Source organism: Zingiber officinale, chromosome 11A, assembly GCF_018446385.1.
Source record: "Zingiber officinale cultivar Zhangliang chromosome 11A, Zo_v1.1, whole genome shotgun sequence".
Lineage (NCBI taxonomy): Eukaryota > Viridiplantae > Streptophyta > Magnoliopsida > Zingiberales > Zingiberaceae > Zingiber > Zingiber officinale.
In genome coordinates, this window is record NC_056006.1 from 96,535,979 (window position 1) to 96,596,926 (window position 60,948).

Below are 60,948 nucleotides of genomic sequence, written 5' to 3' on the forward strand. Positions count from 1 at the left end.
ATTAGTGGACATTCGACATCTTAAACACAGGGAGACTAACACACTCATAATAAGAAGGAGCCCAAAAAATATAATTTGGGATTGGTGCGATAGTTCAATAATATTTCTCTAGTGGAATGAATTATTATTGATAAAATTAAGTTGTGTGTTCGGGGCGAGCACGAGATGCTTAATTTTATCGGGAGACCAAAACCAATTCCTCCTCTCGGTCCCTATCGTAGCCTCTGTATATAGAGATTTATACCCACCACATACCCACCTTCTTACCCACTCATTGGTGGCCGGCCAAGCTAAGCTTGAAACTCGCTAGGGCCGGCCAAACCAAGGTTGGCCAAGTTAATTGGCGACCAAGCTTGGGTGGCCACATCATATTAAAAAGGATTTTTTATTAAAATTATTTCTTATGTGGATATCATAGTTTTAAAAGAGAGTTTAAAAATTAAATCTTTCCTTTTAAAGCTTTCTACAAAAGATTAAGAAAAGATTTGAAATCTTTCCTTATTTGTAGATTGAAAGGAGATTTTATTTTTAAGAAAAACTTTCCTTTTTAACCATGATAATAATTTAAAAGAGAAGTTTAAAAATTAAATATTCTCTTTTATTAGTTTCTACAAAAGATTAAGAAAAGATTTGATATCTTTCCTTATTTGTAGATTGAAAAGAGATTTTAATTTTTAGAGATAACTTTCCTTTTGGAAATTATCCACATGTTTAAAAGAAGAATTTTAATTTATAAAATTTCCTTTTTTAACCACCATGAAGGGAAAATTATTGGAGAAATTTTTTATAAATTTCTGGAGACAAATTAGGAAGTTTTAATTAATTAAAACTCTCCTTGTTTATAGCTTGATGGTGGCCGGCCATGTAAATTGAGAATAGGAAAATTGTTTTTAATTAAAATAATTTTTCTTTTTTATGACAAAAGAATTAAGGAATTTTTTATTAAAATTTCCTTATTTGTCAAGACCAAGGATTATAAAAGAGGGGGTAGAGGTGCCTTCACGGGTGATCAACTCTATTATTCTTCTCCTCTCTTTTCCTCCTTGGTGGCCGGCCCTAGCTTCTTCCTCTTCTCTTCTTCTTATGGCCGGCGGCAACCTCTCTTGGAGCTCTTGATGGTGGCCGGTTCTAGCTAGGAGAAGAAGGAGAGAAAGGTGGTTTTGTTTCTTGCATCCCTTGGAGCTTGGTGGTGGTGGCCGGACCTCTACTTCTCTTGGAGAATTGTGGTGGCCGAAACTTGCAAGGAAGAAGAAGGTGCTTGGTGGTTCTCATCTCGGAAGATCGTTGCCCACACAACGTCCGAGGTTAGAAGAGGAATACGGTAGAAGATCAAGAGGTTTTTCTAAAAGGTATAACTAGTAATTTTTCTTTCCGCATCATACTAGTTATTTTTGGAAATAATACTAAATACAAGAGGCATACGATTCTAGAGTTTCGAATTTGTTTTCGATATAGTGTTCTTTTGTTTTTCTTTTCCTTGTGATTTGATTGTTCTTTTCGGTTAACCTAAAGTTATTTTAGGAAATTAAATATTAGCTTTCTATAAAAGGTTTTGTCTAGTCGGTGGTGGTTGCTCCCATATCCAAGAAGGTCATGTGCCTCGCCACGTCAGTACTGGGAACCGATTATGGAAATTAATATTTAATGGAATTAATAACTTAAGGTGATTTGGGTCGAACGTGTTAAGTTCCGCAGGAGACCCAAGTCAAAACCTAAAAGAACGAATAGATTAAGTTTTGGATCAAACGTGTTAAGTTCCGCAGGCGATCCAAAATTTAATTTAAAAGAACACATGGTAGCTAGGAAAAGGTTCAGACCTTTGTACAAAATTTTTGTACAGTGGAACCTCTAGGCTTTCCGAGTAGCAACCAACAATTGGTATCAGAGTTAGGGTTTTGCCTCTGTGTTTTTGGTATTAGGTTAATTATGCACATGTCATACATAATTTAGGCAGGTTAATAGTAGGATGTGCTAACTTTGTGGATGCAGGATCCAACTATTATGGCTTTTAATTATTATGTGTATGATTGGACCCTTGGACATGTCAAGGGCATTTATATGTGTGTGCATGATTGTATTAAAATACAGCAGGAGCTGTATTTAGATTTATTAGGATTTTATTTTTGATCTAGATACATGTACATTCCTTTTATGGAATATAGGATCAAAATGTAAAATTCTATTTATGTCGCGGATCGAATCTTGCAAAGCGTGGAACCTTCTAAGGACCAGAGGCGCAGCGGAACTAGGAGCAAGATGGATGCGACAGCTAGACCCGGTGACGGTGGCCAAATATGGCAGCAGATTGGGATGACAACACACGGAGGACAACTAGAGATAAAAGCCATAATAGTTGAAAATTAGATTTTATATTTATTGCTTTTATATTGTGTTGTGTGTGCATGTTAGTTTACAAGTTTAGTAGGCTAGCATAGTTAAAAATTCCTCATTTATAAATAACTAAGTGGGAGAGGAATTTTTAAGTAAATCCCATGGTCTCCATTACTGGTTTGTAAGTGATGCAAACAAGCTTGCGCGTTGGCTCTGAGTGCCTTCCTCCATAACGGATGAGCTTGTTTGCAGATCACTAGAACATACTTCCATTTTTGGATGACTATAGGAAGTTAATTAAGAGCGTGTGATCTTCCCCAACGGAAGGGGCATAATCTTATTAATGGACTTAGTGTCAAGTAATGGTATACACTTAGACACATCTAATAGTATCCTCCCCATCGGAGTCACTGCTATTATTTGTGTGACCAAATGAGACCAACTATTAATTTGTCATAAAACTAGGTTGACAAGATAATAAAATTAAAGGGTTAAAACCCCTCTTACAAATGATTGATTTTGTATACGTCCACACTAACGTGGCATACAAAATTAACGGTGTTTGAGATAATTTTATTTATCATAAAGTTACGTTGACAAGATAGTTAATGGGTAAAACCCTCCTCTTACAAATGTTAATTTTGTATACGTCCACACTAACGTGGCATGCAAAATTCACGGTGTTTTGAGGTGTTGGTAAATTTAAATAGTATTGTTAGAGGAATCAATATTATTTTAAATTTAGAGTCTTGACCAAATATTTGATTAAAGATAGATCAACTATTAATTTTATTCGTCATAAAGTAAGGATGACGAGATAATAAAATTAAATAATAAAATTTCCTCTTTGAATTTGTATACGTCCACACTAACGTGACATACAAAATTCATGGGATTTTTAAGGAGTTGGTCTTAACCAAATATTTTTGTGATTCTTAGGATGATGGTCAATCCCTAGCTGATATACTTTAGGATAGACTTAGTGGTCCCAATTATAATTGATTGGAAATAGGATTTGGACATTAAGGTAGACTGTCCTTTTAGAACTAAGAATAATAGAGGTGTATTTTATTCATTAGTTGATACATGTTTAGTGGAGTTATCTACCGGTACCTGGAGTGTAGATACAAGATGCCATTAATCATGTCTGCAATTCATTGCAGGGTTCCAGGAAACCCGACAACTAAATGAAAGGTAAATCACCGTCCACATGGGCACTACTGTAAAAGTGGTAGCTATTGCAGTGGGAGATGTTTATCCTTTGATAAGAATAAAATATGGATTTTAAGTAATTGTCTTTACATACCAAGTTTAGAAAGAACCTGATTTCAGTTTCTAAACTATTATAGATATTGTATCTATTTTGATAATAAAGTTGTTATCAAGAAAAATAGGGAAGTTATCTATTCTGGTATGATGGTTGACAATTTATAATCCAATAACTCCCACGATGCAACAAATGGAAATTAGTAACACATCTTCTAATTTTAAGAGAAAGTAACCTTCGGAAATGAACCAATTATATCTTTGGCATCTAAAAGCTAGGTTATACTTGAGTAGGATTCATTGGTAACTAATGAACTTTTGGGTTCATTGGTAGTGGAAATATTTCCAACCTGCGAGTCTTACTTGGAAGGAAAATAACCAAGAAGCTTTTAAGTCCAAGGGGTATGAAGTCAAAGATATGATGAAATCGGTTCATTCTGATTTGTGTGATCCTATGACTATCCAGACAAGAGGTAGTATTGAATATTTTGTCTATTTTATAGACAACTATTCAAGATACAAATAAATTTACTTAATGTACCGCAAGACTAAGTACTTTGATTAGTTCAAAGAGTACAAGGTTGATGCGGAGAAATGTTAAAGTAAAAAGTCACTATGGAAGATCGTAGTGGCAAGTACCTCTTGGGAGAATTTAGGAGTCATTTATCAGAAGTAGGGATTCAATCCAAACTAACTGCACCTGGTACACCCCAACAGAATGGTGTAGGAAAAGAAAGGTATATGACTCTTATGGAAATAAGTAGATTGATGAGTTATTAAGAATATTATCAAAATCATTTTAAGGATATACTCTGGAAACAAGAGTGAATATAGTACCTTCTAAAGTCAGAACTCTCTACTCATATAGAATTGCTGAATAGGCGTAAGCCTATTTCGAAGCATATTCGGATTCGAGAAGTCCAGCACATATGCAGAAGAGAGACAATGATAAGTTGAACAGGAATTCACTTGTTTGTGGGTTATCCTAGTAAAATAAAAGTAGGTTTATAGTCTTAAAAATCAGAAGATCATTATTAGTATCAATGACCGATTTTTAGAAAAGGACTATGTAATAAACCATGTGCCCATAAGAAAATTTGTTCTTAAGGAAATAATAAAAGGCATGTCTAATCTAGTACCAACTGTACAAGATGAGATACCACAAGAAAACTGAAACACGTATCACAAATTGATACATAATTACAGAAAGTGTCTTATTGTAGTGGGAGGGTTGTTATGCAACCTAAATAGGTTCATGTTTTGGGAGAGTTTTTGGACTCGATCCCTGGAGGGCATGAACCTGATCTCCGGTCATATGATGAAGCACTCCAAGATAAAGATGCAGCATCTTGGCAAAGAGTAATGAATAAAAGAATTAGAATATATGTATTCTAATAAAATCTGGAAGCTTGTAGAATCACCAAATGGTGTAAAAGCCGTTGGGTGTAAAAAGGTCTATAATAGGAAAAGAGGGATAGACAGGAAGGTAGTAACTTTCAAAGCAAGGCTTGATGAAAAAGGAAACTTTTTCACTGGTAGTCATGCTTAAGTCTATCCGGATTCTTTTATCTATTTGGCAAGAGGATGTCAAGACAGCATTCCTTAATGGAAGTTTTGAAGAAAGCATCCATATAAAGCAACCAGAAGGGTTCATTGCAAAGGGCTAAGAGCATCTTGTGTGCAAGCTTAGTCAGTCTATGGACTGAGGCAAAGCTTCAAGGTCTTGGAACATCCGGTTTATCAAAGTAATCCAGATCTATGGATTTATTTAGTAACTGGATAAGTCTTGTGTATACAAAAGGTGTGATGGAAGCGTGGTGGTATTTCTTGTACTATACGTAGATAACATTTTTGGTAGTTGGAAACAATATCAAAATGTTGTCAGAAGTAAGGGTATGGTTGTCCAAATAATTCGATATAAAGGACTTAGGAGAATGTATATATTTTTGAGATCAAAATAATAAGGGATCGAAAGAAAAATATATTTTACTTATCCCAAGCTTGATACATCGGAAAATCCTTGCTCGTTTTAAGCATGCAAAACTCCTCGAAAGGTTTCTTACTTTTTAAGCATGGAGTGTCTTTATCTAAAGAGATGTCTCCGTTGACATCAAAAGAGATTGAGGACATGTAGGCAGTTCTTTATACTTCGGCAGTTAGACAACCTAATGTATGCTATGCACGAGATCAGAAATCTGTTTTGCCAAGGGCATAGTTAGCAGATATCAAAGTAACCCTAGACAAGGACATTGGACTGCAGTAAAGCATATATTAAAGTACCTTAGAGGGGCTAGAGAATATATGCTAGCTTACAAGGCAGTTAATTTGGTTCCTGTGGGTTACACGGATTTTGACTTCCAATCGGATAAGGACAATAATAAGTCAACCTCGGGGTTTTGTGTTTACTTTAGGAGGTAAAGTCATAACTATGGAAGAGTGATAAGCATAGGTGTTTTTCTGGACTCCACCATAGAAGCTTAGTATATGGCAAGCCTCTGAGGAAGCCATAAAAGCTGAATGACTTAATTACCTCAAGATAGACTTAGATATGATTTCTAGTTTGTCCAAATATTATTACAATTTATTGTAATAATAATGGTGCAGTAACAAACTCGAAGAAACCATGAGTCTATAAGGCAAGTAAACACAATAGAGCGCAAGTACCACTCAATACAAGAAATCGTATAAACGAGGAGAAGTTGTTGCCGCCTAGAATGCATCAGATGATGACCTATAGATCTTTTCACTAAGGTCCTTAAGGCGAGAGCTTTTGATGGACATGTTGAAGGGTTGGGAATCAGATGTATGGCAGCAGATATGGCAGCTTAGTCTTTTAGTATAAGTGGGAGATTGTTAGGGTGTATACTAAAAACCTAGCTTTTGGTATAAACATTTATCTAGTAATAAGAATCACATTGGTCAAATGTCTACATTTATGATAAATGTAGTTGTTCAATTAATTTATATTGTAGATAACATGGTGTGTGGTGTCACACACAGAGGATCATGTTATCAGTACCTTATAAATTATAAACAGTAGCTCACGACCAAAATGGAAAGGAACAAACCATTAGAAGGTCGTAGTGTAATTAGGTATCAGTTTATCTTGACTGTATAATTACACTAGTACACTTAGAGTGTATTGAGTAGGACCATTTGAGGTCGTTTCTTTTATACTGATTTTATAAAGAAACAAAGACCTCGGTTATTATGAAAGTGTGTGCTCTTAATCCTAATATAATAACAAGCACATATATTTGATATTTATTTCTTTAATTTATCAATGGGTGAGATTTAGTTCGATGAATCAATAAGCCCGATAAGTTGGGAAATGGTATCACTTATAGTGTGTGTTGTTGATTATAGAAGGAAACTGTGTCCTAGAGATACTAGGTTGATAATGTCCTCAAGAGGAGCTCATAAGGATTGTCATGTTAAACCCTGCAGGTAGACCTAGTCCGACATGATGATAAGGTTGAGTGGTACTACTCTTGGACTAAGATATTAATTAAATGAGTTGTCAGTAACTCACTTAATTAGTGGACATTCGATATCTTAAACACAGGGAGACTAACACACTCATGATAAGAAGGAGCCCAAATGTAATTTGGGATTGTGCGTAGTTCAATAATATTTCTCTAGTGGAATGATTATTATTGATAAAATTAAGTTGTGTGTTAGGCGAGCACGGGATGCTTAATTTTATCGGAGACCAAAACCAATTCCTCCTCTCGGTCTCTATCGTAGCCTCTTGTATATAGAGATTTATACCCACCACATACCACCTTCTTACCCAACCAATAGGGGCCGGCCAAGCTAAGCTTGAAGCTCAAGCTTAGGGTCGGCTAAGGTTGGCCTTAAGGTGGCCGGCCAATAGCTTGGAGCCCAAGCTTAGGTGGCCGGCCACATCATATTAAAAAGGATTTTTTATTAAAATTATTTCTTATGTGGATATCATAGTTTTAAAAGAGAGTTTAAAAATTAAATCTTTCCTTTTAAAAGCTTTCTACGAAAGATTAAGAAAAGATTTGAAATCTTTCCTTATTTGTAGATTGAAAGGAGATTTTATTTTTAAGAAAAACTTTCCTTTTAACCATGATAATAATTTAAAAGAGAAGTTTAAAAATTAAATATTCTCTTTTATTAGTTTCTACAAAAGATTAAGAAAAGATTTGATATCTTTCCTTATTTGTAGATTGAAAAGAGAATTTAATTTTTAGAGATAACTTTCCTTTTGGAAATTATCCACATGTTTAAAAGAAGAATTTTTATTTATAAATTTTCCTTTTTATTAACCACCATGAAGGGAAAATTATTGGAGAAATTTTTTATAAATTTCTGGAGACAAATTAGGAAGTTTTAATTAATTAAAACTCTCCTTGTTTATAGCTTGATGGTGGTCGGCCATGTAAATTGAGAATAGGAAAATTGTTTTTAATTAAAATAATTTTTCTTTTTTATGACAAAAGAATTAAGGAATTTTTTATTAAAATTTCCTTATTTGTTAAGACCAAGGATTATAAAAGAGGGGGTAGAGGTGCCTTCACGGGTGATCAACTCTATTATTCTTCTCCTCTCTTTTCCTCCTTGGTGGCCGGCCCTAGCTTCTTCCTCTTCTCTTCTTCTTATGGCCGGCGGTAACCTCTCTTGGAGCTCTTGATGGTGGCCGGTTCTAGCTAGGAGAAGAAGGAGAGAAAGGTGGTTTTGTTTCTTGCATCCCTTGGAGCTTGGTGGTGGTGGCCGGACCTCTACTTCTCTTGGAGAATTGTGGTGGCCGAAACTTGCAAGGAAGAAGAAGGTGCTTGGTGGTTCTCATCTCGGAAGATCGTTGCCCACACAACGTCCGAGGTTAGAAGAGGAATACGGTAGAAGATCAAGAGGTCTTTCTAAAAGGTATAACTAGTAATTTTTCTTTCCGCATCATACTAGTTATTTTTGGAAATAATACTAAATACAAGAGGCATACGATTCTAGAGTTTCGAATTTGTTTTCGATATAGTGTTCTTTTGTTTTTCTTTTCTTTGTGATTTGATTGTTCTTTTCGGTTAACCTAAAGTTATTTTAGGAAATTAAATATTAGCTTTCTATAAAAGGTTTTGTCTAGTCGGTGATGGTTGCTCCCATATCCAAGAAGACCATGTGCCTCGCCACGTCAGTACTGGGAACCGATTATGGAAATTAATATTTAATGGAATTAATAACTTAAGGTGATTTGGGTCGAACGTGTTAAGTTCCGCAGGAGACCCAAGTCAAAACCTAAAAGAACGAATAGATTAAGTTTTGGATCAAACGTGTTAAGTTCCGCAGGCGATCCAAAATTTAATTTAAAAGAACACATGGTAGCTAGGAAAAGGTTCAGACCTTTGTACAAAATTTTTGTACAGTGGAACCTCTAGGCTTTCCGAGTAGCAACCAACAAGACCCGTCTTCATCTTCCGACTCATTTTCAGTTTCGGCTTCGCGGGCCATCAGTGCGAGGTGGCTCTGATGTTTCTGCTCTTCTTCCTCTGATTCGTCCGAGGAGTTGTCCCACGTTGCTTTGAGTGCTTTCCTTTTTGTTGGTTTTGGTTTGTCGAACTTTAGTTTTGGGCATTCGTTCTTGTAATGTCCCTTTTTGTTGCAGCCGTAGCAAGTCACGTTCTTTTGTTCTGAGGGAGAGCTGATCTTTTGAAGATCCTTTTTGCTGAAGCTCCTCTTTTTCTTGGTGAACATTTTTCTTACCAAGTTCACCAGGTGTTCTTTGTTTTCGGAGTCTTGGTCAGATTCTTCTTCAACTTCAGGCTTGCTTTTCTTGGAGGAACCTGCAAATAAGGCTACACCTTTCTCGGCTCCAGCATTAGTTTGTTCGTGCAATTCTAATTCACAGAAAAGCTCATCCAATTTTAATTTAGAAAGATTCTTAGAAATTTTGTAGGCATCCACTATTGATGCCCACAAACTATTACGTGGAAAGACGTTTAATGCGTACCTTATCAAGTCTCTGTTCTCCATCTGGTGGCCTATCGCATGGAGCCTGTTGAGGATGTCCTTGATCCTCGCGTGGAGTTGATTCGCTGTTTCTCCTTCCTGCATTTTTATATTAAAAATTTTATTTAAAAGCAGGTCTCGTTTTGTTACCTTAGCGTCGCTTGTTCCTTCGTGCAGCTCGATCAGTTTGTCCCATAATTCTTTAGCGTTTTTGTGTGGACCGACTCTGTTTAGCTCTTCTCTTGTTAGTCCGCACTGTAGAGTGTTGATCGCTTTGTTTTCTGTTGACGCTTTTTTCTTGAGATCTGCTGTCCAGTCTTCAAGATCCACTAGATTCCCGGCGTTGTCCACTGGAATTTTGTAAGGTCTTGTAATGCTCATCCACTGGTCAAAGTCAGTTTTGAGGTAGACCTCCATGCGCTTCTTCCAGTAAGGGAAGTCGTCCCCGTTGAAGAGTGGAGGTCGCACTGTGCTGAATCCTTCTTGTTGGGACATTCTGTGCACAGGTAAATAACCAAAAAAAAATATCCTAAGACTTGGTCTTGGATTAGTAGTGCTGGAAGAAAAAAAACTAGATTCGTGTTGCACTAATTTAAATTGATTAGAGAAATATTAAGTTAACGAAACACCAGTTTTTAAAATAAAAAAACAAAAGAAAATTCACCCCCTGTCTGATTGGTGGTTGCACCAAATCAGAGCGGAACCTCGCTCTGATACCACTTGTAGGACCGTTAGATTCGATAGAGGGGGGGTGAATATCGATTCGCAAAACAAGAGTATAAGCGCAGCGGAAAAGTAAAATAGACACAGTTGTTTTACTTCGTTCGGAGCCTGTGACGACTCCTACTCGAAGGCCCGTGGTCCTTGACCACTTTCGTTGGGCAATTACTAGCAATTCGAAATAATGATTACAAAAGAATTGTACAGTGAATGCTAATGAAAACTAAAAACAAATACCGACAAGAGGGAAAAGAATGGAGCGTAGTGTCGGAGCTTTGTTGGCGTCGCCGAAGTCGACCAGCAGTGAGACGAGTTCTCGGCTTAATTGATTGATGGATTATGAAGCTCCTGCGGGGCTTCTTTTATATCTTGTTAAGGCGCTGGATTCCTTAGGCGCACGGAATGTGACGTAGCTGCCGTGATGCTCCACGTGGCGACGACTCGGCTGGATATAATTTGCATTCCGGCGCTGGATCCCAGGCGGACCTCAGCGCCGGATCCCTTGGCGCCGGACCACCTGTTCAATCTCCTTTTCCCGCAAAACAAAGTTAGTCCGAGGCAATATATATCCTGCAAAACAGATTATTAGCACATTTGTAATAGTATGAATTAGCATAAGTTAGTATGACTTAGATTCCGTCTTTCCGAGATCGGAATCTAGTCACGATCTCGACTTAGACATCCGAAATGGATCTAAGCCGGATCGACGCCTAATGTCCCCTTCCCGGGAACGCGTCCTCACAGTCACTCCCTCCGTGACTTACCTTCACTTACCAGACGTCCGGTCAGCCCGTCGACCCGTCTGGACTTCTCGCCAAGCGTCCGGTCAGCCCGTCGACCCGCTTGGACTTCTTGCCAGCTATCCGGTCAGCCCGTCGACCTAGCTGGACTTCTTGCCAAGCGTCCGGTCAGCCCGTCGACCCGCTTGGACTTCTTGCCAGCTATCCGGTCAGCCCGTCGACCTAGCTGGACTTCTCCTGCACACTCGATCAAAGTGTCAGACAACAACAAGACTAACTTAACCTATTTGTCATTCATCAAAACCTAGGTTAAATCGTTAGTGCTAGCCGCACCAACAGTATGTGCCTCAATCTGCTAACCAACTAGTAATAACAGAAACTAAAAACTACTGATGTATGATATGATAAATCACCAGAAACTGTAACCCTTAATCTCTATCAAGGTCGATCATCATCAGGGTTTTACCTAATACATAAAATATCTACTATCTCAACTAGACAGGTACTAATAAAGAGTGCTAATACATGTCATAATAATACATGTCATAAACTATAATAGTCAACGATGCATACACTAACTAAATAGTAGGACAACAGTATACCAACATACCTCCTATAGCTTGGAGATGTCCTGCTGCTGCCAGGTCCCAAAACCCGAAAAGTCACATCGAGAAGACCAAAATATAAAATCCGAAACACAGGGAAAATAAGACTCGTAAGCCGATCTCTGATACCAAATAAATTGATATCAGATAAATCTCGAAAATCCAAAACACATAGCAAGTATCGTATACCTGCTCTGATACCACTAAATTGTCACGCTCCAGAGGAGTCCCTGTCCGAAGAAATTTCGGCAGCACCTCCCCTGTACGGGTGACAATCTGAAGCATTTCTACAGGCATAATATACATCAGCCACAGGCGGCTGGAATATATACACATAACCACGCAGTTATATATATATCATCAGCCCACACGGCTGGAACAAAACCAACATAACGAAAATGACAGAAACACAATACAAACCAAAGCACAAAAACTGCTAGCCGGCTAGGCTTAGACAACCAACAACATAACACCCGGAAACAAAAACCAGAACACAATTCGAAATACAGAAATTTCATATACCAAGATAAACAACAGAAAGACAACGATATGTCTCTGATGTGACGCGGGGACCAGCAGACAGGATGCTCTAAGCGACACCATAAATAACCTGGTACCTGAAAAGATAGTGTCCACGGGGGTGAGTTCAACAACTCAGCGAATACCAATAGACATGCCTAGTAAGATATATCTAACAGCAATAAACATAGAATACAGCTTCCGAATAATAGATAGGAAATATACAAAACTGATAAGTAACCAAGGAAGTTGTACTCACCAAGAACTCCTATCCTGATCTAAGGGTCATCAAACCGATACGCAGTATGTCTCCTGTATGCATGTCAAACAAATGCATCCACCAAAATGCAGCATATAAGTGCAGCAAACACAATCAAATAAAGGCAATCAATGCATGTGATGACCGTGCACTCTAACATCACTGCTCTTGAGCGGTGGTGAGTGGACGGAATCTTTGTCGGAGTACTCATCCTGTGACCCCAAATCATAAATGGGGAGCTCAATGCTCTCATCTCCCGGTACGAGCGGAGGAAATCTCATCGGCTACCACTGAGTCACACGACCAGCGGAGCCAAAGCGAGTCCACCGTCTGCCGGCTACCCTGTTGCTACACTAAATGCCGTGAGCCAAGCAGGCGAGCGTACGTCGGCTACCACGATGAGTCATATGACCAACGGAGCCAAACAGCAGAACCGCCACACACCTGCATAATATACCACTAAACCATGAGTGGGGGTGTGTGCAGTACATGAAACTGGCAATGAGCTCAATCATAGTGGAGCTGACAATCGCACAGCATGCAATCATGATGCATGTCACTAAGCATAGAAAAACTAATCAACATAACCATATCCATATATATAAAATGAGTACTGTAAAATCGATGGTCACATACCAAGATCTAGAGTACACAGGTCAGATAGAATATCAAAAACCTATGTCCTGAACATAATAAGTATGGAATATCCTAATCAGCATAGAAAAATCCATATATACATAATATGGGTACTACAGTATCAATAGGTCAAATCCACGGATCTAGGGTATACAGGTCCTCTATGGTATAACAACCTAGATCCTAAACCTATCCCCCTTCCATAGCAAATGTATCAACAATATGCACAGATCAAAGCCACAAGGTCTAGGTACACGAATCATATATGATATACTAATAGAAATCCACAATCCAGGCATGGCATAAAAATCTAAATATCAGATAATTTGGATACACATGCCAGAAACAAAAATCCAGAGCCTAGTCCTAACCTCGGTAAAGCATGGTATGTCACTCTAGAAACTAAGATACTCATGGTAATAAAGTACTCATGGCAATAAGATACTCATGGTAACAAATCACGAGATATAAGCACGGATACATAACAAGCGACAAACCTAACATGCTATGGATATCAAACAGTGACATACCAAAGACAAACATGTTCATTGCTTGCAGCTATAAAGTACTATGCATATCCAAATGACGATATCATAAAAGATAAGTCAAGAGGTACCCGCCTTTAATCGATAAGGTCCAATCCGATCCAAATTTGATGTCGAGATACTCGTCTCGAATCAACCTCCACTAATCACATTTTACAATTAATTATATCATTGAATCAAAATGACCAAATCCTAAACCTATTAGGAATAAATCATAGTGAATCAATCCAATAGATCCACATCCCCTTCACAATTCACCACATATCACCAATTCCAACACATAAGCAATTATGTATGTACCAATTCCTACCTAAATCAATATGTATCATAATCATGTTCCTTGCCTAAATTCACATGATCATCTAACCAAATCTTCCAATTCGGAACATGATCTACAACCAATATTCAAATACATCTAATCCTTACCTTAAATAACTGTTCTTGTTAACTATGTTCACGATTCCAGCTTCACAGAAACAACTATATCTCTAATATGGCAGCAGGGCAGTAATGCTACTCATTGAATATGCCATTCTCTGTAAATGGAAAGCAACCTTTGGTGACTGAAATTCATATCTACGATTATCAACAAGTTTAGGTTAAAAGATTCGTTACCCATACATCCTTCTCCAGTGGCTGCAACATCCCAAATTTAATCTCGCACAAAGAAAGGCAGCAACAATCAAGTTGATCAGGAGGTGACGCTCACCATAGCTGATGGCTAACTCTTTGGGGTGGTCACAACCAGCACAAAGGGTGAATTTGATGCAAGCAAAGGGGTGTCGGCTCGGAGTAAAGCAACGGCGCAGTGGTCACAACGGCGGTGAGAGTTCCTAGGGCAGAGGGTAAAACCCTAGAGCACCGGTAGGGGAGGAGAATAATAGGAGAAAGGACTCGGCCAGCGGCCGTGCGGGTGGTGGCTGAGATCTCTGCGGCGACGAGGCAACAGCAGAGGCAAGGAAATGGTGTCGGCTGGCTAGGGCACGGCGACGGCGCTGGTTTCCAGTGACCGGCGGTGTCTCGTGAGTGTAAGGAGGAGTCGGCCACTCAGCGCAAGAGGGAAGAGAGCAGCGTCGGCTGTGGCTAGGGCAATGACGAGAGGAGGAAGAGAATCGACGGTTTGCAGCAGTGAGTGAAAGAAGAGAAATCAAAGGAGAGGAGGAGAAGAACCGGCGTTGAGGAAATGGAAACCGTCGGTGTTGGGGAGAAGAAAAGGATCGGCACGCGGGGAGTCGGCGAAGAAAAAGAAGTAAAGAAAATAAAAGAAAAAGGGAAAATAAATAAACATTTCCTCGCTAAAACGGGGTAGCTTAAATAGGCTTTCCTGGGCCCCGTTTTTATCCCCGTTAACTCGTCCGTACAAGTTCCAGAAAATTTCCGAAAAATATCCAAAAATTCTGGAAAATTCCCTTATTAATATTCGCCTATTTACGGTATTTTACAAGTAGCCTTTGGTATCGCTGAAGTTGAATGTGGGTCTGCATGAGAGTGGTTTCTGGATCATACGAAGAGATTCTTTAATGTTGATCCAGAGTCAATGAGTATAGTATCAGATAGACATCGTGGCATTATAGCAGCAGTTAGGAAAGTCTACCCTACTGCCCATCATGCTTTTTGTTGCCACCACATGTCTTGCAATATGGTAACAGATACTGGCAGTAGGTCAGGTTTAGGGTTGTTTTGGGCAGCTGCTCGAGCAAACACAACACTACAATATGATCTCATAATGCAGTTCATGCTTGAAAAACATCCAGATGCTCATAAGTGGCTTCAGAACATTGACCCTAAAAGATGGGCTAATGCACACTTTAGTGGGAGAAGGTACACAATGCTAACCACCAATTGTGTAGAGAGTTTAAATGCTTTGTTCAAGGAGACGCGTGAACTTCCGATAAACAGGTTAATTGATAATACCAGAAGAAAGGTAGCTCAATGGTTCTGTAACCGTAAGGAGGAAGCGTCGAAATGGTATGTAGCGTTGACATCTCATGCTACCAAAGAAATGCAATCAAGGAGGGAGAAAGCTAGACGATATAAAGTCCACCCCTACTCTCAATCCGAAATGGAAGTAGAAACATGGGGCGCTTCATACATTGTTGATTTGGAGAGGAAATATTGTAACTGTGGGGAGTTTCAAATTTCAGGATTGCCTTGCTCACATGCAAATGCCATCATAATTCACCGGAACATTGATACACTCCCATATTGTGAGCATTACTTTCATTCACATAATTGGAAAACGACATACATGGATCGTATTTACCCCTGTCGAAGCAAAGAATTTTGGCCTAGGGGTGTCAACAACATTATAGTGCTATGTCCCCGTAGCCTTGTGCAGCTTGGTAGGCGAAAGAATGCAAGGATCGAGTCAAAACATAATGGGAAGGTAAAAATCAAATGCAGCAGGTGCAAACAACTGGGCCATAATCGGAGGACCTGTAGAATGCCGCCAGCCCTTGGATCTTGACTGAATTGTAAATTGGAGGAGTTGAGGCATATGTTTTGTATGAAGTACATAAATAGGTTTGTAAGACAAACAGTTGTTAAAAGTGATGTTTGTGTTATATACATTTATGGAGTATTTAGTTTGTGTTACAGTTTTATGGTAGGTATGAGAAGTGTAAACCATCACCTGCAAGGCAGAAATAATACTTCACACCATATCTCCATTGTGTCAAATAAAAATGCGATACATTTCAATTCAACAGGAAGTGGTTCGTAATTTCAAAGTCACATTAATATGTAGTGAAATATAGATGTGTTAAAACATGCACAAAGGGAGTGTAGTAATCCTTGCAAAATAAGATAGGACAGCAGTTCTAGGTCATTGAAATGGGGTATAAATATGTTTTGACACCAAATATACCATCTTCCCAGGTAGACCTTCACAGGGGACTTGATTTCATGTAGATCCAAATAGGGGAAGGCCATCAGTGGGTTTAGGTCAAAACCCACTGATGGACCTTGACACCTCTGATTGGACCCATTTCAGCTATAATGGTATTCTGGAGCTGCAAGGACTCCAAATATGCTGGCAAATCATTATTCATATATTTATAGGTGCTGGGAAAAAATAATATAAAATCAGGCTTCGTTAGGCCTGATATGCTTGAATATCAAGCCCAACGTGGGCCTGATATGACTATCATTTAATAAAGCATTATTCTATCTCCCCCTAATATAAACTCCAAGCATTCTTACAGGGGCCTGATCAAAATAATAAAATAACATCAATTTTAATAGTCATATTCCATAGGGTAGAAAAGAAAAGCTGTGCACTGTTCCGTGCCTACTGGCACGGAGCCATACTTCCTAATCCATGGTGTATAAATTATGTTTGACACCATAAATACCATCTCCCCACCAAGACCTTCACAGGGGACTTGATTTCATGAAAATCCAAGTAAGGGAGGGCCATCAGTGGGTTTTGGTCAAAACCCACTGATGGACCTAGATACCTCTGATTGGACCCATTTCAGCTCTAGTGGTATTCTGGAGTTGCAAGGACTCAGAATCTGGTGGCAAATAATTATTTAAATATTTATAGGTACTGGGAAAAATTTAAAATACAATCAGCCTCCGTTGGGCCTGATATGCTTGGATATCAAGCCCAACGTGGGCCTGATATGAGTGCATATCAGGCCCAACGTGGGCCTGATATCGAAGCATATCAGGCCCAAAGTGGCCTTGGTATGATATCCTTTCTTATAAATTTATACTATCTCCCCTTTTCTATAAACTCAAAATGTGCTACCATGCTCCTTATGAAAAAATAAATGGCAACTGGCACGGAGCCATACTTCCTAATCCATGGTGTATAAATTATATTTGACACCATAAATACCATCTACCCACCAAGACCTTCACTGAGGACTTGATTTCATGAAAATCCAAGTAGGGGAGGGTCATCAGTGGGTTTTGGTCAAAACCCACTGATGGACCTAGACACCTCTGATTGGACCCATTTCAGCTCTAGTGGTATTCTGGAGTTGCAAGGACTCAGAATCTGGTGGCAAATAATTATTTAAATATTTATAAGTGCTGGGAAAAATTTAAAATACAATCAGCCTCCGTTGGGCCATATCAGGCCCAACGTGGGCCTGATATCCAAGCATATCAGGCCCAAAGTGGCCTTGGTATGGTATCCTTTCTTATAAATTTATACTATCTCGCCTTTCTATAAACTCAAAATGTGCTACCATGCTCCTTATGAAAAAATAAAAGGCAACTGGCACGGAGCCATGCTTCCTAATCTATGGTGTATAAATTATGTTTGACACCATAAATACCATCTCCCCACCAAGACCTTCACAGGGGACTTGATTTCATGAAAATCCAAGTAGGGGAGGGCCATTAGTGGGTTTTGGTCAAAACTCATTGATGGACCTAAACACCTCTTATTGGACCCATTTCAGCTCTAGTGGTATTCTGGAGTTGCAAGGACTCAGAATCTGGTGGCAAATAATTATTTAAATATTTATAGGTGCTGGGAAATATTTAAAATACAATCAGCCTCCGTTGAGCCTGATATGCTTGGATATCAGGCCCAACGTGGGCCTGATATGAGTGCATATCAGGCCCAACGTGGGCCTGATATCCAAGCATATCAGGCCCAATGTGGCCTTGGTATGGTATTCTTTCTTATAAATTTATACTATCTCGCCTTTCTATAAACTCAAAATGTGCTACCATGCTCCTTATGAAAAAATAAATGACCACTGGCACGGAGCCATACTTCCTAATCCATGGTGTATAAATTATGTTTGACACCATAAATACCATCTCCCCACCAAGACCTTCACAGGGGACTTGATTTCATGAAAATCCAAGTAGGGGAGGGCCATTAGTGGGTTTTGGTCAAAACCCACTGATGGACCTAGACACCTCTGATCGGACCTATTTCAGCTCTAGTGGTATTCTGGAGTTGCAAGGACTCGGAATCTGGTGGAAAATAATTATTTAAATATTTATAGGTGCTGGGAAAAATTTAAAATACAATCAGCCTCCGTTGGGCCTGATATGCTTGGATATCAGGCCCAACGTGGGCCTGATATGAGTGCATATCAGGTCCAACGTGGGCCTGATATGAATATCATTTAATAAAGTAGTATTCTATCTCCCCCTAATATAAACTCCAAGCATTCTTACAGGGGCCTGATCAAAATAATAAAATAACATCAATTTTAATAGTCACCTTCCATAGGGTAGAAAAGAAAAGGTGCCAACTGGCACGGAGCCATACTTCCTAATCCATGGTGTATAAATTATGTTTGACATCATAAATACCATCTCCCCACCAAGACCTTCACAGGGGACTTGATTTCATGAAAATCCAAGTAGGGGAGGGCCATCAGTGTGTTTTGGTCAAAATCCACTGATGGACCTAGACACCTCTGATCGGACCCATTTCAGCTCTAGTGGTATTCTGGAGTTGCAAGGACTCAGAATCTTGTGGCAAATAATTATTTAAATATCTATAGTTGCTAGGAAAAATTTAAAATACAATCAGCCTCCGTTGGGCCTGATATGAGTGCATATCAGGCCCAACGTGGGGGCTGATAATATAAAAAGTATTAATTCAAAATAATAATAAATAATCTTACACATAAATTGAGACGATTAAATAAAATAAAATAATGAGATATCAGGCCCAAGTTTCAATCTGCAAAAGCGCACACTCTCCTTGTTCGGTCTTCATCTTCTTCTCGAAGCCATTCTACGCAGCTCCTGTCCAGGCGTCATTCTTCCTTCACCGGCGTTCAAGAATCATTTCCGTATGTAGGTCGGTTGCTCATTTAGTTAAGCTTTCTATAACCGGTTAACCTAGGGTTTGTGTGGGTGTGTTAGAATAAGAGCGTAGTCGTTATTACGGGAACTAAGAGTTGTTTTTCTGTGTGTGGTTATACAGTACCTAGGTTCGCAATGGCAACAAAAGAAGTCTCGACAAGTGTGTGTGCTGATCGACCAAATTATCAAAGTTACGTCAACAGAGGAAGAACTAAAAGAATGAACTGGAAAAGTACCATTTGCCACTTCAAAAAGTTTATCTCTTCTGTTAACCCGACTGCAGAACAAGAACAGATGATTCGAGGCACACCTTTTTCCTGGATCCTCGACCTCCCTGATAGTTCTTTTGTAAGAGCTCAGGTACAAAATATGTTTGATAACTGGGATCATGAGGAAAAAAACTTTATCTTCCATGGGAAGAAGCTCAATTTTACAAAGGTAGATGTGGGACTGATTCTTGGCCTACCCGACAATGGAGATATAGTTCGTCTCGATTTAAATGAGGCTTCAAGCGCACTGTACATGGAGTTTTTCCGAGAATCGGATTGTTCTGCCAAACATTTAGAGAAACTGATTAGGAAGTCTAGATCAAACGACAAGTTGTACTGTCAGCTTTTTATCCTGTATTTTTTTACAACTGTTCTGTTTTGTGGGAGTAGCAGTGTTCTCAGAATACCTGTGCTCTCCCTAATTGACTGTGTAGATGATTTTGACAACTTAGCTAGGTTTAACTGGTGCAATGCAGTATACAATTTCATGGCTCAACAATTAGACTCCATTGGATTGGAGCTTACATTAAGACCAAAACCACAGGTTGCTGATGCAACGCCCAAGGCCCCCTTGCTAAAGGGATTTCCAAATATTTTAGCTGTAAGTCCGATTACATATATAGCAAGATATGTGTAAAGATTATGAATTATTTTTATAATCATATTGTAGGTATGGGTGTGTGAGCACATCAGCATTATTGATCCAGACCATCCAGAAAAATTGCCAAGAATACTACGATGGAGGTGGCCTAACTATCATGTTGACACAGTAAAAAAAATGATAGACCGTGTAACTGCAGATAAAATTTTAGTAAATTTAATTCCGACAGAATCAGAGTTGAATTTACTACCAAACCGACCTCAGCCATCTGAGTATCTTGAGTTGGTTGGGCAAGGATCTTTACATCAAGCCGAAGAAGGCCAACTCCAGTGTGACGATACCATAGATTGTAGTTTGTGCAAGGAAAAGGATAACAAAATTGAGAGTTTAAAGCAAGAATTACATAAAGCTTCTCAAAGTTTGGAGGAAGCTAATAAAAACTTGGCAACGGTGATAGAAGAAAAGGATAGTCTAGTAGCAGCAAAGGATATTGTGATTGCTGATATGGAAGCTATGCTTAAAGAAAAGGATCAACAAATAAGTGAACTACGTAAAGAACGGGATACGAGTGGCAACAAGGCTGACACTATAAATTCTGACGTGGATAACAGAATTTTAACTGTAAAAGATAAAATCATAGCCGATGCCGAAAATAAGATTAAAGAGCTCCAACAAGTCATACAAAGCATATCAGGGGAGCCAAGAGCATCAGAAGGCATAGACCCAGCATCAGAAGGCATAGCCCCTAATCTGCCTATAATTCCAACTAATTTTCGGGTAGGCCCCAAAAGAAAGAGAACCCAGAGAAGGTTGATATCCCAATGCACCAAAAAAAAAGGCAAACAGTTTGTTATTAGTGTTGAACCAGATGCTCCTGCACCATCAAAGACAGAAAATACAAGTTCATCACAGATAGAAACACAATGTCATGAAATTAACAAGGTCAAAACCAAAATATTGAAGGTACGGTCGAGAGTAGGTAAGTTGTTATTTTATAATCCTTAATGACATAGTATTATTTTAATTATCTCAGCAAGCAAAAACATTTTTTAAAAAGAGCAAAGATGATGTGATAGCCGATGCATTGTTGAAACTCAGTCAGTTAAGGTAACGTAGTTGCCAACCTAAATTCTTAACCCACATGTCAACAAAGGATTATTATTGGAGTTTAATGATATTTTTTTTATTTTTAATTTATTAAATACCATTGACTGTATACTTGTGTGTAGGGTGACGGTGCAACCAATATGGGCAAATGATAATTTCTCCTTAGATATGCAATTTTTTATGACAATATTTGATTGGACACAATATACCAATGGGGATTGTATAAATGTTTATTGGAATATTCTTGCTAATGAAGCCAAACACTCTAACTCACCATACCACCCATCCATATTTTATGGGGTTGGATTCCCAGTATGTCCCTTATCTCATTGTAAATTGTTTACATTATATATTGGATGCAGTCACCATAATAGCTCTATTATTTGCATAGGACTTGTTCGGAATGATGCACGTGGATGCATTGAAACAAACTGCAAAAACTGATGACGACAAGGACATTAGATATATTTTTTATCCTCTATATAACCAAGATGATCATTGGCATCTAATGGTCATGGACCTGGAGGAACGTCAAATAATTCATTATAACTCTCTTGGCACCACAGAAAATTACACTTCTGTTTTTAATCAAATTGTAAGTAACAAATTTCTTATATCCAATAATCATTGTTTATGACTTAATTACTGTGGTTTGATATTTGTAGGTGTTGTTTTTTAAGAAGCTGAACTGGTCATACTATCACATATGACATAAAGGTTTAGAACCATTCTCCGGGAGAGAGTATAAAACGATGCAAGTTATTGGCCCCACACAAAGCAAATCGTAAGTATTAGTGTATGCTCCATAATAATTCTATTTGTCTTTTTTATGATGGATTGTGCATTTGTTTTGTAGGTTGGATTATGCTTTTTTTATAATGCGCTATGTAGAGAGTTTGATGTTCCGGAGATCTACAGACTTTGTACAAGCTGATATGAGAGCTTATAGATTTAGACTTGGACACAAAATCATGTCTGACAAAAACTTTAAACTATAGAAATAGTGAACAATTGTAATAATTTATTCTAGTAATGATTTACTGTTTGTGTAACTAAAATTTATGGTGAATAAAATTATTGTAAATTAAATTTATGGTTACTTAATACCTTCTTTAAATCCCTTTTCTAATAAGATATTGCCCCGTGGCAGTTGGCACGAAACAGTGCACCGATTTTCTTTTCCACCCTATGGGAAGTGAATTTAAAAAATGATCTTATTTTAATTTTTTTTTTTCATAAGGAGCATGGTAGCACATTTGGAGTTTATAGAAAGGGGGAGATAGTAATTATTTGCCACGAGATTTGGAGTCCTTGCAACTCCAGATTACGACTAGAACTGAAATAGGTCCAATCGGAGGTGTCTAGGTCCATCAGTGGGTTTTGACCAAAACCCACTGATGCCCCACCCCTACTTGGATATACATGAAATCAAGTCCCCAGTGAGGTTCTTGGTGGAGAGATGGTATATATGGTGTCAAACATAATTTATACACCATGGCTTAGTAAGTATGGCTCTGTGCCAGTTGGCACGGAACAGTGCCAAGGCCTGCTTGGATATCAGGCCCACGTTGGGCCTGATATCCAAGCATATCAAGTCCAACGGAGGCTGATTGTATTTTAAATTTTTCCCAGCACCTATAAATATTTAAATAATTATTTGCCACCAGATTCTGAGTCCTTGCAACTCCAGAATACCACTAGAGCTGAAATGGGTCCAATCAGAGGTGTCTAGGTCCATCAGTGGGTTTTGACCAAAACCCACTGATGACCCTCCCCTACTTGGATTTTCATGAAATCAAGTCCCCTGTGAAGGTCTTGGTGGGGAGATGGTATTTATGGTGTCAAACATAATTTATACACCATGGATTAGGAAGTATGGCTCCGTGCCAGTTGCCATTTATTTTTTCATAAGGAGCATGGTAGCACATTTTGAGTTTATAGAAAAGGGGAGATAGTATAAATTTATAAGAAAGGATACCATACCAAGGCCACTTTGGGCCTGATATGCTTGGATATCAGGCCCACGTTAGGCCTGATATGCACTCATATCAGGCCCACGTTGGGCCTGATATCCAAGCATATCAGACCCAACGGAGGCTGATTGTATTTTAAATTTTTCCCAGCACCTATAAATATTTAAATAATTATTTTCCACCAGATTCTGAGTCCTTGCAACTCCAGAATACCACTAGAGCTGAAATGGGTCCAATCAGAGGTGTCTAGGTCCATCAGTGGGCTTTGACCAAAACCCACTAATGGGCCTCCCCTACTTGGATTTTCATGAAATCAAGTCCCCAGTGAAGGTCTTGCTGGGGAGATGGTATTTATGGTGTCAAACATAATTTATACACCATGGATTAGGAAGTATGGCTCCGTGCCAGTTGGCAAGGAACAGTGCCAAGGCCACTTTGGGCCTGATATGCTTGGATATCAGGCCCACGTTGGGCCTGATATCCAAGCATATCAAGCCCAACGGAGGCTGATTGTATTTTAATTTTCTCCTAGCACCTTTAGAAATTTAAATAATGATTTGCCACCAGATATGGAGTCCTTGAAACTCCAGAATACCACTAGAACTAAAATCGGTCCAATCCGAGGTGTTTAGGTCCATCAGTGGGTTTTAACCAAAAGCCATTGATGCCCCTCCCCTACTTGGATATAAATGAAATCAATTCCCCTGTGAAGGTCTTGGTGGGGATATGGTATATATGGTGTAAAACATAATTTATACACCATGGATTAGAAGGTATGGCTCCGTGCCAGTTGGCACGGAACACTGCACAGCTTTTCTTTTCTACCGTATGGAAAGTGACTTTTAAAATTGATGTTATTTTATTATTTTGATCAGGTCCCTGTTAGCATGCTTGGAGTTTATATTAGAGGGAGAAAGAATAATGCTTTATTAATTGATACTCATATCAGACCCACGTTGGGCCTGATATGCCCTCATATCAGGCCCACGTTGGGCCTGATATCCAAGCATATTAGGCCCAACGAAGGCTGATTTTATATTATTTTTTCCCAGCACATATATATATATATATAAATAATGATTTGCCACCATCTTCTGAGTCCTTGCAACTCCAGAATACCACTAGAGCTGAAATGGGTCCCATCAGAGGTGTCAAGGTCCATCAGTGGGTTTTGACCAAAACCCACTGATGGCCCTCCCCTACTTGGTTCTACCTGAAATCATGTTCCCTGTGAAGTTCTAACTGGGAAGATGGTATATCTGGTGTCAAAACGTATTTATACCCCATTTCTAATAAGGTATTGCTCCGTGGCAGTTGGCACGGAACCTAGTGACGTGCTCTTGAAACCGACTGTTGGTCCGAGCCTATTTGATTTTTTAAATAATTCCAACCGTTACCATGTTTTCAGTTTTGAGAAGATAGAAATGGTGTGCATTACAACTTATATACATTGTCTCTTTCCACTGATAAGCACCAGCATTGCATTTTGTATATTGTGATTTATATTTGACTAATCACTATGCAATATTATTAATATTCCAGTGACAGTTTCTAATCTTCTCATACACTACATACCACCGTAATATACAACAAAGACTACATACAAAGATATTAAAAGTCCTACACTACGTAATAAGTGCATTTACATACTATACAAGTTTTTGCCTTACAAGACTGGATATTTAATCCAATGTTTGAAAATACTTATCCCTCAAAATTGCTACCATTACATCAATTCTAATCTTTTTCATGTCTCCTTGTTTGAAGTCCATCTTCATATCATATAGGAGACATCGAATGTATTGCATCACAAAGAAGCCACAGTCAACGCTGTAAAGAACAACAGCATTTTAATTGTCAATATTTTTTTATCAATTATTTATATTCACAGGTTGTGCTCGATTTACCTTGCTTGTTGTTGTGGACATTCAATTGTGCGAGATGTTAGGACCTTCGGATGGCTAGAGAGGGGGAGTGTGAATAGCCGACCTCAAATTATCGTTTCTTCCTACAATTTAGGTTAGCACAGCGGAAATACAATGTAGAAACGAAAGTAGAGAAGATCAAACCTCAAACACGATGATGTAACGAGGTTCGGAGATGATACTCCTACTCCTCGGCATGTCCGTAAGGTGGACGAAGTCTATCAATCCGTCGGTGCATGAGACCCCGGATAACCGGCTAATATGAACTCTTTCTGGGTGGAGAAACCTCACCACAATCTCTCTTGCAACAGCAAGAATGGAGTACAACCAATAGAGAAAGAAAATAAGAACAATATAAATGTAAAAACACTTTGCTTGCCTTCTCGTCGACTGGAGTTCGATGAAGCAGCAACTTCACGATGTGCAGCTGATCACCCAGTCGAGGGAAGCTCACACGAAGTTTCAGGAATAGGGAGCTCAGCAAAGCTCAGATCGCAAGAGTGAGGAAGAAGTCCATTGTGTAGAGGCGCTCAACATCTGATTTATATCTGCACCTGCGAAGAAGAAGACAAACAACAACACAGAAATCTAGCCGTTGTGACTCAACGGCTAGGCCTGGACCGATCAGGCTATGGCCTGATCGGTCCAGGAAATCCCTGATCGGTCCCCAGACCGATCCCAACTCTCACAGAGAGTTGGTTTAGGGCCCTGATCGGTCTGTGGACCGATCAAGCAGAGCCCTGATCGGTCTGTGGACCGATCAGGCCATAGGTGGATCGGTCCACAGACCGATCCCCCTATTGTTTTCTGAACCCCATCGCTTCTTACTGATCGGTCACCAGACCGATCAGATAACCCACAGAAAGCTACTGTGTGGTTACTGATCGGTCACGAGACCGATCAGATAACTAAGGTATCACTGGATCGGTCGACAGACCGATCCAGACAACCAAAGTATCACTGGATCGGTCGACAGACCGATCCAATGCCTCTGTTGGTTTTAGAGCTTCCCAGCCCTAAACCTTAGAGCCTTTCTAGTCTAGAGAACGAGCTACCGAGCCCTCTCTGACCTAGTCCGGAGAACGAGCTACCGAGCCCTCTCTGACCTAGTCCGGAGAACAAGCTACTGAGCCCTCTCCGACTTCGTCCGGTCCAGAGAACGAGCTACCGAGCCCTCTCCAACTTCCATATCCGGTCCAGACAACGAGCTACCGAGCCCTCTCTGACCTAGTCCGGAGAACGAGCTGCCGAGCCCTCTCCGACTTCGTCCGGTCCAGAGAACGAGCTACCGAGCCCTCTCCGACTCCATCCAGTCCAGAGAACGAGCTACCGAGCCCTCTCTGACCTAGTCCGAAGAACGAGCTACCGAGCCCTCTCCGACCTTCCATGCCAAGCTTCCATACTTGGACTTTTCCCCGTGCCAAACTCCCTGCTTGGACTTTTCCCGTGCCAAGCTCCCTGCTTGGGCTTTTCCGTGCCAAGTCTCCATACTTGGACTTTTCCCGTGCCAAGCTCCCTGCTTAGACCTTCCCGTGCCAAGTCTCCATACTTGGACTTTTCCCGAATCAAGTCAACTCAAGTCGGATCAACCAGGTCAACCTTGACCAAAGGTTGCACCTATAATCCCCCAAGTCCCTATTCTTGTCAAACATCAAAATACAACTTCTCTATTCTTGTCAAACATCAAAATATACCTCGAGTCAGGTCAACTCGAGTCGGGTCACCCAGGTCAACCTTGACCTAAGGTTGCACCAACAATCTCTACTCCCCCTAAAAGTCAACTCCCTCTTGACCAATAGGTAAAACTCCCCCTAAAGGTCAACTCCCCCTTGACCATTGCACCAACAATGTCTTGGAGAGTTTCAATCCTTTAGAAATCTAAAATACCAACTTCCAGCTAAAATTTCAGACAATCAGTCGAAAATCAGCATTTTGGCATGCTCAGCCCTTTACTGGATCGGTCACCAGACCGATCCACACTTCCCTGGATCGGTCCAGTGACCGATCCAGACCTCCCTGGACCGATCAGCATCCCCTCTGATCGGTCCACAAAGCTCTGATAGGAATTTCTGATTTTTCTCCTGAAATTCAGAAACCCCTAAAAAATCACAGAAAATTTCAAAAATTGTAAAATTTTGAGGATACATTCCTCATAACATATATTATCATGGAAAAATAGTTTTCTATGAAAATAACTTCCATTTTTAAATCTTGATACAAAGTTCGAACGACTTTGAAATAGTTCAAGGTTAATCCATCTTTGTATCAACTTGCTCAATGATGAATGCTATCACTAGAAAAGCTTCATCAAGGTTTTTCAAATCAATTTTGAAATGATTTTAAACCATTCAATTTAGGATCACAATCTTAGGGCTAAATGTACATGACTTGTACACAAGCTTTCCCTATGATCCTCAATTTAGAATTAGGCTCATCTAGGTACAAGAGCTATGCACCTTGATCCTAACTCATAATCCTAATATCTCACACACATCTAAGGTGTATCAAACACATCCAAGTCAATTTTGATGTGAGATATGGGTTTAGGTCATCTTAAGCTAAGTTCTCATGCATTTTCTAAACAACAATTTGATCTCCATATCAAATTGTGTTTCTATCCTTAAATCAAATTAATTGATCATAAATGCAAGAGATGATGACATGGCATAAAATAATATCATAAGTGGAAACATGTGCCAATGTCATGATGTCATGTCATCAAGTATGAAACTTAAATAAGGCATGACATATAACTAACCTATGCATTATCATGACATTTCAAATGACAATAAACTAAATATGATGTCATGACATGGCATATGGCAAACAATATATGACAAATAACATATAAAGGTATAGAAAATACATAATTCTAGCTTTAGTTGCCATTTTGATAATGATCCTGTCCGAACCAGGGGTCAACGAACGCTGGGGACGTGGCACTCCCTGCTGGATCCTCGAGTGCTCCGGCGAACCTGCAACAAAACCGAGCCGGGGGGGGGGGGTGTCCCGGCGACGGCCCTCCGACGCTCAAGTCAGGCGAGGAATGGATGAAAAAGGTGGCTGCAGAATGAAGACCCGCGTACCTCCGGTGAAGAAATGGAGACCTTATATAGACCTCTCCAAGAAGCCTAGGTGCGCCAATCGAAGCAATCTCCTGCTTTCGACCATGCCCAGGTATGGGTCTGTCAGAAGGGCATCCATGAGGCCATACCGCTACTGTATCAACCTCTCCATGATGTGACGGCAAGATCTTCTATCGTAAAATTCTGTGTATGGCATAATCATTAGACATGCCTCTGCTGACATCCCATATCTCGAGCCGAACGAATAGGCCGCTCGGCTACCCTTTGTATCCTCGCTCTTATCCTGGCCGAACGGACAACCCGCTCGGCCCCTCGGTTCCAGCCGGGCGGTAAGAATGGGGGATCCACTTCCTGAAGGGTCTCAGCTTGAGGACAGATGGAGGGCTGACTAAGCGGTTAATGGCTGCGCCGAGCAGCTGAGTAGGTCCGAGCGGAACCAAAGATAACCCAGCCAGGCTTGGGTTTCCGACGCCAAGGCAGGAGGATTGAATGGCCGAGCGGGGCGTCTGCCCGGCTGGAACCGAGGGGCCGAGCGGGTTGTCCGTTCGGCCAGGATAAGGGCGAGGATACAAAGGGTAGCCGAGCGGCCTATTCGTTCGGCTCGAGATATGGGATGTCAGCAGAGGCATGTCTAATGATTATGCCGTACACAGAATTTCACGATAGAAGATCTTGGCATCACATCATGGAGAGGTTGATACAGTAGCGGTATGGCCTCATGGATGCCCTTCTGGGCATGGTCGGCGGAGATTGCTTCGATTGCGCCCAGGCTTCTTGGAGAGGTCTATATAAGGTCTCCATTTCTTCACCGGAGGTACCGGTCTTCATTCTGCAGCCACCTTCTTCATCCATTCCTCGCCGGGACACCCCCCCCCGGCTCGGTTTTGTTCCAGGTTCGCCGGAGCACTCGAGGATCCAGCATGGAGCGCCACGTCCCCAGCGTTCGTTGACCCCTGGTTCGGACAGGATCAGATAATTTTGATCATTTTGCCATAAATTCTATATTCCTAAGTGTAATAGACCTAAAATCATATACTAAATATTTTTATATCACTATGTGCCAATTAGATTGACAGTAGAAAATTCCTCAAATGTGGTTGGCACATCCTAATCACCTTAGGAATAATTTTTAATTTCATTTTCAAGGCTTGGTTATACCTTGAAACTTCCTAAAATGCCACCTTTTGCCATGATTAGGTTAACTACCTATCCAAATAAGGTGAGCACACCCTAAACCATCTACCGTGATGAAATCACGCTCCTAGGAACCCAAAACCTATTTGAGCTCATTGGGTTCACTAAATATTCACTAGGGATGACTTCCCTAGCAACCCTCCTAATGACCCTCCTAGGCTTTAAAGCCTTGGTCATTTGGGACTCATCAAGATCAACTCTAGGGGTGATTCCCCTTGTGACCTTGGTAATGGTCTTCCTAGCCCTAGGTCTTGTTCCGTAATCGAATGGAACATTATGGTAAGTGGGCTTGACCACTTGAGACTTAGGTTTGTGACCCAAACCTCTCATGTCCTTGGGATTTGATTTTTGACCCTTAGACCCTAGAGTTGACTTCTCCAAATTCTTAAGAGTCTTTTCTAAGGTGTCAAGTCTTGACCTCAAGACTTGATTTTCCTTCTCTAATACCTCAAGTTTTAATTTGTCATTTTTCTTTAAGGTATTCCTAGGCATATATCTAGTTGTTTTGGGATTCCTATCTAGGTTTTCCTTAACCTTAGATGAGTTAATTCTAGGGTTGGCATTTCTAGTATTATCCTTACCTAGACTAACATGTTTGGCACCTAAGCACATGTATCGGTTTCTATGGTTATCATGCTTATCATCATTGGCAATTGCAATAAAGCTACTGGCATGTTTCTTATTAGAATTGCAATAATGTGCATTAAAGGCTACCTTAGGGTTTGCCTTAGCTCCCCCTATAGATGTGCTTGGTCTCTTGTCCTTGTGAGGTTGCCTCCCCCTCGGACATTGACTCCTATAATGTCCCCTTTGCTTGCATTGGAAGCACACCACGTGCTCCTTGCCCTTGCGTATCGGCACTCCGGCTTCCTTGACCTTTGGCGCCGGTGGAGTCTTCCTAATCCTCTTTGGACATTTACTCTTGTAATGCCCATATTCCCTACACTCAAAACACATTATATGTAATTTATTTGAAATTAAGTTGCTTGAGTTACCTAGGGTTGAGGATGGATATACGCTCTCTTCTTCATCCCTTCCGGAGGTAGAGGCTTCTTCTTGCACCAATCTTGATGAAGAACTCTCCTCCTCTTCTTCCTTAGATGTTGAGTAGCCCTCAACTTCTAATTCCATACCTCCATGATGTGAGCTACTTGGCTCACTTGACTCCTCTTCATGACTTGAATTGGAGCTCTCCTCATGGAACTTAGCCAAGTTGTTCCACAACTCCTTGGCATCGTTGTATCCACCTATCTTACACAAGATATCATTAGGTAATGAAAATTCAAGGATTTTCGTTACCTCGTCGTTGATTGTGGATTGGTGGATTTGTTCCTTCGTCCACTTATTCTTCTCGAGAGGTTCTCCCTTTTTATCCACCGGAGGAGTAAAACCTACTCGTACACAATTCCAATTCACTAGGTTAGTCATAAGAAAATACTTCATTCTTACCTTCCAATACGCGAAGTCGTCGCGATCGTAGAAGGGTGGAATCGTGATGTCTTCTCCAAGTAGATCCATTCTCTAGCTTGTGCTCCCCCGGGTGTTAATCCGACGAAGAGCAACCTTGCTCTGATACCACTTGTTAGGACCTTCGGATGGCTAGAGAGGGGGAGTGTGAATAGCCGACCTCAAATTATCGTTTCTTCCTACAATTTAGGTTAGCACAGCGGAAATACAATGTAGAAACGAAAGTAGAGAAGATCAAACCTCAAACACGATGATGTAACGAGGTTCGGAGATGATACTCCTACTCCTCGGCGTGTCCGTAAGGTGGACGAAGCCTATCAATCCGTCGGTGCATGAGACCCCGGATAACCGGCTAATATGAACTCCTTCTGGGTGGAGAAATCTCACCACAATCTCTCTTGCAACAGCAAGAATGGAGTACAACCAATAGAGAAAGAAAATAAGAACAATATAAATATAAAAACACTTTGCTTGCCTTCTCGTCGACTGGAGTTCGATGAAGCAGCAACTTCACGATGTGCAGCTGATCACCCAGTCGAGGGAAGCTCACACGAAATTTCAGGAATAGGGAGCTCAGCAAAGCTCAGATCGCAAGAGTGAGGAAGAAGTCCATTGTGTAGAGGCGCTCAGCATCTGATTTATATCTGCACCTGCGAAGAAGAAGACAAAGAACAACACAGAAATCTAGCCGTTGTGACTCAACGGCTAGGCCTGGACCGATCAGGCTATGGCATAGCCTGATCGGTCCAGGAAATCCCTGATCGGTCTACGGACCGATCAGGCCCTAGACTGATCGGTCCCCAGACCGATCCCAACTCTCACAGAGAGTTGGTTTAGGGCCCTGATCGGTCTGTGGACCGATCAAGCAGAGCCCTGATCGGTCTGTGGACCGATCAGGCCATAGGTGGATCGGTCCACAGACCGATCCCCCTATTGTTTTCTGAACCCCATCGCTTCTTACTGATCGGTCACTAGACCGATCAGATAACCCACAGAAAGCTACTGTGTGGTTACTGATCGGTCACGAGACCGATCAGATAACTAAGGTATCACTGGATCGGTCGACAGACCGATCCAGACAACCAAAGTATCACTGGATCGGTCGACAGACCGATCCAATGCCTCTTTTGGTTTTAGAGCTTTCCAGCCCTAAACCTTAGAGTCTTTCTAGTCTAGAGAACGAGCTACCGAGCCCTCTCTGACCTAGTCCGGAGAACGAGCTACCGAGCCCTCTCCGACTTCGTCCGGTCCAGAGAACGAGCTACCGAGCCCTCTCTGACCTAGTCCGGAGAACGAGCTACTTAGCCCTCTCCGACTTCGTCCGGTCCAGAGAACGAGCTACCGAGCCCTCTCTGACCTAGTTTGGAGAACGAGCTACCGAGCCCTCTCTGACTCCCACGTCCGGTCCAGAGAACGAGCTACCGAGCCCTCTTGGACCTAGTCCGGAGAACGAGCTACCGAGCCCTCTCCGACTTCCATATCCGGTCTAGACAACGAGCTACTGAGCCCTCTCTGACCTAGTCCGGAGAATGAGCTGCCGAGCCCTCTCCGACTTCGTCCGGTCTAGAGAACGAGCTACCGAGCCCTCTCTGACATAGTCCGGAGAACGAGCTACCGAGCCCTCTCCGACTCCATCCAGTCCAGAGAACGAGCTACCGAGCCCTCTCTGACCTACTCCGAAGAACGAGCTACCGAGCCCTCTCCGACCTTCCATGCCAAGCTTCCATACTTGGACTTTTCCCCGTGCCAAACTCCCTGCTTGGACTTTTCCCGTGCCAAGCTCCCTGCTTGGACTTTTCCGTGCCAAGTCTCCATACTTGGACTTTTCCCGTGCCAAGCTCCCTGCTTGGACCTTCCCGTGCCAAGTCTCCATACTTGGACTTTTCCCGAATCAGGTCAACTCAAGTCGGGTCAACCTTGACCAAAGGTTGCACCTATAATCCCCCAAGTTCCTATTCTTGTCAAACATCAAAATACAACTTCTCTATTCTTGTCAAACATCAAAATATACCTCGAGTCAGGTCAACTCGAGTCGGGTCACCCAAGTCAACCTTGACCTAAGGTTGCACCAACACGAGATACCCATCTATCAAACGGATAATGCCTTTCCAAGTTTGGATGAATAGCAGCAACGTCCTCACGACTATATAATTTAAAATCTGATACCTGAAGATTGAAGAGGAAATTTCCATTTTCCATCAAATAGCATTTATATTAAAATACAAACCTACACATTATTATTAGATGCTCACCGCTGCTTCAAATTCATATTTGTATTTACTTCCACTTGCAAGAGAATTGTACTGATTGAACGTCATTGATTTGGTGTCCACCACCAGCAAGTGGAAGTGTGCATTATCACTACACAAAGGTATAAATATATACCTTACCTCTTCATCTCGTCTATCCATCTTTATCATGTGTTGGAAGGTAAACTTACTTGACGATTTCATTAATGACTACAAATATGCAAAGTCATACATACATAACCAACTAATAAAAAGAATTCTATTTTTTACTATAATCAAATCAATTCCTTACTGTGAAGAATGTTGAACAATATATTGACTTGTTGTATGTGCTTCCAGACGGGAATGCCCCCCTAAATAAAATTTTACAATACGTGTCGATTACATCCCCTCTTGTCAACATTTCTCCATTCACACCAGATAAAAGGGAATACAAATTTAAACAAAAGGGTGGTTCCTCCCAAACTATATCATTTGTAAACCTACAAAGTAAACAAATCACAGATTATTTTTACAAATTTCTTTTTGATAACCTTAGCCCAAATATGTAATCAGATAAGCATATATTATACTTTACTATTCAACTATTTAATTTACATACTTTATTTCCTCCAAGGCTTTTAACAAGTACGCTACCTCTTCGTCTTATTTTTTTTTTCTTGGAAGACTTAAATTGCTTCTTCACATACTATGCATACAAACAAATAAGGCAATTAGATAATCCATTATATCTAATAAATTGCAAAGAAATTTGCATATATCGTCTTACAGCAATTGCTTGTTTCCTCATTTTGTCATATTTGGCCAACATTTCTACATCCTTGTCTGCCTCTTCATCAGATTTGTCTTCCATCAATTGTACAATATTAATTTCTTCTTCCATTTCATCCAAACCTATTTTTCCTTTCCCCTTGCCCACAACAACATATTCTTTGATAAATTTTTTTCCTTTTCTTATACTTGTAACTTTTTCCGCAGGCTCACTTATATGTATATTTCTACGCTGCCTCTTAGACAAAGTTTTGAGCCACAATGGACTATCATTTGAGTATCCCTGTAATCATAGCGACTTCTGTCACGTCCTCTCCTACTTCTTGTTATAACACCTACAGGTTCAATTTGAGGATCGTCTACAGGCTCGCTATATTGAGATTCCATGCCTTTTTTTTCAACTATTTTAAGTAACTCTTTCACCCTCTCCTTCAATTGCATGTTCTCCATTGTTAGCTCTTTATTTATGTTTGCTTGAATAATGCAATTACAACAATCCTTATTAATCTGCCTTCCTCCTACACTCACTTCAATTTGTGATGCCTCCATTGCATGTGGACTATCATCAACGCCAGCAAGGTTCTCAACCAATGATCTTTCATCTTGGTTAGGGATTAGGTCAATCACAACCTGTAAGAATATTAAACCACATGTTAAAATCATACTTTTTAACCAAACTATAGTCAAAGTATTCTAAATTTACCTCTTCAGATGAAACTTGGTTAATCATTTCTCTCACCTTACTAATATGTGAAGGAATATTCCTCCACTTATTTATTCTGGCTCCTTTTATTTTGTATGGTTTTTGGATTGGAACATGATCCAAAAACCATGCCTGATTCACCATGACAAGGGTTAACTATTTTATAATTGTTCGCAAAATATTAAAAATTTTCACACAAATTAAACACTTACTGCTAAAAGACCAGCAAATCCCTTTAGGTAAGGGAGGTTGGTGTTAGCATGTTTTGTCTCAGTTGATGAAAATATGTCCCCAATCTTAGGTAATTGTGGAACCATAAATTCATGGATTGCTTCAACCCAGTTGAATCTATCAAGATTCTCAAAATCATCTACTATATGTATAAGACTTAACGGGACCTTATATGTACTAGAAGAAAATAAGACACAAACAAATATATACAAAATATAGAATTTGCAAAATAATAAAACATCATCTTCGCCTTCAACGCGATTGCCATAAAATTTAAGTAACTCTTTAATTCTTGATCTAGTAGCTTCTTTTTTGTTTGAGAAGTAAGTTAGAAAAAGGTCACTGGATGCTTTAGCTGAATCAATCGGAATTGAAGCTCCTTGGTCTGCAATACCGAGCAGCAATGAAACGTCTCCTCTTGTGAAGCAAACCGGAACACCTGACCAAGTTAAATTATTATTAGACTTCTACCAACACATACAAAAGTATTAGGAACACCGTGGACATGATACAATGTCATATCAAGCACTGATACTCCATCGTATCAGGACAACGTTGGGCCTGATACGGCATCGTATCAGCCCCACGTTTAGCAAAAGCTTAAATTTTACAATACAACTACTTTGTAATTAAAATACAAAATTATAAATTGTACCTGAGAATCTAAAGGTTTGACTACTTGAATCCCAATTTTCAAATATATTTACCAAAATCCCACGGATGTGCTGCATATCTTCTATGTCCAAAAAAATACGAAAGGGTGACTGTTTGATCAGCACTATGTGTCGGTCATGTAAAATAACACAGCCTCCATGCGTTCCTTTCTTCGTGGATGGTTGAAAAAAACTTTTAAAGTGACTGAGGACATTGTTCCAATGCAGTTTCTGTCCAACATCAACTGAACCCTATACTTTATAAAAAGAAAAAAATTTAAATCATACTAGTTCAGCTTCTCAATATCACAGAGTTTGTAAAATGATAACCTTTACAGCTAATTGATGTGAAGAGGATAATGATTCACCCGATCGACGTCTTTGCGCCATTATGATACTAGCTGATTAATGTAATGTAAACCATAGAATCGTTCACTGATGGCTCACGAACACTCCTGGTTTTTAATTAAACTGAAATGCTAGCTAGATGCCGCTTGAGAAAAACTCGAACTGATGGCTCACGAACACTAAACTAGGGTTTCACAAGACCGAGCTGCACTCGCATGTCACGAAGGAGGGAGGTACCATAATGATCGGTTTTTTTTAATATCTAAGTTTTTTAAAAATGTGGTTCGGATGCCTGGGAAATGATGACTGATCAGAGGAGTTGGTTGGCGGTAGGGTTATATTCGGTAATATACATCACTTACCTGCGCCTTTTGGTAAATACAAAACCGTGATACGCTTTTTGGTAAATACATTAACCTTAGTACGCCTTTTGGTAAATTGCCATTTATTTTTTAACTAATTTTTTTTATTATATGTTTATAATCTTTATTTATTTTTTAATCGTAAATTTTAAAAATTATTATATATAAAAAATTAAAAATATAAAAATATACATCAAAATAAAATATATATATATATATATATTTATTTATTTATTTTTTAATCGTAAATTTTAAAAATTATTATTTATAAAAAATTAAAAATATAAAAATATACATCAAAATTATATATATATATATATATATATACATTCAAATGAAAAAAACTAATAATAAGTTAGCCATATGGGGTCACCGGCTCAACCTCACACGTCCAAGACAGGATCTCTTTGATCACTTTTTGTGGTACAGGCGATGTGCCACTCATATTTACAAGCGGATCGTGGTCGATCCGGCCACAAATTATTACGATCCCTTCTTGGGTTCATCGTCTCTACCAAATTATAGTTTTTATTCGAAGTGGACGACGGGAGGTCACCCGGAGGACATCCTCGCTCAGCGCCCAGTAACTTGGTCACTTATCCACCACCGGAGGCCTCCGGGCGGCCTCCGGTCGCCTGCTCCGAACAAAAACTATAACCTAGTAGGGACGGTGAACCCAAGAAAGGATCGCAATAATTTGCGGTCGAATCACGACCACGATCCGACCGTAAATACGAGTGACACATCCCCTGGACCACAAAAAAGTGGTCCAGGAGATCTGTGCTTCATACGTTCTACATTTGGAGGAAATTTTTTTACAAATACGTCATAATTGGAGATCGAACTGCAGGTGTCTAAATGACAATCTGAATGTCCTATCACGACACCATAGCCTCAGGGACTTATAATAATACAAAAAAATACATGAAAATATATAAAAATCAAAAATTTTATCAAAATTTCTTCTAAATTATGCTCCCGATACGTTTGGTGGTATACCTGTTACTTCGTATGATAAATGAACATGCGTCCTATAACGAGTTCCATATGTGTAAAAATTATAAAAAATAAAAAATTAATGAAACAAATAATAAATAAAATTAATTTTAAAAAATAAATTAAATAAACATTAAATAAAATTGAAAAAAAATACAAGTAAAGGAGTTCAAATAATTTGTTATTTTCAAGAAGAAAGAAGGGTATAAAGGACATTTAAAAGGAAGACAAAAGAGGTGCTGTCAGGAGAGGGGAGAAGCAATTACAATCATGCCATCGACCGATTTTGCTAGTATCCATCCATACAGAAATAACATCAACATAAACGCATCATCACTAAACAACTAACAGTGTGGAACAAACAGTATTTGAAGATGTACCATAAAATTTCGTATTCCAGAAGGTTGGATTAATCTTTATCAAATAACAATAGTATTTTATTATTAGTATTTTAATAATAAAAATAAAAAACAGTTGTATATATACAGGCACCCTTTTGATAATTTATGCTTACCAAAATAAAACTACAATAAGTAGACAGAAGAGTTCTATACTATTCTAAACATTTGCTACAGACCCATGATGCGCTGCTGATGCCTGAGACTACAAGGTCAAATCGTCTGGTCCAAAATTTTCTGGATCAAAAAAGATCCTACTCATTTATTGATTGGGTAAATTAGATCCCACCGGTTAAATAGATAGAAATGAGCAGAGGATAAAGACTGATTCAAAGATGTTAGACAGACTACAGCATGGAACTCTTCAGAACTCGACAGCAAGAAGAGCTCACATCAGCTCAGGTGATCAGCAACACAAACCTAATATAGTCGAATGCTTTTCTCGACTCCAGAACCGACACTATTAATATTTATTTCATATATCTTCTAGTTAATTAACAAACTCTTCTTTTGTGGATCCAACATTAAGCAAATCTTATACAAAGATGCAAGTATTAATCAATGTGGCCATGTTTGGAAGTAACTGCATGCACTGATGCACATCTATATCCATATCACATGCTGTCTCCGTTTGCAAATGCCAACATGGAAAGGACCTGAACCCAGCCAATTCCAGTTGTGTTGGGTCCAATGACAGCATCACACCAATTCCAGCGCTTCGAAAGTCCGGCTGGCACGTAGCTTTGCACCGAGCATACATATGGAACTCTTGGTTTATGCATGATGAACCTGCCTAAGGAGCTTTACAACCTGCTAATTAGTAGATAATCATCATTAAGGGCACAGCTAATTTGACGGGTGCATAAAGGCTAACGAGGTGGAAGCGTGGATTTCTAGTAGATAGCGTCGGCGCGTTAGAGATTAACTTAAGTTTGGGCCGTGGGAGGGTGATGGATCCTTGCCCATTCCTCCGGCTCGTAGTTGAGTCTCTTGCGTTGAAGTTGCCGCCGGTGGCGAAGATCGCCGTCCCCGGCGTTCACCCCTCCTCGACCCCTTGCTTTTGCTCCATCCATCTCCAGGACTTTCCCGCACTAACCGCTCCTCTCCCCCTGGCCCTTGGCCCCACGTCGTCGGGCGCTAACATGATAGATGTCGCCGCCGCCACTTTCGTTGCGTCGTCTCGAGTGGTCATCAGCCTCGATCCGGCCGCGTTACAGAGGATGTCGAAGCGGCCAGCGATCCTGACCGTGGTGGTCTACGCGGGCCGGAGCGGGAAGTACGCCTGCGCGCTTGCCTCGGGCCGGAGGCTGCTCGGCCAGGTGAGGGTGGCGGTGGACCTGGAGGCGACGGCGGGGCGAGCGGCGGTGGTGCAGAGCGGATGGGTCAGCATGGGGAGCGGGCAAGGCGCTGCGCGGCTCCACTTGGTGGTGCGGACCGAGCCGGACCCAAGGTTCGTGTTCCAGTTCGGCGGCGAGCCGGAGTGCAGCCCGGTGGTGTATCAAATCCAGGGAGAAGGCGGCAGCGGCGGCAGTGGGATCATTCGCCAGCCAGTGTTCAGTTGCAGGTTCTCCGCCGCCCGGCGGCGGGCCGATCGATCCCGCAGGTGCAAACGTCACGTACGTGACGAATCTGTTGGGTTAATTGTCTTTGCTTTCTGTGTTCTGGTGACGAAATTTTCTTAAACTGACTAGAAAAATATCCCTTAGATTTGCTTGATGAGGGCTAATTAATTTTGTGATGGGATTAATTATGTGTTGCATGCTACGAATTCATCGACGAGGACTAATTAATACAATTTTCCACAGCCCGCTGCGAACGAAGTTCGGTGTTCGAAGATGCTTCTTTGGTTCGTTCGCTGGTGAAGGAGAAAACGAGATGCGCGAGCAGCGCAAGGGGTGGACCGTCACCATCCACGACCTCTCGGGTTCTCCGGTGGCGGCTGCCTCGGTGGTCACGCCTTTCGTCCCATCTCCCGGCTCGGACCGCGTGTCCCGTTCCAATCCGGGCGCGTGGCTTATCCTGCGCGCCGTCGGCCCCTCCACCGCGAACTGGAAGCCGTGGGGCCGCCTCGAGGCCTGGCGCGAGCGTGGGTCCCACGACGCCGTGGGCTACCGCTTCGAGCTCGTGCCCGACGCCGGAACCAGCCACGCCTGCACCCCCGCCACCGAGTCGTCCTCGAGTATCAGCGTCCGGCGGGGCGGAGTGTTCCGCATCGATGTCGGAGTCGGCGGCTGTGGGTTCGTGATGGCGTCGACGGCGGAGGGGCGGGGGAAGGTAAGCCGTCCGACGGTCCAGGTGGGGGCGCAGCACGTCGCGTGCATGGCTGACGTGGCGTTGTTCGTCGCGCTGGCGGCGGCCGTTGATCTCAGCATGGACGCGTGTCAACCGTTCAGTCAGAAGTTGCGCAGGGAGCTTTGCCAACTACAGCAGTAGGCAGGTCGCTTTATGAGTTTCTCAAATTTTAGGAATTTTTTAATCCTCAAAAATGGAATTTTGTGAGGGAGAGAAAGGATGAGTAAGGAGGAGATTTATAGTAGGGGGTTTATACTATAAATTCTTTATTATTAATCTCATTTTTATAATACGAGTGAGGTTTATAATTTTTTTATAAATAAGTCTCAAAATCTTGAGAGCTATTTACATATTTTTTTTTAAAGAGAGTTTATGTGCTTGAGGGCGGATAGTAAAGGCCCGCGCCCTATTTAATATTTTTTTTAAAAAAATTATGTTTTGTTTATTTATATTTTTTAAACATTTGTTTTTTTATCAAATTATTATTTTTACATAAATAAATATATATAATTTAAAATACTAATATAATTATAAATATTAAATTAAAATATTAATTAATATTATATATAGTAAATAAAATTATAATTAAAAATAATTAAAAATAAATAAAAATAAATAAATAAGAAAGTAAATTGACAATGGGATAAAAAAAATTATTTATGACAGTGGAGAGATTTTTGAAAAGAGTGAGGATTTTAATTTTCAACGTGACGGAGCATAAATCTCTATAAAAGATTACTAATGCCTTGAGGCTTGCACTTGGTGAATTTACTTTGATCATCTGATCTAAACTTAGTGTGATTGAAATTTGATTTATGATTACTATTTATGTTTTAAATGATGATAGTTTTTTAGAAAAGAATAATATAACCTTCTTTAAAAAAAAAATAAAGCCTTCTGAAAATAAGTTAAGTAACTTAAGTACTATAATTAATTTAAATTTATAAAAAAATAATTCATGTCATTTATTTATATATTTTAAGTCATATTGGTTTTAAATTTTATTCTTATTAATGATGTTTTAAATCATTTTCTTGGCTATATCAATATATCATATCATGACAGTGAGTTAAGCTATTTAAAGCTAATTATTGATAAAATTAGAAATGATAAATTGAGATTAAGAAAATTTTCATGGCCGCAGTTTCTAAAATATGAATTTATAAAATAAAAAAAAATCCACTAATTGTGGAAAATACCTACAGCTGGAGATTGAAATCCTCTGGATGCGGTTGCGCTCGCTGTCGAGTTCAAATATCTTCTTCAAGGACCGCCAATCGTTCGTCGAAGTTGATAATTTTATATTTCTCTTTTTGTTTGTTTGAATGTCGCAATGTTTTATTGATCCGAACCATAGAATCGATGAACAGTAGAATTATTCTAATTCGTAATAATAAGTACGTTTCGATTCTTGACTTGCTCCATACACTACTCACTTTGCCTGCATGCTTTGTCCTTTCCTCCATTTTTTTGGCATTGCAGAATCGAAACTCATCTTGTCCAGTACTTCTTCTTCTCTTCGTCCTTCTTCTTCTTCTTCTTTTGTTTTTTGTGTTATTCCATTCGTGAGGAAGGTTGGGTTTTGTGGATTTGGTGTTTAAATTCAGACAGAAAAAATTGAGGATTTGATCCATTAAAAAAGTCCTTCAAGGGAGATGAGGAAGGTGCTGGTAGGGACCGCGGTGATCTGCGCGGCGGCGGCGGCCGTGGCCGTGACGGCGATCGTGGTACAGCACCGGAGGCGGATCAACCGGAGATGGGCTCGCGTCGCCGCGGTGTTGAAGGAGCTCGAGGAGCAATGCGCCACGCCCACCGAAAAGCTCAAGGAGGTGGCCGATGCGATGACGAGGGAGATGCACGCCGGGCTCGAGTCCGAGGACGGGAGCACGCTCAAGATGCTCATTAGCTTTGTGGATAAACTCCCCACCGGGTACGCCCTTGTGATTGATTCATCTCAGATATCTCCAACTTGATTGCCACCTTGACAGGGATGAGAGGGGGTTGTTCTACGCCTTGGACCTTGGAGGTACCAACTTCCGCGTACTGCGCGTACAATTAGGGGGCAAGGAAGGGCGTGTTGTGAAGCAAGAGAGTAAGGAGGTATCCATCCCTCAAGAACTGATGATTGGTAGTTCAGATGTAAGTCTAGTAGTGTCTGTTCTGTTCTTTCTTCCTCAAAGATCATGTTTGGGTTCCAATCCGATTCGACTGCTTGATCTTGTCTTTATTATGTTTACAGGAACTTTTTGATTTCATTGCTTCAGCTTTAGCACAGTTTGTTGCTTCTGAAGGTGTGGATTTTCACCTTCCTGAAGGAAAGCAGAGAGAACTTGGCTTTACCTTTTCATTTCCAGTCAAGCAAACCTCAATTGCTTCCGGCACTCTCATTAAGTGGACAAAGCGCTTCAATATAAAGAGCACGGTCTGTTTGCCTTTCTCTTTAATATAATTATGAAACTATGATGAATTAGTTGTGTTAATCTCAATTGTTGATGTGTGGATTTGCTGCTTAAGACAAGTCATTTCCATCGGTCTTGAAGATCTAACAAGTCATTTCCTTTGAATAATCTACTTTATTGAAAGATTGAGGTAGCATTTTGCATCAAGCATTTTCTATAGTAAAATGAAATCATAGTTGAAAATTTCAAAGAGATTATTTTGTACTGTTTTTTTGGTCAGCTATCATTAGCATGAGCCTAAAACATCAGCATAGATGTAATACTTGCTATGATACCCACTTTGATTATTTATTTGGTCATTATTGCATTTTGACTTAGTTCTGTTTGTGAAGGCAGGTTGGTGAGGATGTGGTGAGTGAACTGACTAGGGCCATGAAGAGACAGGGCCTAGATATGCAAGTTACAGCTTTGGTTAGCTCCATTCTATTTTTGCTATTAATTTCATTGAGATTCATTTTTTCATGATATATCATATAGATGGAAATCAAGTACACAGTTAACTTTTTGATGCAGGTTAATGATACAGTTGGAGCACTTGCTGGTGGCATCTATGATGATAATGATGTTGTTGCGGCTATCATACTAGGCACTGGCACAAATGCAGCGTATGTGGAGCGTGCTGATGCAATTAAGAAATGGCAAGGTCCACTTCCTAACTCGGGAAAAATGGTAAGGACTCTTTGATGGAGTATAACTTTAATGGGAGCTGATTCTGAAATGCTCGTCTTGCAAATCCAAGGTCGATGCAGTTTTTTACTAGCATTTAAATTGTCATGGATCATATCATGGTACATTGACAAACCTTTTTACCAGTTGGATGTTTACTTAAGGCAATTTACTTGTATTGTAGGTCATTAACATGGAGTGGGGAAACTTTCGCTCCTCCCATCTCCCAACAACAGATTATGATCAAGCACTTGATGCTGAAAGTTTGAACCCTGGCGAACAGGTCATTATTGGAACATTTCTCTCTAGCTATTTAACTTCTCTCTTCCTGTTTTATGTGATTTGTTAATTTTGAGATTTGTCTAGTCATTTACAGATCTACGAGAAGCTGATTTCAGGAATGTATTTGGGTGAAATAGTCCGAAGAGTTCTATTGAGATTGGCTGTAGAAGCTGCCTTATTTGGGGAGGAAGTTCCTCCACAACTTAAAGTTCCTTTTGTTCTGCGGTATGTTATATTCATGGCCCTTTTTAGGATAATAGCATACCGTAATTACCTTTATGCTTTTAATTTGTCCAAAGCATAATCTCTTGTGGTTTTGTGATTTTGTAGGACGCCTGTCATGTCAGCAATGCATCATGATACTTCAGCTGATCTCAAAGTTGTTGGGGCCAAACTGCAGGAGTTCTTGGGGGTCTTGATGCATTCCTGTTCTACCAGCCCAATTAAATTTCTTTCGATTTAGCATTCACGGATTAGTTGTTCCTAATTGCTGCAACACCTTTCTGTCATTCCAGATCTCCAGCTCCTCCTTGAAAGCAAGGAAAGTGGTTGTACAGGTCTGCGATATCGTGGCTAAGCGAGGAGCTCGTCTTGCCGCCGCAGGCATGGTTGGTATTCTGAAGAAGCTCGGACACAGCAATGGCAAAACGAAGAAAAGGATGGCGTTCGCAATGGACGGCGGGCTATACGAACACTATACGCTCTTCAGAGAAAGCTTGCTCGCCGCACTGAAAGAAGTTCTCGGAGAAGAGGCCTCAGCTTCTGTGTCGGTCACCATGGCCAATGATGGATCGGGCATTGGAGCTTCTCTTCTTGCAGCATCTCATTCTCGCTACCTTGAAAATTAAACATGAATCTCCAATACAAATCATATTAAGATTTGCCATTTTGGCAATTTGATTGATAGTTTTATTATGGGTGGTTTTAATTTAACACTACGGCAGGGCAATTGAGAGTTCATCTCGATAAATTGATGAACTAAATAAGATTGATAAATGAAGATAAATAATGAATCGATAACACGTGACATTTCTTTCAATGGTCGATGACCAACGCACAACAAGTCTCGTCCACCAACAGAATTACAGAAACAACAAGGATTGAATTGTAATTTATTTTTCAAACAAAATTCACAGGTCAAACCGACAGCCGAACCCAATGAATTTAAACTTAAAATTCATTCACGTTTTTGTATTTTTTTTCTATCGGTAAATTAGAGAAATTGTCATTGTGCGATCCTCCACACTGCAATTATTTATCGGTTACTTAAGAAGCGGTGGTTGTGCCATGCACGTCATCAAACGGGCGGAGAGTCCAAAGTCACGTGCGCTCCGACGATGATGTTTTTTAGCGAATTGAGTTATTGTCGTTAAAGCCGAGGGGAGGGCATTAAGTAAACATTTAAATGCAATTTTGGAAGAGCACAAAATAAGACGAGGACGAGACCGAGACGGTAAAAAAAACAGTCAATATTATATAACAAGATCAGGGGGCGCAAACGCACTGGCCGCCGCACGCAGAGACGAGGAGGATTCCTCGTGCCGACGCAATCCCTGCTGGCTGGTTCTGATTCACTCACCCAATCGACCTACCTTCCCCGATTGCTAGTGCTACCGCACGCGATCGAAATCCAAAAGCGACAGAGAGTCGGTCCACGATATGCTCACCCTCGCGGTCGTTTTTTAATCGCGCACGAAGCATATGCGTCGCGTAGATCCCACGTCGGAGGCTTCGAGGAGACTCGCTGATCCGCCGGCACATCTTACAGTCATTAAAAGCAGCGGCATCGGGAGCTCTCCCCTCCCCTTCACACCCCCTACAATTGATCTCACCGCCTCGACGCGAAGGGCTTGGGCGATCGATCCCCCCACCCGGCCACCTCCTCCCTCCTCCTCCTCTCCTCGTCGATATGCTTTCGTTGGATCGAACGTGCGTTCTGGTAATCAATCTCGTCCCATGGAGATTTCTTGTTTTCTTCATTTTTTTCCCCTCGACATTCTGCCTTGTTTCGTGCTCGTGATGTTTTTGTTTACGCGTTGCCCTCTTCGGCGCTTGCTGAATAAAGGTTTTCTTGAACAGTGTGAGAATGGTTTTAAATGCTTTTGTCTTCTCAGCGATGCGACGAGTTGCTAGGCCCACTTCGGGCGTCGAGACGGCGAGTGGCTCTGCCTGCTCCGACGACGGTGCGGTGTCAGACGAGGAGCGGAGGGGAGATGAACGGGAGGGGGATCTCAGTGGACAATACGATCAAGGAGATTGAGCCGAAGTTTGTTGAATCTTCCGATGACGTGACACGCGATGATGTCGACAATGATGAACAGTTCATGATGCCGTGGACAGTCTCCGTCGCTAGGTTTTTTTCTTGGATATGATCCCGTGGTTTTTTCAACATTTTTTTCTTTCTTTTTTGCTTGATCGTGTTGGAATGTTGACATTTTTGTGAGGTTCGAGCCTCAGTCGATGATATCGGAGACGGTCGTTAAAACCTTTTCATGCTGCTTTGTTAAAAGCGGTCTACAAGCTCCAACTGCTTTTTGTGTTTGGAATTTACTTTTTTTTTTTTTGGTTTTTTTCGCCTTAACTTGTTTTTGTTTTATCTGATCATGTATCGGTGTTTTTTTTTACGATGCGTCCAATAACGTCATTACCGCATTTTATGTTTCCATCTCTTCTTTCTCGTCTGTATAAATTGCCTGCTGGGAGATTGCTAGTGTATTACTGTATTCTATATGTCTTGCTTATTTTAATGTGTTTGTTGCCGAGTTTGGCAGTTTCGTAATAAAGTATTCGTCGGCCACGTTCGTTAAGAGAAAATTTTTGCAACCCAGCTGTTATCGATCTAGAAGAAAGTAGGGCTGTTAAAAATATTGAATTCTCTCTCCCGATAAATTGATAAACGGGCAATTTTTGTGTATCTTGAACGTTAAAGATAGGACAGTATCGATGTTTAACAATAACTTTTAGGACCTAGAAAGTGTAAAAATTTCACAGAACCTGATCCATTCCTTCTGAATTTGACTTGAACTGCCTAGAGCTTAACTAATATATTTAATAACATGATAAGAGGTAAGATGGTTGCATTATATATATGTCATAGTGTTTTACATGACATCAGTAGCAGGATGATCTGTTGATTTATTGACAACTCTCTACATGACTGAGTTTTTGTAAATGAGTGAAATCAGTAGCCCTGTATTCTTCTTCCAAGCATATGTGCCATTTGACTAACTTAATCCTTTTTGAGCGATGGCATCTGTTGTATCTTCATTGCCTGTTTCACTTCACCTTGTTTACATTCGTATGCATAATATCTCTTCTGGCATTTTAGACATGCATGAATAGTGGTCATGCTGACATATAAAATGGAAATCTTCAATTTTATTCCTTTTTTTTATTAAACCAGATGTATAAATGCAGGCAAAGACAAATCTGTATTCATATTTATTAGATTTGATTATGGCTATTCCCTTTAGGGGATAAGCAGGCCATTTTGTTGTCAAGGTTTGTCTCCATTCATTGTTAAGAAAGTTGTCTTCCCACTATGAATGGTGTGGGATGTTGTTCCATCCATAGTTGAGAGTATGCCCTCCTTTTATTGTTGGGAGCAGGTGCTTGGCTGCCACCTTGACTGAGTTGCCAACAGTTGATGTGCTTTTATTACTTTGTTATATTATTTTATGATCAGGGATTAATTTTGATTGTTGAGAGTCTATTGTCCAATGAGTATGACTATCCATATATTTTACCTTTCCTTTTGACATAGATTTTTTTTTCCCACTTTCAAGTCCAACAGCTTTTTACGAAGAATTTCTTCATAATTATACATTTGTATATATCCTAACAGCTTTTTACGAAGAATTTCTTCATAATTATACATTTGTATATATCTTCCTAAAGTTTCTCAGTTGTTAGCTTATGTGTACTGGGTACTTTGATGAGGATATACGCAATCAGCTTTATAATAATTTTCTCTTATTTTTCTTTAATCGTTCATAGTGGTTACACATTGTTGCGGAATCCACAGCACAACAAAGGTCTCGCATTCAATGAGAAAGAGAGAGATGCCCACTATTTGCGAGGTCTCCTACCTCCAGTGTGTATTTCTCAAGAGCTTCAGGTTTGTATGTTTTTAGAATGTAAGCTATCTGAGAAGCAACACAATTATGTTTCTTTTTGTGGATCTGGAATTTGCATCTTTTCCCACAGGAAAAAAAGATCATGCACAATCTTCGCCAGTACCAGGTACCATTGCAACGGTATATGGCGATAATGGATATGCAGGTACCTAAGATAAATGACATTTTATCTACATTATTAATTGCTGCCAATATTTTCCAACCTCATTTGGTATACCTATGATTCAATCTCCAGGAGCTTAATGAGAAGCTCTTTTACAAACTCCTCATTGACCATGTGGAAGAATTGCTTCCTGTTGTTTATACGCCTACTGTCGGCGAGGCATGCCAGAAGTATGGTTCTATATTTAGGCATCCTCGGGGCCTCTATATCAGTTTGAATGAGAAGTAGGTTATTTTGTCACTTGGCATCCTTTCTAATCCAATTTCTAAAAATCATGATATAAAATTGGGTTTTCAGAGGAAGGATTCTCGAGGTATTGAGAAACTGGCCTGAAAGGGATATTCAAGTTATTGTGGTCACAGATGGTGAACGTATCTTGGGTCTCGGGGATCTTGGTTGCCAGGTAATATTATACCTGGAATTCAATAATCATTCCTGACATATAAACCATTGTGTTGGGTTTATTTCACATGGATTTTTAAATTGTTAAATGGCAATATTCTAGGGCATGGGAATTCCGGTGGGCAAGCTTGCTCTATATACTGCTCTTGGCGGAGTCCGTCCATCTGCTGTAAGTGTTTTTTTTAGTTTTTTATTTCTGTATGATCCTTATTATACAATTTCTTTGTGTCTCTGCTAGTTTCTGTGGCACGTTCTAATTTACTGGTTCCTAAAACGAATTGATAATTGACAGTGTTTGCCTGTTACTATTGACGTGGGGACCAATAATGAACAGCTACTTAATGATGAATTTTATATTGGCTTGAGGCGAAGAAGGGCTACTGGTCAAGTACTGTCTGGAAGCATATACTTATTTTCTCCTGTTTTATGTAAGTTATGTTAGACCTATTTTCTTGTTTCTTTTAGGCATATGCAGAGTTACTAGAGGAGTTCATGGATGCTGTGAAACTTAGATATGGAGAAAAAGTACTAATTCAGGTTGATGACTGGTTGCAGATTTGTTGTTTTCTCCTATTCTATGTTATTTCAATCTCAATTTTGTCTTATATTTTCCTTTTTCAGTTTGAAGATTTTGCCAACCATAATGCATTTGAACTTCTTGCCAAATATCGTAAAACACATCTTGTCTTTAATGATGATATACAGGTAATTGATTTTAGTTACTATTTTACACTTAGGAACTTCCTTTTTCAGTTCTAATTGTTTAACTTGATTCACTCACATTATGCTATCTCCACATGTTTATGAACCATTCAATATGCTTATTCTCATTTCAGGGCACAGCTTCTGTTGTGCTCGCTGGTCTTTTTGGCGCTTTGAAAATAGTTGGCGGAACATTGGCAGAGCACAGTTTCTTATTCCTTGGTGCTGGGGAGGTACCCTTATTCTCATTTGGTTCATTTTGGTCTATTGAATGTGTTTGACTTTGATTTTGTTAACTTTCATATTTGTCTTTTTATCGTTGTGCCTCATACTGTCAGTATGAATTCCAAATTTGATTTATGCCCTGTCCTTGGATCCCTTATTACAATTTCAGCAGTGCAAATAATTATATGACAAATAGATATGAGAATCAATGCCAATTTGGATTTTATTTGTTAGAATGATAGTGGGGCTTCTACTTTTTGAAAGAGGGAAAAAAGTAACTTTTCAGTTTTGTGGTATAGATTGAAATGTAGCGCTTGCCATATTTGAGGTGAAATTTTCTGCCTTTGCTATTTAGATTTTTAATACACATGCTGCCTAAGTAACTTTAATTATGCACTATGCCGAGCACATGTTTCAAGAATGTATTAGCTGAACGTATCTCAGTTGTATTTCTTCTGCTTATGCTATTAATACTTTCAATCTTTTCCTCATTCTGATTGTGTTTTATATCAATTATTAGAGCCTTCATCATATCAACTTTGCAGGCTGGTACTGGTATTGCAGAACTCATAGCTCTTGAGATGTCTAAACAGGTTTTTAACTTAGTCTTTTTATTATGTTTGTGTGAATGATTTTGGGGCTGTTATGTTGATTTTACATACTGGCTCATTGGTTATGGCTGTTTTGTTGATTTAACGTACTAGCTCATCGGTTGTACATTCTTATGGCTGTTGTAGACAAAAGCACCAGTGGAAGAGACTCGCAAGAGGATATGGATGGTGGATTCTAAGGTTAGGAAGAGAATCTTGGACTTTGTTTGTACTTGTTTCAAGTATACAACTTGTTTGGTCTACTTCGTTGATCATTGTTTCTATTATGGCAATGCTTTTCACACTTTGCAGGGTTTAATTGTGAACTCACGTAAGGATTCCCTTCAACACTTTAAGCAACCATGGGCGCATGACCATGAGCCTGTCAATAATCTTTTAGCTGCTATAAAGGTTTGAGCCTATCTATAATATTATACATTTTCCCCTTACTACTATGGATCTTAAGTTATCAATTTTTATGACTAGAGTGGTCTCTTCAACTTGGGTTGATTTTTTCTTAAAGTGGTTTCTCTAGTTCTGTGTTTTCATTTATTTCTCCAAGATATTTTGTTAATTTTACTATCTGAAACTCGTGGAAGTTCAAACAGATTTTCTACTTCCTTGTAAATTTGCTAAGAGCAGTTTTCAAATATTCCTTCATTTTTTTTTCTTTCAATTTCGTAGGCTATCAAACCCACTATTTTAATTGGGTCATCTGGAGTGGGGAAAACTTTCACGAAGGAGGTAGTTGAGGCGATGACCACTTTTAATGAGGTTAATTTCCACTCCCATACCTCTACTAGATCCTGAAGTGTATTCTGTTATCATTTGCAATTCATATGTGTTTGAATAGTATCTGATTCAATGTATAAGATGATTTATTTCCATTACAGAAACCCATAATTTTGGCACTATCCAACCCTACCTTGCAATCCGAATGTAGCGCAGAAGAAGCATATGCATGGAGTAAGGTAATCTTCTTTTTGCTTCTCAGGGCTACAGTCGCATAGTGCTTATTCATGATTTACCATGGTGGTTACCTCTACTCACTAAAACTATGCTTTCCTTTACAGGGTCGAGCAATATTTGCGAGTGGGAGTCCATTTGAACCGGTTGAATATGATGGGAAAGTTCTTGTGCCAGGACAGGTTTTAATTTGTTCTCAACTTCAACAATCTATATTGATAAATGCGTACGGACTTTTAATATTAGAAGCTGGCATTTGCCACTTTACATTCTTTCAGTCAAATAATGCCTACATCTTCCCGGGATTTGGCCTTGGGTTGGTGATCTCTGGAGCAACCCGTGTACATGATGACATGCTGCTTGCAGCCTGTAAGTTCATGAGTTGAATTGATCATTGTCATATTTCTCTTTTTGTGTTTGCATATTATTTGATGTAGGATGTTACATAAACCAATATGAAACTTGGTTTGCTTGTGAATTTTTTATTCAGCCACATTTCCATATTTTTCTACAAAACCTTGGAAAGTAGTATAATTGTGGTAACTTCTATCGGACAGCGGAAGCTTTAGCCCAACAGGTGACACAGGAGAACTTGGACAAAGGAATGGTCTACCCACCATTCTCAAACATAAGGAAGATATCTGCCCATATTGCTGCGAATGTCGCAGCCAAAGCATACGAACTTGGTGAGTTTCTTCTCAGCTTAAAAATCTTCCAAAACTGTGCTGAACTAGCTATTACCCTTTGAAGGATTGGCAAGTCAATACCCACGGCCGAAGGACCTGGTGAAATATGCGGAGAACTTCATGTACAAGCCTGTTTACCACAAATATAGATGATCGGACAAGAGCAGCCCCTGGTGCATAGTAGTAGCGCAGTAGATGCCTTTGGCTGCATAGTTCTTCTGGTGTCTTGTTTTATCAAATATATGCTCTAATTATTTGGCCCTCTTTATAATGTCAACTTGGAGTTAAGACTACGCGTTTTTTCCTTTTCCTTTTTCCCCTTTTTTTTTTCACGTCAGAATTTACTTTTGACGATGGGTCCTAGTGTTATCTGTTGTTTGTTGTATGTGTTGGTGCCTTTGTGTGTCAAACGAGATGTACTACATGTGACTAAGTTATTTTTAATGAAAATATTTATGGTTCTTTTTCAAATCCACTATTCAGTTAAATTGTTGAATTCATTCTTGAAGATCAAACATGTTTCATGCTCGCAGATCAATCTTAGATGAGAAGAGATGCATGCACGTACTAGAAAAATCATACCTCTGACAGTAGGAAGCAAAGGTCCACGCTGGTGAACTCCTCGTCGTCATGCGAGTGAGCGTCCACTCCGGCGACCGGTGAGGGGTGGCGGTGCTGGCGACTCTGAAGGAGGAAGCAAGGGTCTATGGGAGGAGGAACGGCATGGAAAGGGAAAGCAAAAGACGGATAAAGAATTCGAAAAAGTTTTTAGTTGGGAGAGAGCGATGATGGCATGTCTTTCCTAATGAATCGATCTAGTCTGAGGATGTCCTTGTGGTCTCTCCTTTTTTTCGGTTCATTGTGTTTCTATTTTAATATTTAGAAATTATTTGGCACAATAAATGTCAGCGGGGATAGCTCAGTTGGGAGAGCGTCAGACTGAAGATCTGAAGGTCGCGTGTTCGATCCACGCTCACCGCATTTTTTTTAATTTTTTCGGTTCATTGTGTATATATTTTAATATTTAAATTTTATTTGGCATCATAAATATAGGCTGGGATAGCTCAGTTGGGAGAGCGTAAGATTTGAAGGTTGCGTGTTCGATCCACGCTCACCGCAATTTTTTTCCTTTGACCTTGCAAAATTTAAACAAATAATCACCGGCCTTTTCCAGGAATTCAATTTGCCCGCCTAAATTATTAAACCTTGAATTCGTTCCAGCGCAGTCTGTTAAGTTTACAAAATTTAAATCCACCCCAATGCAACTAAATGACCCATTAAACTTACAAAATTTAAAACTACCCCTTAAGTTTACGAATTTTAAACCCATAAGGAAACATTTAGCTTTTTACAAATTGGGTTATAAAGCTTAATCAACTTTTGTATTTGTTTAAGATTATTTGATATGTGATTTATGTAAGTGGAATTTAAAATTTACTAAAAGGATTATTTAAGTTTGTATTTATTTTTTTAGCTTAATTCATATAAAGTTATTAAACTCTAAATTGGAGCTTGTTTAATACTTTTATATTTTTAAATTTATTTGATTTCTGACCGAGATTAATAGTATAAGTTTGTTTTATTTATAAATTTAATAGGAGCTATATTGATCAACCAGATTCATTTGTTGAGTATTGTTATATCGGGGTTATGATGTCACGTTAGGATATCTAAGTTATAATTTATGTATCCGTGGTTTGATCTCTAGTTATGGTATATGATCCTGCCCAATAGTTGAGATGATGGAAGCTGGAGACGTAGCGCTCCAGTTGACCATGTGTCGACTCCTCGAGACCCTACAACCACAGCCGCATCAATGCCGAGCCAGGGAAGTGGTCATCGGCGATGACCCTCCAACGCTTAAGTCAATCACCGGCGATATGTGGAAGCAAAGCAAAGTATCTGCACATAGATCAGTCACTCGGAGAGATTTTATCATGATATTATCTACGTATACCTCCATGTTACGGTCGATCTGCCGTCGGAACATTTTATTCATCAACTTTTGATAAGTGACCCCAACATTCTTGAGTCTGAACGGCATCACATTATAGTAGTTCGTACCGTCAAGCGTAATAAAACTGACTTTTTCTTGGTCTTCGCGGGCGAGCAGCACTTGATGATAACCTTGGTAGGCATCCAGCATGCAGATCAGCTCGCATCCTGCGATGGAATCCACCATCTGGTCGATCCGAGGCAATGGGTAGAAGTTCTTCGGGCATGCTTTGTTCAGGTCACGGAAGTCAATGCAGACTCGCCACTTGTTACTCGGTTTGGAGATAAGGACAACGTTGGCAAGCCAGTTAGGAAATTGAACTTCCCTCACGTGTCCGACTTGCAACAGCTTTTCTACCTACGCCCTGATGATATGGTTTTGTTCGGCGTTGAAGTTCCTTTTTCACTGCTTTACCGGAAGAACGTCCAGTCCGACATGTAGCTCATGCTGAGTTATGCTTGGAGAGATGTCGGGCAGCTCTTGTGTTGACCATGCAAACACATCATGGTTTTGTTGGAGACAGACAATCAACTCCGCCTTTTGCTCGGCTCCTAGATGTTGAACCCCGTGGTAGTTTTGATGTGATCAACCAAGTTGGTTAGGTCCTGCGTTATGTTTGATCCCTGTGTCTGAGTGTGCAGGAGCTTAGGAGTACAGGAAGTCGAGCGGAAGATGTAGCTAGCGAGAAGGACGACACGGGAAAAGAGCCGACGGGCTCGGTGCGTCCGAAGGACGAGAGAGCTGCGGAAGAGTACTCCGGTGGCCGAGAAGAACATGCGCGGTTCGAGGGATGAGAAGCCGGACGGAAGCCTGCTCGAGGAGAAGGCCGAGAATTGGGTTCAGGTGAGCCCTATTTCGGTTGGCCGCAATCACCCAAAAGAATGGAACTTCAAAAGCCAAAGCGAAGAAGAAAATGAGTCAAAAGAGGCTGACATGACTGTAGCAGGAACCTTGAAGGCGCCTTAAACATATTGAAGGCGCCTTAAACATATTCAAGGCGCCTTCAACATTGAAGGCGCCTTGAAAGGCTTGTTTAAGGTGTCTTGAGCCAAGTCAGTTTGACCGTTTACGCTGCGGATAAAGTTTTATCCGCTGACCGAGTTGGAGGCGCCTTGGACTCTCGGGATAAGATTTCCAGGACCTATATAAAGGCCCCTGGAGCTAGGAAAGTCACAACAACTCAAACAATCATTGTGTAGTCATTCCTAGCAATAGTTCTAAGCTTCCAAAGTGTAAAAAACTTCTCCGCCTTCAGAGAAGGAGAATTTTTTTACTGAGCTCTTCATCGCCCTGGATTAACAACCGTCTTGGTTGTAACCAGGATAACTCCCGATCTTCTCTGTCTTTCTATATTTTCGTATTACTTTATTAATTTAATTTTACTATTGCGCTAATTGAGTTGAAAGATCCGAGGAGGGTAGTTTTTTTTTTTTTTTTTCAGCAATTCACCGCCCCCTCTCTTGCCGGCCTCCGCTGCACCTACACTAGATCCGCAGGTATGAAAGTAGTTGTCTCTGCTCTGCAATGATGGATTTGGACTTCCTCTTTCTTTTCATAGACTAGGGCAGGAGGTTTTTCAGTAACAGTGTTTGCCTCTAGCCGTGGAGTCTTCCGGGCGGACCTAGCTTCGGTTTTAATCATCTCAATGTAGCAGCGCCGAGCGGCTAATTGATCGCCCTTGACCTCTTCTACCCGGTTGTCTACTGGGAACTTGATCTTTTGACAATAAGTAGAGACTACCGTCCGGAACTCATTGAGAGCTGGTCGGCCCTGAATGACGTTGTAGACCGAGGGGGTGTCTACCACGATGAAGTTTGTGGTTCGGGTGAGCGGTTCTTCCCCGAGTGAAATGACCAATCTTATTTGGCCGATCAGCATACTTCATTGCCTGTGAACCCGTACAGCGGGGTTGTCATAGGCAGCAGCTCGGCCCGATCGATTTGTAGCTGATCGAATGTCTTCTTGAAAATGATGTTCGCCAAGCTCCCTATGTCAACAAAAATACGGTGAATGGTATAATTAGCGATCACCGCGCGGATGATCAAGGCGTCGTCGTGAGGGATCTCAACTCCCTCCAAGTCTCGGGGTCCGAAGATGATCTTTGACCTGCTCGCCTTCTCCTGGCTGCATCCCAGTGCATGTATCTCCAGTCGTCATGCATACGACTTTCGGGCTCGATTGGAATCGTCGTTGGTCGATTCGCCGACTATGATATTTATTTTTCCTCGGGCGCATTGCTTCGATTCTCTTCCTCCCGAGCGGAGGGTCTGCTTCGGTCGTCCTGGCCCCGGGGCGGGCCCAACATGCTCTCTTCACTGGTGCTGTCGCTAGGGCGATCTTCCCGTGTCTCATTGTCCAGCGAATTGATGTCTATGTTGTCGATCGGGAGAGAGAGATCGACGACGGTAGTTTCGCTGAGCCTGTCAACTGACGATGGGCATCAATCCTTGGCAATCACGTGTGTTGTGTGAAGCGGACTAGTGGAAAAAGCAAAACATAGGTGTGTCCATACCTTGCCCTTTGATACTTTCAGCCGGCCAGAAGCGACATGTTGCACAGCATGCGCCCTTGTCTCATGTGGCCGCCCTCCTTCGGCTCTTGGCCCCTTAGGCGACTGGTGATTGCTCATCGGTCGGCGTTCGGTCAGTACCAAGTGTTTGACTAGCATCTCTTTCCTTCTAGCTGCTTGGGCTTCCTCCACGTTGATGTACTCATTGGCCTTTTTGAGCATGTGATCATAATCTCTAAGCGGCTTCCTTATGAGCGATTGGAAGAAGTCTCCCTCAACGAGCCCTTGAGTGAACATATTCATTATGGGCTCGGATGAGACCGAAGGAATATCCATGGTCACCTGATTGAAGCGCTGAATATAGGCTCGTAGAGCTTCTCTCGGCCCTTGTTTTAAGGAAAATAGGTTGACACTTGTCTTTTGATAACATCTGCTGCTTGCGAAATAGTGTAAGAGGTCGTTCGGAAATCTTTGAAGCTTCGTATAGATCCATCCGGCATCCTTATGAACTAGCATTGCGTCGAACTGGAAAGTGTGGTGAGGAAGACTCGACATTTCACTCCGTCCGTGTACTGGTGGAGTGTGACTTAGTTATCGAACTTATCCAAATGATCATCCTGATCGGTCGAACCATTGTAGGACCCAATTGCCAGCGGGGTATAGTGCTTAGGGAGAGGATCTCGCAATATGTTCTCGTAGAATTGGCGGTTGATCCGCTCGGGAGAAGTGTTGCCCCGAGGCGCCTTGCCCTTTCGTGTGTCCCGAACGGGCGCTTCATCCGAAGAAGATCCTCGCTCTTGGTTGACTTGGGCTATCTCCGAGGGTGTCTGGAACAGTGCCCGATGAAAAGGTATGGGCCCGGGTGGTGCCTCTCCGTGTGTGTCAATCGGCAACCTATTCTGCCCCCAGATAGAGAGTTGTTCCGGGCGGTCCTCCTGTGCCGCTCGACCTCCTGCTGCGGACGTTGCTTGCTACGCTTGTCGATCGGCTAGCGCCTTCTGCTGCTACTGCTCGACTATTCTCTGCGCTCGGGCTTGCACGAGCAGATCGAGCTCCTCTTGGGTGAGCATCACTGTGTGAAGTCGTCCAGCATCTTCCATCCTCCCGGCTCGGATGCAGGTTGCGTTCTCACAGACGACGTCAAATTTGATCATGTCCGATAGTCGAGGTGATGGAAGCTGGGGACGTGGCGCTCCAGTTGACTGCGTGTCGACTCCTCGAGACCCTGCAACCACAGCTGCGTCAGTGCCGAGCCAAGGAAAGGGTCCCCGATGATGACCCTCCGACGCTCAAGTCAGTCACCGGCGATGTGTGGAAGCAGAGCAAAGTAGCAAATAGTAGCAGCAATAGTAGATTATCGCATACCTCTGCTGAAGCTTGGACCTCCTTTATATTGGGCTTCTATAACGCGCATGCACGCTTCCCAAGGCATACACGCTTCTCGAAGTTCTTTCTGAAAAGATGTATCAGTAAAGTGTCTCTGACATAATACCTTAACGAGCCGAGCATATCTCTGAAGTGACAGTGGAAGCTTCTGTCGTACGATCTTCTAGCTATCTGAATCAGCCACCGACCATGCCGCCTGTCAGCGGTACATGTTCCCGAAAAGATAATATCGAACTAACAGTGTCTTTTACTAGGCCGAGCGAGATAATCGCTCGGCTCGAATGAGTGTGTTCTCTAGCCGAGCGGGGAGGCCGCTCGACCTGCGCTTCCGCTGTCCTAAGAAAACCGCTCGGCTGCACTTCTATTTCTTCATAGCTATCGTAAATCCGCTCTGTTCTTGTAGCTCCATATAAGGTCAAGCGGGGAAGTCGCTCGGCGTGCTTTTGTAGATACATGACAGTCTTTCTAAGCGTCGAAAGCTTGGAACTTCGCTTAGCTGTTATGATTTCAGATCGGGTCTTCTTTATCCCGATCAAGTGAGCATGCTACTCGATCGTCCAGTGGTCTGGGGGCATTTGACCGTCTTGACTGGCTCCCACCATGACACTGACCTCTACCCTGGCAACGGGGTGGGGACCTCACCCCTATCACCGCATCAATATATTTGTAGGAGTTTTTTCTCCGTTTGCACTTCCCGATTTATTCTGGTAACCGGTGGAAAAGTTTCAAGAGGCCGATCATCTTAGGAATAGTTAATGAGGTTAATTGAGATTATTTTTTATTATTATTAGTTGAATATTATTCATAAATATTATTAAAACTAATTTATAATTTTTATTTATAAATATTAACAAGTTAAATATATATATATTCTAATTTATTTATTTAATTGATGAATGAACATAAATAAATGTTTACTGAGATGAATATAGCTCACAAATATTTAATTTAATTATAACCCTATTTGTAAAATGCCAACGCTAATGGTATCAGTATCATCCCTTTTTCTTTTCATTATCAAAAGAAGTCAATTTGTACCCCTTAAAGTTACAAAATTTAAATTCATTTCCTTTCACTTTACAATCCATTTTTTCTTTTTTTACAGTTTACACCTTTTTTCTTTAAATTTAAAATCTCATATATAATTAATGTGATTTTTGTTTAAGTATGCCAGATGTCTTTATTTTGACAATATAAAAGAATAAATCAGGATTCATCTTTTATCTCTAAAAACTCATCCGTTTAAATAGTTTACTGATAATTAAGATAATATAATGAAAAGGAAAAATGATGTAATAATAAATTTAAAAATTCAAGGATTTAAACTGAAAAATAAAATGATTGCAGTCATATATATATTATTATTACATCATTTTTCCTTTTTATTAGATTATCTTAATTATCAGTAAACTATTTAAACGGATGAGTTTTTAGAGATAAAAGATGAATCCTGATTTATCCTTTTATATTGTCAAAATAAAGACATCTGGCATACTTAAACAAAAATCACATTAATTAGAACTAGACGAACAAACATACTATAATAAACATCAATCTCACTTGAAAAATCAATTACAGATATTTTGAAATACACTATCAAGATTTTATGTAACATAACGAGAACATCAATTCATCTCCTAATTGTGCATGAAAGATATATTTTGTGAGTCCCCCATGTCTTGAAGATTTTATGTGACATCAATTCATATCAAGATTTTTTTTTTTATTTTGTGAGTCCCCCATGTCTTGGCCATTTACACTAATGGCTAGTAGTCACCCGTGATTTACCTCCTTCGTGTTGGCCTAGGGACGGATTGACGGGGGCGCTGAGGGCGAGCGAATCACATTTTTGTCGCATGAAAGATATATTTTGTAGAGATTTTTTTTAAATAAGACTTACAACTAAACGACATCAACAATCAATTTCCTCTAACCAACATCATAAGATTTGATTGATTTTAGCATAGTCAAAAATCTACTGTATATGTTTGGCGCAACCAGCCTGATCGAAGAATACTAAGAGTATAGTCAAATTACAAGTACCAGATAGAGATTGAAGTATATGGTCGTTGATCCTGTTCGAAAGTCGAAGAGATGGATGCTGGAGACGTGACACTCCTACTGATCTCCGGTGGACTTTGCTCTTGCCTGTAACACAAGCAGCGTCATTGCCGAACTAAGGAAGGGGTTCCCTGCAATGACCCTCCGACGCTCAAGTCAGTCTCCGGCGAAGTAAGAAAAAAAAGCAACGAGAACTGTAGCGCAACATTAGAAATCGTGTATAAAGTATACCTCCGCCGATATTTGGACCCCCTTTATTTAGAGCTCCGGAAGCGAGCCGACACGCTTCTCAAGGCGAGCACGCATCTCAAAGCTTTCCCTGACAAGACATGTCAGTAAAGTGTCCCTGACACGATATCTTAACGGGTCGAACATATCTCTGAAGTGACAGTGGAAGCTTCCGCCGTACGATCTTCTGCCTGATCATGCCGCCTGTCAGCGACACTAGCTCCCAAAACGATGTTGAAAGATATCCTGTTATGTCTCTTGCTTGGCCGAGCGAAATGGACGCTCGGCCGGAATCCTGCTATCCCTGCGTTGCCTACTGTCACACCGAGCGGGATAGCCGCTTGGCTAAAAGTCCACTGTCCCAGTGTCGTCCGTTGTCGGGCCAAGCGAGATGGCCGCTCGGCATGAAGCCCACTGTCCTCATGCTCGATTGCTGGGCCGAGTGGGATAACCACTCGACGAGTAGCTCACTGTCTGCGCGCTCAGCTGATGTCGAATCTCCTGTTAGGCCAAGCGGAGGAGCCGCTTGACTCAGCTTCTACACATCCCTTGGGCGTCGGTTTGATTACTCACTATGCCAAAGACGGTGGGTCGGTGCTTAATCCCCCATCGACGTATGCCTCGCTCGATCGGCCAACACCATCCACTCATTGATCGTCTTGACATTGACCTCCACCGTGATAGCAAGGTGGGGCCCCTTCTAATAGTCGCATCACAAGCCTCCCCTTCAAATCTAGTCGAAGGAGGTTGTAGTCCGCCTGACTGGACGTGTGAGCCGACTCCTTCCGATCGGCCTTCAACCCTGTGTGGCCTCTACACGGGATGTGACACTTCTCATTGATCGGAGTGTTGAAGCTTGTCGTTCAGGCATAAGCGTGCTCCCTCGATCCGACCGGACGGACGAAGGTTTGCACTTGTAGAAATTTTTCCTTGCGCCGTCTCGGGCGAGCGCGGTCTAGGCAAACGTCACCCCGATTTCTTGGTAATCATGCAAATCCCCGCTCATTAAAACTGAACCCATTCCCAGGCCTCCATTAATTGCCAACCTATAATAGGACGTCACATGTCATGCCCGCGACCGCCACACGCCTGTCGTGACAGACATGATGTGACGTTTGACGATTTGAATTCAACGATGAAATCTTGGCCTGGGTTTCTGCAACCTAAATCGGACGGCTCCGGTCGGTCGAGTTCGGACGTTATAAGCTCGCTGCGTTGCTTCCTTTGCACACTTTGTGTGCGAGTTCTTGGCGTTCGAGTTCCTGCTCCCTTCGACCTCCGGTAATCCTCAGTGCTTCTTCTCCGGCGATCTTGGTTTCCTCGGTAATGCTACTCCCGTAAGCTTTTCTCTCCATCGCGTCTTTCTTTGCCCCTTTTCAGCTTTTCTCTTTGTTCCGGTGTTATTCCAGTGACCTCTTTCTATCTTTTCGATCGCATTTCTTTCTTTTTGCGTCTGTTTTTGCAATGACCGACTCCTTACAACAGTCGGCC

At 40.8% G+C, this 60,948-nt stretch overlaps 3 protein-coding genes and 1 non-coding gene across 4 annotated transcripts; all 4 read left to right on the forward strand.

Moving 5' to 3' along the window:
• Nucleotides 1-38,621: 38,621 nt before the first annotated feature.
• On the forward strand, nucleotides 38,622-40,141 carry LOC122031649. Its single transcript, XM_042590739.1, has 2 exons — nucleotides 38,622-39,307; nucleotides 39,489-40,141. Exons 1-2 carry the CDS (start codon nucleotides 38,659-38,661, stop codon nucleotides 40,139-40,141), a joined length of 1,302 nt encoding a protein of 433 aa, XP_042446673.1. The 5' UTR covers nucleotides 38,622-38,658.
• Nucleotides 40,142-41,304: 1,163 nt separating this feature from the next.
• On the forward strand, nucleotides 41,305-44,322 carry LOC122032465 (hexokinase-2-like). The gene is made up of 9 exons (XM_042591750.1): nucleotides 41,305-41,930; nucleotides 41,989-42,139; nucleotides 42,240-42,422; nucleotides 42,796-42,870; nucleotides 42,973-43,128; nucleotides 43,310-43,408; nucleotides 43,502-43,632; nucleotides 43,738-43,819; nucleotides 43,923-44,322. The coding sequence occupies exons 1-9, from the start codon at nucleotides 41,656-41,658 to the stop codon at nucleotides 44,253-44,255; spliced, it is 1,485 nt and encodes a 494-aa protein (XP_042447684.1). The 5' UTR covers nucleotides 41,305-41,655; the 3' UTR covers nucleotides 44,256-44,322.
• Nucleotides 44,323-45,185: 863 nt separating this feature from the next.
• LOC122031812 (NADP-dependent malic enzyme-like) lies at nucleotides 45,186-51,748 on the forward strand. The gene is made up of 20 exons (XM_042590962.1): nucleotides 45,186-45,346; nucleotides 45,522-45,760; nucleotides 47,404-47,524; nucleotides 47,614-47,688; nucleotides 47,779-47,930; nucleotides 48,004-48,109; nucleotides 48,212-48,277; nucleotides 48,401-48,496; nucleotides 48,574-48,645; nucleotides 48,730-48,813; nucleotides 48,945-49,043; nucleotides 49,581-49,628; nucleotides 49,773-49,826; nucleotides 49,938-50,036; nucleotides 50,310-50,399; nucleotides 50,519-50,596; nucleotides 50,699-50,773; nucleotides 50,870-50,960; nucleotides 51,149-51,277; nucleotides 51,342-51,748. The coding sequence occupies exons 1-20, from the start codon at nucleotides 45,317-45,319 to the stop codon at nucleotides 51,428-51,430; spliced, it is 1,893 nt and encodes a 630-aa protein (XP_042446896.1). The 5' UTR covers nucleotides 45,186-45,316; the 3' UTR covers nucleotides 51,431-51,748.
• Nucleotides 51,749-52,185: 437 nt separating this feature from the next.
• On the forward strand, nucleotides 52,186-52,258 carry TRNAF-GAA. The gene has a single exon. It is a non-coding gene; the product is annotated as a tRNA-Phe (tRNA).
• Nucleotides 52,259-60,948: the final 8,690 nt, after the last annotated feature.

What these genes read in the sequence shown, in the direction of transcription:
- LOC122031649 (XM_042590739.1), top strand. Translation starts at nt 38,659, where the DNA reads ATGGATCCTTGCCCATTCCTCCGGCTCGTAGTTGAGTCTCTTGCGTTG. An exon ending in GCGGCGGGCCGATCGATCCC is followed by an intron (nt 39,308 to 39,488) that starts GCAGGTGCAAAC and finishes TTCATCGACGAG; the next exon opens with GACTAATTAATACAATTTTC.
- LOC122032465 (XM_042591750.1), top strand. Translation starts at nt 41,656, where the DNA reads ATGAGGAAGGTGCTGGTAGGGACCGCGGTGATCTGCGCGGCGGCGGCG. An exon ending in TTCCTAACTCGGGAAAAATG is followed by an intron (nt 43,129 to 43,309) that starts GTAAGGACTCTT and finishes CTTGTATTGTAG; the next exon opens with GTCATTAACATGGAGTGGGG. An exon ending in AACTGCAGGAGTTCTTGGGG is followed by an intron (nt 43,820 to 43,922) that starts GTCTTGATGCAT and finishes CTGTCATTCCAG; the next exon opens with ATCTCCAGCTCCTCCTTGAA.
- LOC122031812 (XM_042590962.1), top strand. Translation starts at nt 45,317, where the DNA reads ATGCTTTCGTTGGATCGAACGTGCGTTCTG. An exon ending in GTATTTCTCAAGAGCTTCAG is followed by an intron (nt 47,525 to 47,613) that starts GTTTGTATGTTT and finishes CTTTTCCCACAG; the next exon opens with GAAAAAAAGATCATGCACAA. An exon ending in GAGAAAAAGTACTAATTCAG is followed by an intron (nt 48,646 to 48,729) that starts GTTGATGACTGG and finishes TTCCTTTTTCAG; the next exon opens with TTTGAAGATTTTGCCAACCA.